Source organism: Gopherus evgoodei, chromosome 11 (genome assembly GCF_007399415.2).
Source record: "Gopherus evgoodei ecotype Sinaloan lineage chromosome 11, rGopEvg1_v1.p, whole genome shotgun sequence".
In the NCBI taxonomy this organism is placed as follows: domain Eukaryota; kingdom Metazoa; phylum Chordata; order Testudines; family Testudinidae; genus Gopherus; species Gopherus evgoodei.
The window spans coordinates 24,755,401-24,827,489 of NC_044332.1; the positions used below are offsets into that span (position 1 = coordinate 24,755,401).

A 72,089-nucleotide genomic window follows, 5' to 3' on the forward strand; every position below is an offset into this window, starting at 1 on the left:
AAGTGACCAGAATTCACTAAATTGTTTCCATGTCTACTCTTCTACAGAGGATCAAAGCTGCAAAGGTACATTTATTGACAATGGCTTATGATGTGATAGAATGATATTTTAACAGGCATAAATCTTTGGGAAATATGCACTTCTCTTCCAATATTAAGATCATGATGATTGTTATTCTTAAATCCCCATAATCAATAAATTATTATAGATTATTGGCACTTGAAAAACTGGCTTCCAACATAATAAAAATAAATGGTCTGCTGCTAAAGAATTCAAGCACTTTTTATAATTTGTTATGCTAGTTCTAGCAAGAAATATTGTCCGTTATTTATTGGAGCCAATTCTATATTTCTGCCATGTCAGAAATAGGTAATAGCCCACTTTCTGTAATGATTTGATAAGAACATTGCTGTCTTTGTTATGTAACACCTTATATACAATAACTTTTATCATTTAGTGTTAAGATAATTTTCTTACTACCTTGAAATTATTTCTTTTGAAAGAATTCTTGCTATTACAGGGTCTAGGTATTAAAGGAAACCTGAAGAGAGCTAGTCTAAAGGATTAAAGAGAAGTCTGTGTGCCAATGGTGTTGAAATGGTGGGATACTGTCATTTTAAATTCAGTTTTCTGCTGTTGCTCTTGGATTTGTAGACTTATAGGACTGGAAGGGACCTTGAGCGGTCCTCTAGTCCAGTCCACTGTGCTCATGGCAGGACTCAGTATTATAGACCATCCCTGACAGGTGTTTGTTTAACCTGCTCTTAAAAATCTCCAATGATGGAGATTCCACAACCTCCCTAGGGTGGTTAAGCACTGGAATAAATTGCCTGACAGTTAAGAACTTTTTCCTAGTGTCCAACCGAAACCACCCTTGCTGCAATTTAAACCCATTGCTTCTTGTCCTATCCTCAGAGATTAAGAAGAACAATTTTCTCCCTCCTTCTTGTAACATACTTGAAAATTGTTATGTCCCCTCTCAGTCTTCTCTTCTTCAGACTAAAACAAACCCAATTTTCTCAACCTTCCCTCATAGGTCATGTTTTCTAGACATTTAATCATTTTTGTTGCTCTTCTCTGGGCTTTCTCCAATTTGTCCACATCTTTCCTGAGATGTGGCGCCCAGAACTGGACATGACACTCCAGTTGAGGCCTAAGCAGCACAGAGTAGAGCAGAAGAATTACTTCTCACATCTTGCTTACAACACTCCTGCTAATACATCCCCAAATGATTTTCGCTTTTTATTTTTTTTATTTATTTATTTTTTGCAACAGTGTTACACTGTTAACTCATATTTAGCTTGTGGTCCACTATGATCCCCAGATCCTTTTCCGCAGTACTCCTTCCTAGGCAGTTATCATTCAGACTTATCATGAAAGAGTTTGATCTAAATAAATGATAATTAACTTTCTATGTTGAAGAATTGATCCCTCTTCCCAATTTCTAGCCAAGATTGAGGCTCGGATAAAGTTCAGTCCAAGGTGATGCTGCCAGGTTGGGTACAACAGCTGGATGAAATACAAAGGTCATATCTGTCTGCTCATCTGAGGAATTTTGTGTACCTTTTGTTACTCTGGTTTACAGTGTGAGGGTCTTGTTGGATCTTCGGTTGTTTCAAGAATGCTTTTTACTATCTGTGTTTGGTGAGGATGTTGTGATATATCCGTTTGCACATGCATCTCACTGCAGTTATCAATAAACGTGTCATCTACAGAATAGATTACTGCAGTGTGCTCTACTTGCAGCCCCAGCAGACAATCACGTAGTGGCTGTTGTGTTGTCACGGACTCACAGGTCGTCCCCGCTCTTGGCCCCGTGCAGTCTGTGGGGGGTGCCCCTTTCAGCGCGACAGCCCTTCTCTGGAGTCCACTCTCTCTCGGAGTCAGGCCTCTCCACTTCCTAGAGCCGCACCTCTCTGAGCCTTAGCAGACCTGTTTCTCGCCGTGGGCCCTCTCAGTGAGTCCACTCGCTCTGGACCCCCCGGGCCTCCTCACCCCCTGAAGGGGTTGATGCAACCCTGTTCTCTAGACCGGAGCGACTCTCAGCCAGCGTAAAACAGGAGGGTTTATTGAGGGTTGAACACAGCACAGGAAACTCCCAGGGCCTCAGGCCTGGCCTCCCTCAGCAAAGCACATCCCAGTCTCCTCTGCATCCATGTGGGCTGTGCCTGCTCCCTCTCTCCAGCTGGGCCTCCAATATCCCTGGCCCCAAGCCCCACCTCTGTCATTTGTCTTCTCTCCAGGTAAACAGGGTAACAGGGTAGTAAACAGGTAGTCAACAGGATGGCCTGGGTCTCCTCTCCTCTCAGCCCTCCTCTGGCTGGAACCGGCTGGTCAGGTCACCGGGGTCTTCTCTCTGCAGCCTATTGTCCTCCCACTGGCCAGAACCAGCTGTGACTCCTGAGCTGGGTGTCTGGGTCACCAGGTCATGGGTCACTGGAGTATCCATCCTCCTAGGCCATTGGCTGGGGTTCCACATTCCCTCAAGTCCTCTGTAACAACAAACTCCCTCTCTCCTCACCTTGTTACCCGGGGACACTGAGTCCCACTCCCTCTGCATGCAACCCCTTGGAAAACATGGAAAAATCCAGAAACACCCCCCCCCCCACTTCGTCACAGGTGTCCTGGTGCAAAATGTAACTGCCCACTTAGAGTATTTCTCATGCTTTAACCTAGGATTTGAGAATAGCTGGGTGCTTCTGACACACCCTAGATGTGTTTGGGAGCTGGGTGCTCTCAGGAGAAGTCCCTTGACTAGAACTTATTCCCCCGTCTCTACCTTACAGAATCCAAAGGCCAGATTCAACCCCTGTGATAGGGGAGATGGCCACATTGTAGGGTGTCATCCCAGAGGAAGGCAACTTTAAACTCCAACTGGAGATACATTGAAGTAGCACATTTCAGCCAGTCAGGCCCTGGCCCTGCCCAGTATGTGTTGTGCTGGCAAGCCAGCTATGCTACCTTGCACCAAACAAAGCTGGGGAAGAAGTTAAAAGGAGACTAGAATGTCACATAAGGGTATAAGACTGGCTACAATTGAAAATATTATGATAGTGGGGACATTGTAAGAGACAAACAGATGATAAGGTCAGAAGGCCTAGAGGCCAACCATCGACTAGATGGCTGGACATCATACACAGGGGCCTGACCAGGCTGGGCTTAATGGAGGAACAGACATGGACACGAAGGAATGGTGAGACTGTACTGGTCCCTGGGATCTGTAAAGATGCTTTTGATAAGCAGAGTTTCTATTCAGGCAGTTAGGATAGTACCTGACAATTCAAGACCTCCACCCTAGATTTTATCATAGTATATTATTTTTTTAATGAACTAACCTGATGCATAGATAACAATAAGCATAGTTCATGATCCAGCATTATTGTAACCTTCATCCTCCCATTCCTCCTACCCCACCCTCTGTTTATATCTAATTAAAATTATAAAGTCCTTGGCGCAGAGTCCTGTCAATTATATTTTTCTCTAAAGTGCCATGCGTGCCTCCATGGCATGATATAAATATTAAATATTACAACAGTACTCCCATATCTCTTGGCTTTTTAAGTGTTTGTTTAGCACTGTTATTTACTTTTTTGGCACCACATTCTATAATAACCTACTGTCTCTTAATAACATCCATCTTTTAATTTTCATCTTGTGGACCATTTGGTGTGTTTGGAATGCTGTTTACTTTTCATACTGTGCAGAGAGCACTCCTAACCAAATGGATCTCTCCATGCCTTGCACATTTCTATTTTGTTTGTCAAAGCTACTTGAAATTATTTATAATGAACTAAGTGCATAGGATGGTGGTAATAGCTCTATGAGAAGAACCTAGTAAAGATTTAAGACTGTAATAGTGAAAAATTTCTATTACTTACAATTCTAAAATCTAGATGGATGGTCCTGAGTGAGTTATGATGTAAAATGTGACTCTGATTCTTAAAATGTACATTCAAGTGATATAATGCATTCTACATTTTTCAGAAATGGTTCCACCTTACCAAAATCATGCATTTTACTTCTGTTGCCTTATTTGTTAAGTTCTGATATAAATATCACCTCCACCAGATCATTTATCCCAGAGTAGATGGTTGTCATTTCATTCTATAGTGCCATGCTTTAATTAAAAAATAACATTAGCCAAATAAGGTTCCAATAATAGTCAGCTGCTGAAAATAAACTACAGCAAAAAAATGAAATAGTTCATTTATCACTGGAGTTAAAATTTCAGATTACATGAATGTTATTGCTCTTACACCAAAGATAGAACAAAAATAATTCTGCAAAATCTAGAGAACTGCTTAGATTGCCTCCTCACAAAGGGAACTCAACTTGGCAACCAATCAAATCAGTCACAGACATTTTAGAACTGTTAAAAGATTCAACTGGTTTCAAAAAGCCCTTAGAGCCACTGTATGTCCTCAGAAAAGCTCTTGGAAACCAAAATGAAGCTTTTATATCTTCAACTTTTATTTCAGTCTTCCCCAGCAATGAGCTATAAAGCTCTGAATAGTCACCACATAATTTTTTTTTAATTATTATTCATCTGGGTCTTTCCTATGTGGTTATCTCCTGATGTGACGATTACTAAATGCAAAGTAATAGCTCTCTCACTCTTCAAAATGTGCAGATCCAAGTGCTATTCCAATGAGGTCCTGCAGATTGTTCTGGGCTCACTCATACAAGCACTAGAATAAATTGTCAGAGACCACTGAGTAATTCTTGTGACTATGACTCTTCAGTGACATGGCTTCTTTAGCCTATAACACAGTGAGAGAACCATAATCTAATACAACTAGTGTTGACATGGTTAGGCCCTGTCCCCACCTGATAGTTATGGGTTGAATGTCTTGTCTGACAAGAAACTGCATTACAACTAGACAAGGAAGAGAATGTTGCAGGCATGTGTTTTCTGTGTTGTATACAATACAGTGACTCCTTGCTTAATGTTGTAGTTATGTTCCTGAAAAATGTGACTTTAAGCGAAACAACGTTAAGCAAATCCAATTTCCCCATAAGAATTAATGTAAATGTGGGGGGGTTAGGTTCCAGGGAAATTTTTTTCACTAGACAAAAAACTATATATTATCTAGATATACACACAGTATACATGAAACTTGGTTGAGGTGGTGAAGTTAAAGGGTGGAAGAGGGGGAGGGGATATTTCCCAGGGAATGCCTTGCTGCTAAATGATGAAACTAGCACTCGGCTGAGAGCCCTCAAGGGTTAACACATTGTTATTAATGTAGCAGCCTCTCACCCAGGCAGCACGAACACAAGGGAGGGGAGACAGCATAGCAGACAGAGACAGGCACACACTTTTGTGTGGGAGAGAGAGATGCATACTACCCCTTTAAGTAAGCTGACCCACTCTTAAGTGCATTGTCTTTTTAAGTGGATCAGGAAGTTGAGACAGCAGCTGCTGCCCCAAGCTCTCTTGTCTCTCTCTGTCCGTTTCCCCTCTCTGCTCGATAAGGAGAAGGGACAAGCGGGGTGCAGGAGCAGGGGGGCAGGGACACCCTGACATTAGCCCTCCCTCCCGCCCCTGCACAGCAAGCAAGAAGTCTCTGGCAGCAGCTCCAAAGCAGAGGGCAGGAGCAGCACATAGCAGTGGGAGAGGGACAGCTGAAATGGCTTGATAGCCTGCTGGGCGGCTGCAGCACAGGGAACTTAGCGGAGAGAGGAGCTGATAGGGGAGCTGATAGGGGGCTGCCGTTCCACCCTGGTTAACAAGCCCACCACCAGCTAGCTGCAATGGCTGCTCTTCCTGCAAGCAGTGGACAAAGCAGGCAGCTGCCAAATGATGTTAGAAGGGAGCATTGTACAACTTTAAATGAGCATGTTCCCTAATTGATCAGCACGTAACAACGAAACAACATTAACCAGGATGACTTTAAGTGAGGGAGTTACTGTATCCAAGAGATTAATGTGCATTTTTTGCAGCCTGCAGCTCCCATAATTGTGCTGTGAGTAGGGTGACCAGACAGCAAATGTGAAAAATCGAGACAAGGGTGGTGGGTAATAGGAACCTATATAAGAAAAAGACCCAAAAATCGAGACTGTCCCTATAAAATCAGGACATCTGGTCACCCTATGTGTAGGGGCTATTCTCTCTTGTCCACAGTTTCAGGAGGCAGTTCAAAGCTGTAGCACAGCAGTCTTAGCCATGCCCCATTCTCCAGCCTGCTGCAAATCTTTTACCTCGGGCATCGGTTAGTGGCACTTGTCTTTGCACCTGATCTTCCTCCACCTTTTTTCCCTTTTGAGGGACAGTAGGAGGCAGTCTTTTTTGTTTTCGCCTCTACTCCGTGACCAGGTATTTAGCAGCACATGGCTGAAGTCACCTAGAGTCCCTGCTGCAGCACTTCTCTGCCAAGCTCCTCTGGCCCCTTTCAGGGATGACAGGGCAGCTGTAATCCACACACCTTTTGGGTGTGGTGGTCTGTCCCATCTAGTGGCACAAGACCACTTAGAGAGCATTAATGAGTCTGCTCTACAGCCTTAGCTAACAGGTAGCTCATGAGGTAAAGGCTCACGTTCTAAGCTCCAGAGGTCCCTGGTTCAATTCTGCCCACCAACACAGGGGGTCTGTTGGTGTTACACAAGCATTGGGGCTAAACTTAAAATATGATTCATGTGGGGCAGCTTTAACAGCCTCTACAGAGGACAAATCATGCCTGCCTGTTTACAGCAGGCGACCCTAGTACTGCCAGGCATGGACCTGTGAGTCAGACCGGTATGTTGGTACTCTTATCCCTCCCAAGAAGCTGCACTCCACCACAGAAAAACCTGACCAGAATACACAGAGCTTCTCCCTGTTCTGCTCTAAGGATTCAGCCAGCCCTGGGAGTAGATCTTGAGGCAACTCAGGAGCAAGAATAAAATCCTAGTAGGGCTTCTGATACCACAAGCCCTGAAATGGGTCCTAAGTGCTCTGAAGAGAGAAGCAGGTCTCAAGTCAGTTCCCTTCCTCCCAGTTTGAGTCAGGAATTCTGACAGTCTTCATCCCCCAACCTGGGAGAGTGGGAGTGTACAGGGGAGAAATTTCTTGAGGTCTCTAGGCCACGTATGAAATAATAATCATTAATAAAAAAGCGTAAGAAAAAGTGTAAAAAAAGTAAAAGGTATTTGCCCTCTGACTAAGATACATCCTCCTCTGCCGAGGAAGGAGAGCTATCAGACTCTGATTCTGAGTAGGATACAGACAAAATACAAGAAGTTTCCCACCACCATCCTCTAGCAGTTTGAAACCATGGGAAAAAAGTTGTATCCCCAATCCAGTTCCAAGCCTCAGAGCAAATGCCTCCCTTCCAAACCTCTCCTGAGGCAGCAATTCCCCTGCACCCATCTTTGAGGAAATAATCAGGGAGAAGTGGGAATTTCCTAAAAAGGGTAAACATGTTAATAGACATGTTCTCAGATTCTACAAGCTGCAAAATCCAAAGTATGCTCTCAGAGATATGCCTAAGGTTGATGCAGCTGTGGCATTTCTAGCAAAGGATATGGTTATTCCTTCCAAAGGGGACATTTCCCCCATAATGGATAGGAAGGTTGAAGTAACCCTTACAAGGGACTTTGTGCTTCCTTAGCCACCCTCAGAGCATCTCTGGCAGCCAAGTGCTTTGTTCAAGCCTCAGGGGCAGAGACTAACCAGTTTTAAGCCTATACATAAGAAAACCTCTTATCGTCAGCATTTGTGGCTGATGCTTCAATGGATGCTATGAGTTTTTTTGCCAGGGCCATAGACTGTAGATCACTAGCCAGGAGACACACATGGCTTTGTCCATGGAACGTAGATACTCACTCCAAACAAGTCCTGTGCTCCTCTAAATTAACGAGATCTCTCCTCTTTGGAAAAAAATTGGACAAGATAGTGGCTGAAAACACTGCCCAAACATAAACAGTGTCTCCCTCTCCACTTAATGCTTTAAAAAGGGCTTACAAAGCCATTGTCAGAAAGACACACTCGCAGAGGCTCCAAAGGAAAGATGAAAAGATATGTCAAGAGAAAACTTTGGAATTGAGGAGTGAAAACCTAGAGATACTCCTGCATCATCCAAGGGCTCATTATGACAATGGGTGAATGTGACTCTGCCGAGACTGCCCAGACCTGAGCTTGGGAACCACAATTTCCCACTTTCCAGATGACTGGTTTGCTTCTACTACGACAGTGAGGGATAATGTATCAGGGCTACTCCCATGAGGTAAGGGCTCCACCCCATCCCTTCTTCATCCAGTCTCCCATCACCAGCAACCCTGCCATGTGCAAGCTTGTCCAGAACAAGTTCTCCATCTCCTGGACAGAGAAGTGATAGGCATTCCCCCAGCATAGTGTTTGTAGGGTTTTACTCCATCTTCGTAAGTGTGTAGAGGTGCACCAGAGCAGTCAGGGTCATCCTTGACCTCAAAAGACTCACTAAATGGATGAAGAAAACAAAGTTACAGCTGGAGAACCTAGCTTTGATAGTGATGTCCCTGTCTTAAGGGGACTTCCTAACCTCAGAGGATGTTGCAGATGTGTACCTCCACAATCCTGTGCACTCCTGCTACTGCAGGTTTCTGAGATTTGCTTACAACATAGATTACTACCGGCACTGAACACTGCCGTTCAGTCTTCGTTAGCCCACTGGGTATTTACAAACATACTGGTGTTGACCATAGCCAGACTCGGATCCCTTTCTGGGTGACTTCCTAATCAGAATCCTATGCCAGACAACAGCGCCCAGTGCCACGATCCAGACTCTGAATCTTCTACAAGTGCACCGATTCATGATAACACTAAGGAAAGTTCCTTGATTTCCTCAACAAGGATTATTCACCTGGATGTAGAGAGATAGACACATCAGTAGCACAGATCTACCCATCATTGACACATTCCAGAAGATTCGGGATCTGATATTCATGCTGGTTAAGTGCAGGAGCCCAACCATAGCTTAGTGCCTTCAACTACTGGGCCTTCTGGTCTTGTGCACAGAGGTCACCCCATGGATGAGATCACACCTCCACTGCCTCCAAGCTTTGCTTCTGAAAGTATAGGACCATTCCCTGGAGCACATTCAAGATCAGGTACTGATCCCGAACCAGGTCAGTGACTCCCTGAGACAGTGGACAGTCCTGGGCAGCATCCACAGGGATCTCTCCATAAACCTTCTAGACCTTCAGGTTCTCACCATCAATACCAGTCTTGAAGGATGGAGAGCACCTCTGGGACCCAGAAGGTGCAGGGTATCTGGACCCCTGGGGGAAAGGAACCACAAGTATTCAGAGCAGTCAAACTAGCTCTTCTGAGATTCTAGAGCCATGTGCAAGTGCCACATTGTGGTCCAGTCAGTCAATAAGGCAGCAGTTGCACATACAAACCTGAATACTGCCTGCAGTTGTGGTCTCCCCATCTCAAAAAAGATATTAGAATTGGAAAAGATACAATGAAGGACAACAAAAATAAGGGTATAAAATAGCTTCCATATGAGGAGAGGTTAAAAAGACTGGACTGTTTGTTTATTTTAGAAAAGAGATGACCATGGATATGATAAAGGTCTGTAAAATCACCCCTTCACATAACACAAGAACTAGGGGTTACCCAATGAAATTAATAGATGGCAGATTTAAAGCAAACATAAGGAAGTGCTTCTTCACACAACACACAGTCAACCTATGGAACTCACTGCTGGGGATGTTGTGAAGGCCAAAAGTATATCTGGGTTCAAAAAATTTTTTTTAGGGAGGATAAGTCCATCAATGGCTATTAGCCAAGATGGTCAGGAATGCAACCTCATGCTCTGAGTGTCCCTAAACTCCTGACTGCCAGATGCCTTGACTGGATGATATGGAATGGATCACACTATAATTGCCCTGTTATGTTCATTCCCTCTGAAGCACCTGGCACTGGCCACTGTTGGAAGACAGGGTACTGAGCTAGATGGACCATTGATCTAACTCAGTATGGCCAGTCTTATGTCCTTAACCAAGGAAGGACAAGGAAAGTATGTCTATGTGCAGAAGCAATGGAGAAAACTGAGTGGACAAAAATGACTCTTCCTTTCTTAAAGGTGATCCACTTCAAGGGGGAGCTGAACCCAAAGGCAGACTGGCTCAATCATTGCAATATCAAAACTCAGAATGGTGCCTAAACCACAGACACTGTCTTCCTTCAGTAGAGCTGTTTGCCAATTGCAAGAATGCAAAACAACCAAAATACTTCATCAGACCTTGCAGACCCCAAGTCTGTGGGCACAGATGCCCTGTCACACAGATAGCCTCAAAGCTTGCTATATTCCTTCCTGCACTTACCTGTCATAAAGAAAGTAATCAAAAAGTTAAAGTGAGAAGAAGCAAGGGGGATAGTGCTAACTCTGCACTGGCCAAGGAGACCCTGGTTCTCTGATATCATAGAACTCAAAGCTGAAACCACCCTTGCAGCTACTGTGAGGCCAGACATCCATTTGCCTATCTGGACCTGGACCGTTCATCTATCTGGACCCAGACCATTTTCATCTGGCAGCCTGACTGTTGGAAGGGAAGTGTTAGCTGTGCTTGGCCTATCTTCCAACATGGTAGGGATTCTGCTGTCTTCTAAGAGAGCTTCCATACTAAAAGCCTGTTATTTCATCTAGACCAAATTCAGTGCTTGATGTCAAGAGCACAGACTAAATCCAGTTACTCTAGACTTCCTTCAAGGAGGAGTAATTAAAAGACATCAGCCAAGCACCATAGCACACCAGGTGTCAGCCTTTAGTAGCATACTGTTTTGCAGGATCCTAGGACTCCCTGGTCAAGAACCCTGAACTGTCCAGGTTTCTCAGAGCAGACAGACTGGCCAGACCAGCAGTCAGACCAAGCTTCCATAAGTGGGACCTACCACTGGTGCTGAAAGCTCTACCACCCATCCCTTTGAACTTCTAACATCTGTATTACCTTTTAACCTCTCCATCAAAATCTGGTTTGGTCGTCATCACATCCACCAGACAAATTTCAGAACTAGATGCCTTATCTATGCAGGAACTTTACTGCACATTCCATGATGACAAGGTGTTGCTAAGATCTCCAGTAATGTTCTTGCCTAAAGTAAATTATCCCTTCTATGCCTCGCAGGAGATTTTCCTCTCTTCATTCTGTCCAAAGCCACAGCAACCAACTGAGAAGCTATGGCACACCTTGAATGTCAGATGAGCACTAAAGATTTATATCAAGCACACAGAATCCACAGGGAGTTTGTTTCCTTTCACTCAAGGTGTCAGGGCCTTAAAGTAACCCAAGTTAACCCTGGCCAGATGGACTGTGTCCTTGAGTTCCAGAAGGCATCCAGTGTGGCTGTTCCAGAAGGAATCAAGGCGCATTTCACAAAATCCCATGGCAACCTCAGGGGCCAAAAGAGAATAAGCTTCCACTGCAGAGCAGCAACCTGGACATCAATTAACACCTTAATCAGATGCTATTAAGTGGATTTTCTGTCTTCCTGAGGCCTGCTTTGGCAGGAGGGTACTGTAGGTGGTGGTCCAGTAATAACCTTGCCATCTGAGCAGTCCTGAAGGATTTATTTTCTTTGTTTGTTCTCTTATCCCTCCTCATTACTGTCCACTGCTTGTTACTTCCCACATGTAGCAGAACTGTGGAAGGTGTTAGGTTGCAGAATGGAAAATTTCTTACCCAATAATTTCCTTTCTGCTATCAGCATCTTCCACAGTTCTACCCACCCTGGAGAGCTCTCCAACTATTTGGATAGTTACCATATAAACAAGGACTTGCTGTATGTAGTTATTGGTTAGCATTGGAATTATTGTTACTAATTATTTTCTATCAATTTTTACACAGCTTTGGAATTCATCATCTGGCAGCAGGCTGGAGAAGGGGGTGTGGCTAGCACAGACTGTGATACAGCTTTGAATTGCCTCTGAAATCTGAAACAGGAGGGGAATAGTCCATATGCTGCAGAATTCTGGGAGACACTGCTTGCAGAAAGGAAATGATCAGGTAAGAAAATTTCCAGTCCACAATACTGAATGATTTTGCCTAGACTTGACCTTCCATAATTCAAATAATATGACCTCCAACTGGTGTGCTATGCACTTTTGGCATCCTCTAGTGGTTTTCACCTAATATTTCCTCCATAACATTGTCATATTTTATTCTTTCCAAGTTCTAGGACTCCAAAGCTACCATTTGTGTACATATTGTTAAACCTAATTCAATGTTAAGATTAAAAATTATTAACTCACAAGGGAATATATGATACATATGTATGAAGTAAATATCAATCATCAATTTCACGCTTTATCCTCTTACAGGCTTCATCAATCTTCTCTTGTCCAGTAAGAAAGAATAGAATATCTTCCTCTTCTTCACACATGTGAATCTGTATTACTGTTCGAATAGCCGCCTCAGGGTAATCCCTCTGTATGGGAAGAGTACTTTAGTAGATCTAGTACAGGGGTTGTAACCTTTCAGAAGTGGTGTGTTGAGTCTTCATTTATTCACTCTAATTTAAGGTTTTTAACATTTTTAGAAGGTTTCTTTCTATAAGTACATAATATATACTAAACTATTGTTGTATGTAAAGTAAATAAGTTTTTTTAAATGTTTAAGAAGCTTCATTTAAAATTAAATTAAAATGCAGATCTTTTCAGTTTAGTGTGATCCTTGCCCTTGCTTTTCCTTGCTGAGTTTTCCAATGTCTGGCACATATTTGGATACTTTAAGCTGCACACAGGCTTCTGAGTGATCAGTTGTTAACTGGCTCTGAGAGGGACAGAGGACAGATTTTATGTGTGAAAAAAAACTGTTCACACAGGTATGTGGATCCAAATGTTGAAAGCACTGCAAAAACAATTTTCTTCAAACAGTTAAATTTCACTGGCAGGGACATCCAGCAGGTCAGAATAGAGGCCCCATGATCTCTCTTGGCAGCTTCAAGTGCACTCCACAGATCTCCAAACTTTGATGCCCACATTTCTGAGCTTTTTAACTGAATGAGCTGCATTTCAAAATCTTCAACACCCAGCCACTGAAATACAGACAAATCCAAGTCACTTTCATTGAACTTTTCAGGTTTAATTAGAAAAGAAAGCATAGGGCCAAATCGCTGGAAATCTTGAAATCTGTCAGAATATTCTTATTCCAGTTCTTGCATGTACATTCTAATCTCAACGTCAAACACAGTGCACTGTTCCACGTGGTGTGATAGTGATGTAAGCAGCAAATCAGGACTTAAAAATATCCCAGCACAGTGGCACTGGAACAATTATTGAGGTGGGGGTGCTGAGCTGTGCCCCCTCTTGCCACTGTCTGCACCCCTCACTGCCCTAGGCTGGGGCCAGTGGGTCACAGCTGGGAGCGGCTGCAGAGCCCCAAGTTGGCGGCCGGGACCCCAGGCCAGTAGCAGAGTCCCCCAGACTGGTGGCCCGGACCCGGGGCCAGCAACTGGCAGAATGGGGCTGGCGGCCGGAACCCCAGTTGGCAGGAAGCCAGTGGCTAGTACCCTAAGCTGGAAGCATTATCCCCGGGACCGGTGGCTGGGACCCAGGGCTGGCAGCCGGCTGAGCGGGGCCAGCAGCCGGAACCCAAGCTGGCAGGGGGCTGGCGGCCGGAACCCCAGGCCAGCAGAGGAGCCCCCAGGACCGATGACCAGGACCTGGGCAGTGTGAGTGACACTGAAAATCAGCTCGCATGCCACCTTTGGCACGCATGCCACAGGTTGCCTACCCCAATCTAGTACTATACACGTAGCAAGTATGGTGGGGAGGAGTTACTAGTTCTTCTGCCTTATCTCCAGAAGCTTTGGGAATGTGGCCCTCAGCTATTGCATTTGCACACGTGTAACCAATAAAAAAGGTAAATAAGTAAAAGGAAAGAATGTATAGCAGTCACTGTCTTCAACTTCCCTCCACGAGAGTAGGGAAATAAAGTAGTGGATAAAGTTTTAAAAGACTTTGCACCCAATCAACAGGCACTAAGTCAACGAAGCTACAGCAATATACAGTAATTCGGGGTACTGCCCTTCAGTCTTAAATTCCTTAAAAAACAATTCCAGTTTTTAAAGTGGCTCATTTCTTCTCTGAGGGTGTAAATGGAGAGGCTCATGATGTAGTGTTATCTTTCTTGGGATAGTCTCCCCAGCCAGCAAACTGCAAGTTAATAAAGCTACATTTGCAGCTAGTTTTTTATTGATTTTTCTATTTCGCTGACTAGTTAGTGAGTGGGTTTGATATTTCCCTGAAGGTGTAGGGCCAATGTCAGAGATGACATGACATGACAATGTAAATCTCAGTGAGTTGGTATGAGGCATGTGGGAGCTATCTGTGGTGGGGGCAAAACTGGAGTGGGGACACAGAAATGTGGTGAATGAAGGGTGGAAGAAAGAGGATCCACCAGGAAGATTTAAGATCGGGCAAGTCCCCTCCCTCCACAAAGCTGCTGGTGGTTTTTCCAGTCCTAGCCCCGCCTTTCCTCCCACTCAGCCCTAGTTACACCATGGCCCTAGTTACACCATGGTGTGTCCTAGCAAAGACTGTTGTGACACCGCTGGCAGCATCACCTCTGGCTCTGGCCCTGGCCCCGGCCCCTAGTGAGCAGCGGGTCAGCTTGCCTGGGCCCAGTAACTCCCAGCCAGGGGGGGCAGAGCTGATTCGAAACTGTTGCATTGCCGGTGCTGCAATGGCCCTTTGGCCTAGTGTGCTCCGACCTCTCTCCCGTGCCTCCATTTCCCCATCCCTCCCTCGCCCCTAGGGCTTCCCGTCGAGTGCCTACGAAAGTGAGGGGCTGCCGGTGCCCTTCCCCATGCGAGGGAGTTCTGCCAATCAGTGAGGGAAGGCCCGCCCACAGCCGGCGCGGATTGGCTCTATGCTAGGTCGGAGGGCGGGGCTGTGGGGCCGGCGCCGTTGCAGCCGCAGCTGCCGAATTGCGCTTTTCAAACGCCAACTGTGGGGGTTGCGGTGGAAGCGCCGGGCAGAGCTGAGCGCGAGGGCGGCGCCGTCCGCTTGTGGGGACGAGTGAGGCGCGGGAGCTTCGCAGTAAGTACCGGGAGACCTTGGCCACTGCGAGGGTGGGACGCGCCTCCGTGCTGCCCCGGCCGGGGTATCTCCCCGAGAGCCACCGGCGAAGGTGGCACCCTTCCTCCTGCGGCTGGGGGAGCCCCCGCGGCGTAGGGAACAGCCCCGCCCTGTCACCGTGCCGGGGGGTGGCACCCGCCCCAGCAACCGGCGGCACAACGCTCTCCGCGCTGGGGGCTGGGAGTCTCGCCGCAGGCTCCGTGACCGGCAGGGGGGCTCCCTAGCCGAAGGCAGCCGGGCCGGCCGTTCTCCTGCGCGCGCTGCCCCCTCAGTGCTCACCTGCGTTGCGACGTGCCCCGGGCCCGCAGCGGGCTCGGAGAGGCGGCCCGAAGGAAGAATCTCCCTGGGCCGAGCGCCGGGCTTGGTGTCTCTCCTGCTAGGCCGTTGTCCAAGCTGGGGAGTGCTGAGCCGCTGGCGGCTTAAGACCTAGGTACGAAGAGGGGCGGTCGGGTTAAGCACTCTGAATGTTCAGTGCTTGAGAGAGGTTGCCCAGAGTAACTTCCTGTCGTGTGTTCTATTCTGTGCATCCCAAGAAGTGGTCTGTAGCCCACGAACGCTCATGCTGAATAAATTTGTTAGTCTCTAAGGTGCCACAAGTACTCCTGTTCTTTTTGTGAAAATTGGAGGAGTTCTTGTATCCTTAGTTCCGTCCCTTTCCAGCCAGGAATACTCCTGTGTGTTTAACTTCGTTACTGGCACGTGAAGTGGGCAGCACAGACAGACCTAAAATAAAGGGTAAAACAAAACTTCGCAGAGGATGGAGCTTGGTGTGAGCAGGGTTAATGGCTTTACCATCTGTGAAGCTTTCTGTAACCGAAATTCCCTAGTCCTCCACCGCAGCAAGAGAAGCCCTTGCCTGTGTGAGTTCTGGACATCATTTTAAGGCTATGGGACGTTGTGGGTCAGACTTCTTACTCCCTTGAGAATGCACTCCGACACTCTCTTCTAATTCTAGACGTACCATTTCATATGCTGTCCTGAAGTAGTTCACAATGCCTGGGTTCTCTCTGCTGAAACTGCAGTTTCTTAGCTCCGGATATAGCTTTTTCTTTTTTTTGCCTTTTTTTTTTAAACTCCTTTCATTAGTTTTAGTTGGATAAATGACACTTTATTGTTTTTTTCTCAGTTTTTTTACCTATGCCCACAACTCATGCTTGAAATATGTCTAATACTGTAGCAAAAAAATGAAATGCTTGAACCTTTGTTTTCTAATGTTTTGTTACTCAGTTTTTCTTTTGAAGACATTAAATATATATGAATCAGAAATTTTCTTTATTTAACTGCCTTTGTTTCATTGGAATTAAAAACTAGGGAACCTGGTGCCTGTGAACACATTGCATATTTATCCTGCCTTGAGTGCAGGGAACTGGACAAGATGACCTATTGAGGTCCTACGCTTCTAGACATTTGTGATTGCACAGACCTACACATGCAGATTTGGGCCATCGTGTGGCATCTGTTTTCTTGTACCAATATCATGTGATGATATTTGGCATTATTCTGTGGCTTCCTTTTAAATTTAGTTTGTGTTGCCCAATGGCTCTTCAGGAGCAGAGCACAATATGTTTTTAGTCTTACATAAACAATGGTGTGCTTTTTTTCCCCTTCATATTCTCAAGTAACTGCTATTTTTGTAAAAGCTGCACTTATCTGGCCATAACAGTGTAAAAGGAATGCCAAAGGTTGGCACAATTTAACTTTTTAAAAGTATTTAATCCTAAATATATTCACAAAACTATAGATATGTGTCTACAGTTTATAAAATTCTAGTGAAAAAACTCACACTGTAAGTTTGAAACCAAACCAATGTAGTACTAAGAACCTAAAAGTGAAACTACTGTTTGCTCCATTTAGTCTATTAAAGTTAAACCAGTATAAGTTAGTGACAAATTGGATTCTCAATATTATTTCTTTTTCATAATCTAAGTTGCTATTACTAAATGGGTAAATAAAGACTTGTTTATAACAACACTTTTGAAGTTGTCTTTATATGTTGTGTTTGGCCTAAATTGTGTTCCCTTTATATTTTAATTAAAAAATGTATCATAACTTTTAAACCATGACACAGACTTCTTTGAAGAATCCACAAGTTAGATTTAATTAGTGTTATTTCTTATAGCCAATAAATATGAATCAAAGTACACCTTACCTCGATATAACGCTGTGCTCGGGAGCCAAAAAAAACTTACCGTGTTATAGGTGAAACTGCATTATATCGAACTTGTTTTGATCCACTGGAGTGGCGCAGTCCCAGAGCACTGCTCTACCATGTTATATCCGAATTCATGTTATATCATAGTCGTGTTATATCGGGCTAGAGGTGTAGTTCCATTATGAATGTATAATTTCAGAGAACTGGTGATTTCACACTATTGGTGTGAATGTGTTAGATATGAAAGATAACTAGTTTGAAGGAGATGAAGATACGATATTTCTTTTGTTTTTTCCCTTCTCCATCCCCAAATTGGAAGATAAACTGCTGACACTGAAGTTGTTTAATCATCTATTCATAGAAATGTAAGGCTGGAAGGGACCTAAAGAGGTTATCTAGTCCAGCCCTCCTCACTGAAGCAGAACAAATGTGCTGAGATCATCTCTGATAGGGTTTTGTCTAATATGTTCTTAAAAACTCTCAGTGATGGGGATTCCACAACCTCATTTAGTAACCTATTCCAGTACCAAGCTATCCTGATAGTTAGTTAAAAAAAGTTTCTCATATGTAACCTAAATCTTCCTTGCTGTAGATGAAGCCCATTGCTTTTTGTATTACCTTTAGTGGACACTGAGAACAGCTGACTGTCCTTTTTATAACAGCCCTTAACACACTTTAAGACTGGCAGGCTACCCGCTCAGTCTTTTATCAAGACTAAACATTCCCAATTTTTAACCTTTCCTCATAGGTCAGGTTTTCTAAAGTTTTTATCTCTTTGTTGCTCTCCTCTGGACTCTCTCCAGTCTGTTCACATCTTTCTTAAAGTGTGGTGCCCATAACAAGACACAGTATTCAAGCTTAGGCCTCTACAGTACTGAACAGAGCAGGACAATTACCTTCTGTGCTTTACACATGACACTTCAATTAATACACCCCAGGATGTTAGGTGGTTTTTTCTTTTTTTTTGCAGCTGCATCATTATTGGCTCACATTCAGTTTGTGAGCCATTATTACCCTAATTGTTTTTAGCAATACTACCACCTAGCCAGTTACTCTCCATTTTGTAGCGATGCATTTGATTTTTTTTCCTTTCTAAGTGTAGCACTTTGCACATACCTGCATTGAATTTCATCATGTAGATGCAGAATAATTCTCCAGTTTGTCAAGGTCATTTTGATTTCTAATCCTTTTTATCAAAGTGCTTGCAAACTCTTCCCAGACACACTTTTTTTTTTAAAGCATGTTCTCCACCCCATTATCTGAGTCCTAATGAAAATATCAAATGGTACTGGACTCAAGGCAGACCCCTTCAAGACTCCACTGGATACTATTGAACTTTAAAAAATAGTTCTATAAATTTCTATTGATTTACATTTTAACTGTTCAAAATCATGTTTTAACTATACTGTTTTTTTGTTTGTTTTTGCTGTTGTCCTTAAGTAACTCTGTTCTGTTCAGATCTTTGGCTACGTCCAGACTACCCGCCTTATTGGCTGGTTAAAATCGATTGCTCGGGGATTGATATATCGTGTCTAATCTAGACGCGATATATCGATCCCCGAGCGCGCTTATATCGATTCTGGAACTCCATCAACCCCAACGGAGTTCCGGAATCAACAGGGAGACCGCGAACATCGATCCCGCGCGGTGTGGACGGGTGAGTAATCCGATCTTAGATATTCGACTTCAGCTACGTTATTCACGTAGCTGAAGTTGCGTATCTAAGATCGATTTCTCCCCCGTAGTGTGGACCAGCCCTTTCATACAGTATGGTAAGCGTGATGCAAGATCACTACTTGCTGTTCTGTGCCTTTGGCATAACTGTGTATCCTTCAACAAGGAGTGAGTAATTGAGAGACTTATTCTTTTAGTGCAGCCTGAATATCTCAGATGCCCTCATTTCAATAACCTTGATGTCTATATAAAAGACTTCTAAATTCAAAGTAAGGCCTGACTACTGCAATTGGATCCATGTGGCTGACCCCTTTTCCCTTCCTTGGTATTCCCCTCAGGTGCAAGGGTCAGCCTGTGCAGACTTGACTGCAGTACCAGGATTTACATGTTCAACTTAAATTTTTGTTTCAGCTGTTAAAAACCAAACTTTAAGATATTCAGAGTAACATAGAAACTTGTTTGCAATAACTCCTCAAATTATGTCAAAGATTTTTTATTGCATGCATTACACTGCTTTGCATGGTTTAGAACATATTTTCCCCTGAAATAGGCTGGATGTTTCAGTCGTTAAAATTTAGGAAGGGCAGTTTGAAAGGATGGGCTACACAAAAGGGAATGGGGTTGAGCGCTGGCTTCCTCAGTCTCTTCCAACTGCAGTAGCAAAGAGGCCAGAAACCGTACCAGGTTCATGGACTCATGTTTGTCAGAATGGAGTGTTCCCAGTGATATGTCTGTCTTAGTTTAGCTAGGTTTTACTTAGCTAGCTCTCTGTATTCTTGTTGTTTTTTTGTTTTTTGTCTAAAGCTATTAGTGCCCTGGCATGAGTGCTTGTTTCTTATACATTGGGACTGGAGACAAAGAAACCAGAGTTTGAGATGTGCCTCTTGCCTTGCTGTTTCTTTCGGCTTTGGATGCGCACATGCATCATCTGGCCTGCTTGTATAGGTGTGGAGGAAGGTCGTCTAGTTTCTTGTTGTTTCATATGGAACACCTTTGACTCTGAGACCAGAAAGGAGCGTTAGAATCTCTTCCAACCTATGCTGTTGTAGGAACCATCAGTGGTTAAACTTTCCAGGTCTGAAATACAGGTCTATGTAAGTGCTGGAAGACCAGCCTCAGCTCTGACCCCCAGGTTAAAAAGTCTGGCAAGGTTCCAGAACCGTTAGATTTGCCCCAAGCCAAGGAGTCTAAGGTGGTGGTCTCTGTGAATTGGCGGAGATCGGCTGTGGCAGAGCATAAAAGCTTGGCCTCACGTGTCAGATGAAAGAGCCAGTCCTTGAGAGCATATCCTTAATGTTCTGGCACTCCTAGATTTTCATATTGAACTGCAAAAGCAATCCTATGTAGAAATCAGAGCTACAGCAAAGGGTGACATTAAGGTCCAGGGCCATATTATGGAACCATACCCTGCCCCAGATTCAAGGCCATCAGTTCAATGCCTGAAACCTCATTTTAAATTGCTTGCTGCTGCTTTAGAGCCATTGATTCTTACTGGAACCATAGTTACTGTGATGGCTCAGGTTCATTGCATCAAGCCACTGGAACAGCCTCATCTGAATCTGCCCCTTGTGCAGCACTGGATATGTAGTACGTTTTTTTTTTTTGTTTTGTTTTTTTTTTTAAAGGAAAGAACAAATAGTGTGGGTGGCAGTTGGTTTTTTTCTTTTCCTTTTCCAGGAAAGAAAATGGAAATAAGTTATGTGGATAAACCCGTTGTCCTAGTAACATAAATCTCACCAGAGAAGTTTGAACTTCCTCCTGAACACCTACTGGTTTTCCAGGAAATCTCTTATCCTTTGAGCTATTTGCTTAATCAAGCCATTGCTCTCACCACTGGAAGCCCTCTCAGTCTATGCTTTGACCTAGAATTGAGCCACAGTCAGCCTGATACCTTTCCTTACCTTTCCCCCTCCCAGGGAATGGATCAGAGATCCTCCAGAGTAGCATGAAGACTCTTGGTTCCAGCCTTCCAAACCATGGTATCACTCTTCTTAATCTGAGGGATTTTAATAAGAATTCCCCACTGAGTGTTAACATGACTGAGAGGTACCACCATGGTGAGGTTTCTAAGGCACATAGTATGGAAGTGCAGGACAAGGCCCAAAGAGATGACTTTGAATATTGCTATGGCCTACACAAACACAGGCTATGAAAAGTGCAGCACTGGGTTATAATCTGCTGTTTATAGGCAGCTAATGGAGATAATGTTGCAGGGTGTATCTTACTAAACTTGTGTAGCAGCATATTACCCAGGTAACAGAGCTGAGATAATACATGCACATCAGTACGTTCTAAATGGCCTCACCTAATTATAAGAACATAGCTAGTAACTCATAAGTTTGGAGAAGGTGTGCTGATTTATTCACTGATTTAATGTTGTATATTAAAGGATTACCGCAACTCTTAACAATAACTTATTTTTATGAAATTCTTATGCAAAATATTCCTCTGCTCTCCTATGTTCTTTGCAATTTTGATAGACGTGGTAAAAACAGGGAAGCCCTTTTAGATGTTATATTAAGAAATGTCATGTGGTTTTTATATGGCCATAGCTCAGCCTGTTATCCATTGACTTCCATTCATAAGCAATCCTTATTCTTATTGCTATCCCTATTCATTCTTTTTAAGAGAGATGAAAAACCAAAGGTGTTAAAATAGCTGTTTTTTGATTACATAGCTTTATTAGATGACTCTTCCTGCTGTGTAGCAGTGGGATTTTTGTAGTATTGGTCATGTTTAATACATATTGTTTTGACAGGTGAAAATAGGTAACCAGCAGAGGAGAGAAGACCTTGTGTTAATTATGTCCAGGAGAAAGTCAGAGAGCAAAAGCCTTTTAGGCTTGTTGTCCACATCTCTTCAGACACAAATCAAGATGGATAATTTTTACAATTTTTACATGCTTGAACCTAAAGAACTAGGAAGGTAAGAACATCCTATTTATGTGATGGTTTGGGGGTTGGGGGGTAAGAGGTGTAAATTCACATGGAAAAGAAATCCCAGCTGCGGAGGGGTATTTGTGGAAAGAGTAATATAACCCCAGCCTGTGTTTATCTTTTCTAGTAGACTCCAGAAGGTGGAGCATGCGGGGGAAATGAAAAGCATTTCTTCCTCTGTTAATATTTCCAGACAAATGGAAAGGTCTATGTGGTATCTAGGGGAAGATGCCATGTAGATGGCTTGCCAGTCCTTTCCACACGCATGTGTGTAGATTTGTGTACACAGGATCTCCTACATGTGTATCGGGGTCATGATTTTTTTCTTACATACACATGCTTCAGAAATATGCTGAAGAGGTTATAATCTAAATAAGACATGGAAAAATTTCAAAAGATGGATAGTGTGAGGAGTAATTATAAGAAAAGGTGAAAGACATCATTTCCTAAACATTTGAAAGCTAAGTCCCACCTTCAGCCCTACCATTTTGTGGTGTTAAAGGGCTACCCAAATGGACAGTAACTGAAGTAGACTGTCTAGCTCTTCACTGTACGATACTACTTTTCCTTTTATACATTCTGTGTATTAGCAAAATACTGGAATCTCAGACAAACATAGCTCACCGGTTAGTGTGATCATATTTTCAAAGGTTTTTTTTGTAATCCCATTATCTAGAGATTTACTCTTTTAAATGCAAGCTGAAAATCTGGAGAACAAAGCAAGAGGCCTGTTTGCCCTCTTTCTCCATTCTCCCCCTGCTAGTCTTGGCTCACATTTGGGGGAAGCACTGGTGTATAGATTGCTTGAAGAAAGACAGCTTGATCTGCTCTAGGGTTTGGGAGCAGCATGGTAGGAGGCACAAAGCCAAGTGGAGGAAGGAGATGAAAGGAGGAGTTAAGAATGGAGATGTAGAATGTGTGGTTTTGTAGGTGAGGAAGTGCTTGAATTTATGATAAGGGCCACATAGCCAATGAAGGTATTCTAAGGATGGGGTGATATGCTTGGAGCAGAGGAAGAGTGTGATCCCAGTAGTCATGTTTTAGACAGCTTGGAGTGGGGAGATGAGAGATGGAAAAGGCTGCACTATTCATTGCACGTGACGAAGGTGTTAACAGAAGGACAATGAAGAAATGGCATATTCAGCAGGAAGTCTTTAGAAAATGTTCCTACCTCACATGTCAAATGTGACAGTACATTCATGTAGATCAGGGGTCTCGAACTCAGAAATCACCATGAGGACCACATGAGGACTAATATATTAGCCTGAGGGCCGCATCACTGAAACCTTTTCATCCAACAATACAAAAGCATAGTCAAAAAATTAAGAGTAATATAGGATGCTATTAAAAGTCAATGTATTAACTTTTTTTAAAATGTAATGCGAAGAGGGGTTTTAATAAAATATAAACACCTGTAACTATTCCTTATGTGGTAACACCGATGATGATCTACTACACTAACAGTCTATCAACATAATGGCAAGAACTTTTAAAAGTAACTATTCATACAAACTACGTTGACACTCTTAACAAACTACTCACAGCATGCCTTGCTCCATCTCTAAGGCAGCATCTCAGTGCAAGGTGGAGTAGAGAGCATGCTGGGAATTGTAGGCCTCTATTGAGCGAATTTATTCAGCAGTCAGCACCTATGTTGAAGCATCTGCATGCCCTTGGAGGACTGGGGATTTCTTTCCCACCCAGGCATTGTTGAGAGTGGGAGGCGTGAGGAACAGGCTTGGCTTTTGTAAACTGGAAGATCCAAGATCCTTGTTCTTTCCCCTCACCCCGATATTTCTCTCTGATTTGCCTTCCCCTTCCCTCCCTCCCAGTGTTAAAGGACAAGGACCTTTTCCAGTGACTGGCTGCTGTTTTCCCGGTTTCTCTTCTCCCCCAGTGTTTCACACTGCACATGAGATCAATGGAGAGGATTTCAATGGTGGGTGTGTTTGGCCCTCCCATGAGGGAGGGGAGATTTGAAGAGTGGCGAAGGGGCTGGCTAAGGGTGGTGTGAGTTGCGGTATAGCTGGAGGGAAGGATTGGGGATGCAGGAAGAGCAGGCTCAAAGGCTTAGTCTGGTGCGAGGAGCAGCAAGGCTGTTTGTCAAGCTTGGGCAGTTTGACTTGGTTAAACTTCAGAGAACTGTGGAAATGGCTCATTGAAATTCACGCAGCAGACATCCCCACCCCCAGAGCGAGAGTGACTGTAAACAGTGCCTTAAATAGCAGCTCCGAGAGCCTGCCTGCCTGCCCTCCTCCCCAGAGCATGTGTAGGGGAGCTTGCAGCAGCAGGGCCAGAGATGGGTTATGTTTTGCTGATCCAGCTAACAACATCTTCCCTTCCAACCCTTTCCCCAAAGTCTCCGCCCCTCCCTGCCCCTATTTCACCTCCTTCCCCAAATCCCTGCCCCAGCCCTGCCTCTTCTCCACGTCCTCCCCTGAGTGTGCTGTGTCCCTGCTCCTCCCCCCTCCCTCCTGGAAAGTCCTAAGTGCTGCCAAACAGCTGTTTGGTGGGGGAAGTGCTGGGAAGTAGGCAGAGGAGCAGGATGTGGTGTGCTGTTGGGAGGGGTAGGGGAGCTTGGCTGCCAGTGGAGTCAGCATCTATGGCAGGCTGCAGGAAATAACTCTGTGAGCTGCGTGTTTGAGACCCTGATGTAAATATTATGAAACTGCATTAAATGTATTTCTGCATGCCCTGTGTGCATAGTGGTGGTTTACCAGGGATTATCTTAACTATTCAGTTTTGTATTTCATTGTTAAAATATAATGAATTTCCTGCCTTTCTACAGATCTTTTTTAATCAAAAAGTAACTTTCCTTGAACCTACTGATATATTTATTTATTCAAGATAGTTAAGACCAAAGCAGACTGTGAAGAACTTCAAAAACATCTCAGAAAACTAAGTGATTGGGCAACAAAATGGCAAATGAAATTTCATGTGGATAAATGTAAAGTAATGCATATTGGAAGAAATAGCCCCAACTATACATACAATATGATGGGGCTAATTTAGGTACAACGAATCAGGAAAAAGATCTTGGAGTCTTTGTGGGTAGTTCTCTGAAGACGTCCATGCAGTGTGCAGCGGCAGACAAAAAGCAAACAGGATGTTAGAAATCTTTAAAGAGGGGACAGAAAATAAGACAGAGAATATATTATTGCCCTTGTATAAATCCGTGGTACGCTCACATCTTGAATACTGCATACAGATGTGGTCTCCTCATCTCAAAAAAGATATACTGGCATTAGAAAAGATTCAGAGAAGGGCAACTAAAATGATTAGGGGTTTGGAACGGGGTCCTGTATGCGGAGAGATTAAAGACTTTTCAGCTTGGAAAAGAGGAGACTAGGGGGGATATGATATAGGTATATAAAATCATGAGTGATGTAGAGAAAGTAAATAAGGAAAAGTTATTTACTTGTCCCCAAAAGACAAGAACTGGGGGCCACCAAATGAAATTAATGAGCAGAAGGTTTAAAACAAATCAAAGGAAGTTCTTCATACAGCGCACAGACAACTTGTGGAACTCGTTGCCTGAGGAGGTTGCGAGGGCTCAGACTATAACAGTGTTTGTAAGAGAACTGCATACATTCATAGAGGTGAAGTCCACTAATGGCTATTAGCCAGGATGGGTAAGGAAGGGTGTCCCTAGCCTCTGTTTGTCAGAGGGTGGAGATGGATGGCAGGAGAGAGATCACTTGATCATTGCATGTTGGGTTCACTCCCTCTGGGGTAACTGGCATTGGCCACTGTCGGTAGACAGGATACTGGGCTATATGGACCTTTGGTCTGACCCAGTACGGCCATTCTTATGTTCTTATTGTTTCAGTCTTAGCTCATCTTACAGGTTTTTTTTCTTAATTAGCACAAGTTTAAATTTGTAGTGCATTGCAATAAAAAGCAATAACCTTTATTAGTAATAATTCATATATCCTGTCTTCATAAGATACTATCACTGACATTTCAAAACTAGTGTTCACTCTAAGTGGAAGGAAGATGTTCAGGAAATTAGCAGGAAAGCTCTGACTGTTTACATGAAACTTAAATTATTCCTCTTCTTTAAAAATTTAAGTTGTGGTTGGTAGGGCAAGACAAATACCCACCAAAATATATATTATCTTCAAATTTTATTATTTGTTATAGAATTCATCTGATTCATGTTAAACAGATTACTGCAAAGCATTTTCAGAGCTGGGAAAGCAGTTAGCCATTTGAAATTATCTGGCATAAGAGGGTGTGCATCTCAGGCTAATAACATTCTTCTACCTCTTTCTTTTAACTAATTCATGTGTTGACTTTTACATAATATGCTCCCCATCTGTTTCTGCACTTTGTATGTGGTTTTGGTTTTCTTTTAAAGCAACATTTTGTTCTTAGTTATTTCACTATCTGGTCTGTTGCAAAATAGTGGGGAAGTATTTAGTCAATATTTTTAACAATAAATACTAGAAACTTGTGGAATTTTACTCCATTTCATAATTCATCAGCTTTTATGCTAATTGGAAAGTGTATTTAATATTACCTGCAAATGGAAACTGTTTTGATAAGCAGATGGGTATATTTTTGTGTACAGAGGTTGATTCAGACATCAATAGGGGCCTCAACTCAGAATCCAGAGTTGCACATGACCTTTTCTAGCATGTGTGAATAGGTGATAGAATTTGCATGTGACAAGGCATCATCTGCACATTCACTGATGTATATGAACTCTGGAAATATACAGTATGCTGATCTTAGTATGTAAAACTCTAGAAAAGTTCTTCATATTTACACCATTTGAAATTTTTAATTTTATTTCATTGTCTCAGTTCTTAAGTCCATTCTATTTTTGTCTGATTATGAAAATACTTCATAATTATGAAACTAGGCTCTGTTGAAATGTCCTCATGATCGTAAACCTTGCTTTTTCAGGAGTTTATAACTTGGCTTAGGGAGTACATTTTTTTTCTAGTTTTCTAAAAGGTCAGCTTGGTTTTTAGAAACAGTATGTGGCTTTCTCCTAAAAACTTGTCTTTACCAAAACATATTTTTGCTTCTATACTTAACAGTTGTCAAGGAAATGAAACAGAACGCTTTGTCTTTGTAGTATATTCAAGAAGAGGAATGATGTCTAGCAACTAAAAAATAGGACTGAGTGACAAGATTACTGGACTGTATTTCTGGTTTTATCATTGACTTGCTGCACAAACCTGGGCAAGTCTCTTGCTTTTCCTTGCCTGAGTTTAGCCATCTAAAAGTTTATATTGTAACTCAGCTTTCTAGTTTGTTTTTAAAATAAACAAAACATGTAAGAATTGATTTTTATAAAAATGCACAAAAGCTGAAGTTTTTGTTTGCAATCTTGAGAATTGTTTATGGAGGGAATTTATGGGCTTTGAAAATCTCTTACACTTAATGGGAGTTTCTTCCCAATAAGGCACACTTTTAGTGAAACCTAATATAATTGAATGGAGGCTATCTGTAATTCCCACAAATCACTTAATCCTAAATTAGAAATAAATTTGTCTAAAATAAACATGACAAATAGAGAAACTTTTTTATAACTATTAAGTCGTGTCACAGGAGTGGGAGTGAATCTTAATTGTGTGCAGCACTTTGAGATCTTGGCATCAGATGCCCTACATATGCAAAATGTGTTTCTGTGCACATGTAATTTTTTTTAGCTAACTTGAACTAGACATTGTAATCCCCTTAATAGATGGAAGTGATTCTAATCTTACTATAAGATTAGTACATCCAATGTTTGCTGAAATGATGGTGTTGATTTATTGAAAGAAACAGTACACTAGCCAGGGTTCTCAAACTATTGAGATGTGGTCCAACCTGTGGAAGGGATTCTTTTGTAGACTTACCTCTCTGTAATAACAGTCGCTTATGTGGAAAAATAACTAATTTTAATTCATTACTGCAACCTGATTGCATATGAACCTTCATTTTTGGTTAAATATGGTATTACCATAGGTTTATGTCTGAGAATGTTTTAATACATAAACATTGAAGAAATGCAGTTATAGTTTCCAAGATGCCTGAAAGAACCTGCCATTTGATTTTGTAGCTCACAGTGAAACCATGCTATATAGGTGCTGCCTAACTACTTTTTTTGAACACGTAATTCTCTTTGGGAATTAATGTAGTAGAAAAATATTAGCTTATTTATCTTCAGGACCCAAAAAAGTGGTCTTTGGAGCTTGATAGCTTGTCTCTTTCACCAGCAGAAATGGGTCAATAATACATTCGCTCACCTACGTTGTTGCTCTTGTGTCCTGGGAGCAACACAGCTACAGCAACACTTCAAACAACTATTTATCTTAAGTATTTGTGAAGTGCCCATATCTAAGCTTCTGTGTAATTGTCATAATTTTCACTAAAGAAATCTTAAATCTTTTCATTCTCTTTGCAGAGGAAGATGTGCTGTGGTTAGAAAATGTATAGCTAAATCCACAGGCCAAGAATATGCAGCTAAATTCCTAAAGAAGAGGAGAAGAGGACAGGACTGCAAAGCAGAAATTTTACATGAAATTGCTGTGCTTGAATTAACAAAGTCTAGTCCTCGTGTCGTTAATCTCCATGAAGTCTATGAAATGACAAATGAAATCATCTTAGTGTTGGAATAGTAAGTATGCATTACGTCAACTTCACTATTGTATAATAGATTTGTTAACATTCATTGTTTGTATCAGTTGACTGAAAGTAATCAGGAGAACAACATATGAGCATATATACAGTGTACCGTACATACTCATACATAAGCTGAATATTTTTGGTAAAAAAGTGATGCATCAAAGAGCAGGGGTTGGCTTATAAATGGGTCTACACCAAAATTTGATGATTTTAAACTCAATGGAATCATTGAATTGAATATCTAATACACTGTTGTTTTGCTTACCTGGAGTATCTGCAGGCATGGAGCCCTCTGCTCCCTGTGGCCACGGTTCGCAGTTCCCAACCAATGAGAGCTGCAGGAAGTGGTTCACCACATCCTGCCTGCAGATGCTCCAAGTAAACAAAACATCCCAACCTGCCATCGGCTTACCCTGATGGGCAGGGAGCCAAAGTTTTCCAACCCCTGAAATATAGGGTCAGTTTATGAAAGGGTTATACATTTTTTGCTATTTTTACTACATATTCGAGGGTCGGCTTATAAATGAATGGGCTAATGAACGAGTATATACGGGTAGTTAATATTGCCTTTTTATGCTCCCTTGTGTCCTAGAATTTTCCATGTATGATTTAGTTTCAATACATCTTTTGACATGAATAATATCAGTTAATTTACATGCTTTTGTTTTGTAAATAGCAATTTCTCATAATCAATTATGAATAATTAATATGAGATAAATATTGCAGAAACAATTAAATTAATGCTATGGTGGCATAAATCAAGAAAATTGAACTATATGTACTAGTGCTGTACTTAAAGTTCAAAAATAAATGAATATAATTAATGAACGTGCACACTTAAAACTGCGTTCAGAAATGCAAAAATTAAGACTTGAGTGACAGAATTAATGGTTGCATTATGTAACTTCTGTATTTTATGGTATACATGTTGGGACACAAACAGCACTAGTTACATATTTCACTAAGAAAAACAAGAGTAGAAAATGATTGTGATAACACTGGCGTTGGGACCTTCACTTTTTTGCATCTTCTATTCTGGCTTTTTTTTTTAAATTTCTAAAGGGAAAAAAAATCACTGGTTCTTAATATATAATGTTTAAATTTAACCTAAATAGGTTTTGAAGATAAATCCCTTTCAGGGGATCAGTTTGGAGAAGGAATGAGTCGTGTGTGTATGTCATCCCCCCCGGCTTTTTTTTTTTTTTTGTGCATAGATACATTTTTCTTCATAATCAAGTTAATGGGAAACGTATGTTTATATTGTGACAGACATCTTTAAGACAAAATTGTGGAGAGACCCTAATGTTGAAACTTTTTATGACTGTTCACTTATTGCTGAATATAGATATTCAGATTAAATGTCCTGTATTTGGGGGGACGACAAAATTCCTTACCTATATTAAAAAGAACAGACCTCTGAAACCAAAAGTTTTAAATGTGACTCATCCTCCCCCCCACCCATCCTCCTATGCTGCTTGCTTTTATTAGATTTTGCTGTGTTTTGGCCACATCCTATCTAGCTAAGAGAAGTAGATCCTTTTTGTGCCAGTTCCTGGCTGAAAATTAGTCATTTCCGCTTTTGTCTCAGATTCTGATCAATATTATTTTCAGGTTTTCATGCACTCATAATGTTGCAAACACTGTAGTGGCAATGTTTTTTTGTTTAAAATACCCCAGTCAATTTAAAATACACAAAAGAGGTATTTCTGTTGGAATCAGGTTTTGTAAAATCTTCTGTATAATCATATTAGATCAAATTCAACTGGTATTTGTGCAAGTAGATTTTTTTTTATATATATAATCATTTTCTTAGAACAGTCTTTCTAATGTCGGGCGACCGAGAGAAAATGTACACTGATCCTGTGTAAGAGGTCTGGTTTCACTAGCATACTCAATGCATGCTTTTTTGCTAGTAACCCTCTTTACACCTTGTTCCTGACTTTGAGAAGTGTTGGGCACTTGCAGTGCCTATTGACTGCAATTGTTGTTTAGTGGGTTTGCTCTCAGAGCTGCTGAACATTCCCTCCCATTACCAACACTCCGGTTGCTCAGGACCTCTGAAAATCAGGCCATTTATTGTAGGTACCCATGTCTGAAAATGGTGGCTGATGTCGATGACAAATTTCAGATATCAAAATTATCATTTCTTGCTAGTGTATGAAAACACACTTTTTTGTAGAAACAGTAGTGTCCAGGGTGTGAAATAAATGCTACCAACTAGACTAAGTTTCTCTGAGCAAATCAAGTTTTTTATTTTTGGTAGCTTCAGTGATTCTTAATGTTTTTCCAAGGTGCAGTGTGTCAAGACCGCCAGACTCATTTAATGTAGGTTCTAAAATTTGTATGAAACTGTGCTGCTGGATGTCAAAGGCAAGTGCCTTTCTATCAGACTGTTTCCCAATACATCTTGATTGGTCAAGTAGCTTAAATCAGTCAAAATGGAAGTAGGGACAAAGTCCTGGTAAATTTTGGACTTTCTGCTTTCCCTAGCTTTTTATCTTTATGCTTATATTTCAGCTCAACAACTGTTTGTTTGTTTTTACATGTATCACTAATGAGCTGCAACAAGGTACTCCTGGTAAGAAGAGTTAATCTTAACTGGCTGTTTTATAGAAGTGTTCAGCAGCCTTTAGTTCTTTTTTTTTTAAATAATTTCCGGATCTTACCTGATTATTTCTTTAATTTTTTGAGATGACGAGCTGCTTACACTTTTTAATTATGAAGTCTTTAGTGTAGAACTAAATGGTATCTTGTTAAGTACATGTCCATTCATTCATTTAACTCTGACAGTTCTTTCACAGACAAACTGCAAAGCAAAAAAGTCATACTGTTTTTTATAGCAGACTGTTCTTAAGTTTTCTAGTTTCTGTTTGGTGAGATTAGACATAGGGTAAGCCCAGGGCTCAGACTCAGATTTGAACCTTCTGTCTGCACACATTGTGCTAACTCAGTGCTTGGACCTAGAGTCCCAGGATCCCATGAGAATGGAGGGTCCGAGCCTGAGTCAAGCAGGACCCATGATCAAGCACCATTGGTTTGCACTGTCAACGTAGTGCCACTGGACATGTACTCTCGGATTCTGCCAAACGTATTCCACAATCCCATGGGACAACTGTCTTTGTCCTCTGGACAATCAAGTTTTCCCACACTGTGCCACAAACAGAGCTAGAGTGGACACATTTTTGGGGGCGGGGAAGCTAGATAGTCTGAGATATGTACTCCTGAGGGAATTCTGTGCCAAAAAATTGAAAATATTTGCACAATATTGTAAAATCCTGCGAATTTTATTGATCAATAAATTAATGTGGCTCTAGGATGGCAGTGAGGGGCACAGGCCACTGGCTGCATTGAAATGGGAGATAATCCTAATGCTCCCACCTCCCCGCTACAGGGAATCGGTAGAGGGCTGCACCTGACCCTGACACAATGTAAGGGCTGGGTCTGCCCCTCTGCACCAGGCACACCAGGTATGTGATGGGATCGAGGTGTGGGTGACAGGTTTCTCTGTAGGGCAGTCTGAGTGCAGGTGGCTCAGTGGGAGATCTGGATGCTCAGGGCTCATTGGGGGGGATTCTGCAGGGGATCCTGGTGAAAGTGGTTGGACTCAGCGGGGGTGAGGGTCTGGATGTGGGGGGATGAGGCTTGGCGGGGGATGTTCGGGTGTGGAGCAGCTCAGAGGGAGGGTCCGGTCCTGGGGGAGTGAGGCTTGATGGGGTGGGTGTCCATGTGCAGCTGGTTGGAGCTCAGTGGGGTGGGGTTCTGGGTGTCAGGGGCTTATCTGAGGGGTCCAGGTGTAGGGGTAAGGCTTGTAAGGGTGAGGATTTGATGGGCCTGCTTAACAGGGGACTCCCATCTGCTGCTAAGTAGGCACTGCATGCCAGGCTCCCGCTTTCCCCCTATAATTCCACTATCCCCTTTTCTTTTCTATCCCCCTCCCCTCACTCTCACATTCCTCTGCTTCTGCCCTATTCCACCTGTCTTCCTTCCCCACTGCCCCTTCTCCTCACCTTGCTTCCTTCATTTTCCCCCACCCTTACCCAGCTGCACCACAGGCACTCACTGTTGCACAGAAACAGGAAAGCTTCCAGCACACAGAAGGGGAGCACAACTGGCATTAGGATCCAGGAGGTGGCATTCAGTTGCAGTCAGCGGAGACACAACCTGCTTCAGCTGGGCAACTCAGTCCTTGCAGAAATGCGGGGAGGGCAGTGGCATGTAACCCTGTGTGCCCACCATGCCTCACCTCTGTTTAGGGGAGCAGTCCTCCCAAAAACTGTGCCGCACGGTCATGTTCCCCCTTACCACCACCACCTCCCCTCCCCGCACGGCTTTCCTTTGCTTCCCTGCTGTTTTCTGCAGGGAAGCACAGGAATTCTGCAGGGCGAGATGGGGCATTTTCTTCATGCATGTAATCCTGCAGCATCTCCCCAGGAGTAGGTGTGGGTGGTTGGACTTTGGCCTGCATAATGCTGTGTAGAAAGTAGTCCCAGGTTGGGACCCAGATTTCAACAATTCCTAATCTGGGATTACAATTGAGTATAGACACTTGAACCCTAGGTTCTACTTACTTGAATTCCTCTACCCCTGGGCTTACATTAATTGCAGTATAAACATAGTCTGAGTGTGCCTATACCCTGTTTACACTGTAAACACCCATAGCTGGCCGGTGTCATCCGAGCTCGGCTGAGAGACTATAAAACTGCAATGTGTGGGCTCAGACTGGAGCCCAGGTTCTGGGACCTGTCTTCCTCATAGGGTCCTAGTGCCCAGACTCCAGTGCAAGTCTGGATGTCTACACTGCAGTTTTATAGCCCTGCAGTCTGAGCCCTGCGAGCCCAAGTCAGCTGACGCAGATGTTTAATTGCAGTGTAGACATACCCTGAGGGTCCTAGGTTTTATTTTGGAGGATCTTGGAAAAGTCTTCAGAAGACCTGAATATTGAGGTTGCAAGGGACTATACACTGAGCTGTAGTGTTTACCTTCTCCCCTCTCCACTCCAAATAGAGAAAGAAGGGGATGTTGGTTCTTAGGCAACCTTTACAGAGTGCTGTAACGGGGATTTGAACGTTTCCTCATCAACCCTGCAGCAGGGTCATTAGTCTTGTCATCTATGTTGGAAATCTGTTGGCAGGTTCTTCCACTTTGCATCCAGAGAGAAGGCATCTTCTGCAAATGGTGCACAAGTGGAGGAGTAACTTCATTCATGAACATCATACTGAGAAAATGAGACATCCAGAGTGGATCTTTTATCCTTCAGGGACAACACCACATCTCTTCTCTGCTGCTCAAGTGTTAACAGGGTCCAGTCGTTTTGACAGAAGCATTCATATTAGACTGAAGTTGTGTTGATGTGCCTTCCCTTATATTTTTGAATCAACAGAAAGGTGAAGCTCATCTTGTCTCCAGACCCTGGCTTGGAATCATCAATTTTTGTGTTTAATACACTATCCTTCTTTCCAGGGTGCCTGGACCTTTCTTTTTGGAAGTGGAGCCAAATTCTTCACCTAGCAGCGTAGTTTTTGGCAGCCAATGATATGCCAGTCTTCAGGTTTTTGCTCTAGGTGCTCTAAGATCTTCTGAATCTAGGAAGGAGGCTATATTATCTAAAATATTACAATGTGTACCGTTCATATACATCTGTTAATATTATATTTAATAATAAAAGCAAACAGCAGATAAAAAGTGCCTGTATCTTCCTCAATTTTCTCTTTTGAGCTACTTAATTTTACTTAGAGTGCACCTGGCAGCTATAGAGGCTTATCCTCAAATCCATCTTTTTTTTTTTTTTTAATATTAATCATCTGAAGTTAGAGAGGGTAGAACAGAGGGGACGGAGGAGAGATTCAGGGCTAATTTCAAGCTGTACATGCATGAAGAAGGAAACAATGACACAGATACAAAGTGTATGCTGTAACTAAGAAACTACATGCATCACATTTATTGAACTTTTATTTTCATTTTGTTTCCTTTATGCTATCCCAGTGTTTGGTTTTATTTTCATAGAACATAGTGGTATAGTTGCTTCAGGGAAAGCATGGATCTAGTTTGCCAGAACCTAAATAAACGTTATATCTGACAAAATCTCAGGTTTTTAAATAGTGTGCAATCCAGAAAAATATATGGAGTATACCTAAGCATTTTGACATGGTGGTGGTAGCACACTGGCATTGTACAGTTGCAGGTTTTAGATGTCTGAATAGGATCTTCTAAAGTGATCCATAGTGAGAATATTTGAGCACCACATGGCATAAGGGCTCTTGCTAGAAGTCATTGGCTTTAGACGAATGGTTTAAGGCATGGCAAGGATTATGAATCTTCCTTTTAGATAAGCTTTCTTAGAATGTTGCTTGCTGATATCCTCACTATAGCTTTGGAAAATCACTTGATCTTCTTTTTTATTTTAAAAAATCCTCTGCTTTGGAGGTGACTTATGCTGTCAGTTTTCAGTCATTTTTTCATTGACTCCCTCTTTTCTAGGCCTTTATTTGCTGGGTTTCTCAGCAAGGGTGCTAGTTCATTGACCTTGAGCAACCTTGACCAAGGAATAAGATTTCACACCAGTACCACAGCATTATTAGACCTCTTTCCTAGTGACTCTTCCTTTTTTTTCTTTTTTCTCCCTTTTCCTGCTGATAGAATTTTATCTCAAGTTCTTTCTCGTGGAACCAGCAGCCCAACATGGGTGGTCGTTTTTTCACTTACTTCTACCACCAAGATTTCCTTCTGTTTCATTAGAGGCTCTTCTTGAATGTATTTTGAATGATTAACAGCAATGTTTTTGCCCCTGAAGGAGTTCAACCAGCAATATTATTGTTAATTTCCAGCTAGGATTAGCATTAGTAACTGGTTTAATTGATGCTTTTGCCTTGTTCAGGAGACTCTTGGTTTTGACTTTCAGTGAAGTAAATCCTTTGTGGAGGGCTGGAAGAGAACTGAAGATGATCATCCTGCAACTTGGTGTGAAGGTTTTAGAAACCTGGGTTAAAATTTTCATATTGGTGCAAGGAATTTAGCCGCACCTTCCACTTGGAAATCTCAACACACATTTCCTACTATGAAATTCCTTTTTGTCATTGCCTGTTTGCATTTTATAACATTCTTTTTGTAGATCAATAGGCTGATGAATACATTAAAAAATACCATAAAGTTTTAGGATTTTTAACTTTCTCAACAGCCTCTCTTTAAATGTGCAATAATTTGAATTGTAAAGACATTTGGGCAGTTTTACTACTCTAATACTCTTCTTAAATTTGACATTTTATGTCAAAAAGATTAAGCTTAGTACATCTAATGTGGCTTATGTATATTTATCTTCTTGTTTCAGTGCTGCTGGAGGTGAATCTTTAATTTGTGTGTCCCTGATTTAGATGAGAGAATTGAAGAAAATGATATTATCAGACTTATTCGACAAATACTTGAAGGACTCTGCTGTCTGCATGAAAACAATATTGTGCATCTTGATTTAAAGGTAAAATTACACATGGTATTCCAGTAACTTACCTTTTTTGTTCTGCTGGTTGGTTCAATATGTCAGCACTAAAATCAAGTCTGTACAGAAAGGAGGTGTGGAATATGGCTACATCAAAACAGTTTGGAAGATGTGATGGAAGTACATTGGCATAACTGTTGCAGTTTTAAGATGTGTATTAGGGTGTGATTAATTACTTGCATCTTAGCGCATGTACAATAGATATAGGCACCTTAGACATGCACATAATGATAGTATCCTATGCAGAGTCAAGGTTCTTATGTTCAGTATAGCCCGGTTAATTTTACTGTATGTAATATTTTCTTGTTAAATGTTCCAGTTAATACATTGTGATTAAAAAACAAAAACAGGCTGTATGATGATGGGTAATCACTTGTTACTGAGTATGATCATCTTCCATGGGAGTTATGGGTCCTCAGGTGGCTTATAAGGCCAATCCTTGAACCACAAGTTCTGTTACAATGAGGGCAGATGTTTTCAGGCTCAGCAGGAAGCTGTTGACCATGACTGGAGACCAGTCTCTCCTTCCTCCTGCAACCTCTTGTCCTCTTTGGTTTGTCGGCGAGCAAGGACTTCATGTAGGACTAAACTCCATTTTAAGCAGTTCTGGGCAAGTGTCTCCCAGATATAAATGTCTCGGTGACCTCTGGTTTTTACAGGCGGTGTATCTTGATCAAGTCAACACTGATGTAGGAACTAGCGCTTGTACACCTCTACCCTGATATAACATGAATTCAGATATAACGTGGTAAAGCAGTGCTCTGTGGGGGCAGGGCGGTGCATTCTGGTGGATCAAAGCAAGTTCGATATAACCCAGTTTCACCTATAATGTGGTAAGATTTTTTTGGCTCCCGAGGGCAGCGTTATATCGAGGTAGAGGTGTATTTCCAGACTGTCTGTTTTATCAATGTGAAAACTGAACTCTTCAGTAATGTAGTGTCTTTTTCATTATATATATATCCCTTTTTATATTAAATTAATTGTACTTAACCTTAGTATTTAAATGGACCCAGTCAGGCCTCTGAAGTTCATGTGCCACTGAGGTGAACGGAATCTGCAAGGGGAGAATTAATACCTTTTGCTACTATTTGAGACAGTCTTTTGCAAGGCTGGGTTAACAGGGCAACAGCATGTGTTCACGCTCTAATGGCTTTATCTTGGCAACTGAAAGAAACTTTTACAATACATATTATCTGACAGAACATGGAAAAATGCAGCTATAATTGCAGAGGGATTCTGAGCATGCCACATTTGTGTTCTCTTGAAAATGTTTATTCTCCTGTTCCTGATCAGACAGTGTGACTTTTTGGAGTGGATTGTACTATCTGTGTAAAATATTAGTCTTTCACATTTGTGTTTTTTAGCAACAGCATAAGAGCTGCAGATGGTCCAGAGTCTGGCTTTGGTCAGAGGATGTTACAGATGGGCATCACAAATGCTTTTTGTGGATTCTGTTTTAAAAGGCAATATTAGCGACAAACACAGAATGCTTAAATATAACCTACATGTCACTCTGGTATACACTGTTTACCATTTAAATCATACTTGCGTATTTATGCCTTAAAGACTAAATATCATCTTTCTCCGTTTAGCCCCAGAACATCTTGCTGAGCAGTTTCAATCCTCTTGGTGATGTAAAATTGTAGATTTTGGTATGTCTCGGAAGATCGAGAACACTAGTGAACTGCGGCAAATCATAGGGACTACAGAATATCTAGGTATGAAGGGGCCATTTCCTTTTTAAATTCCTGTATGCAAATGAAAACAGTTCACTGAATTTGAAAGCTAGACACATACAGTGCTATATAAGCTCAATGTCCTGAGTCTTTTTACCTAGTGTCTTGTGTCTGCTAATGGTAACCGCATGTTGTTGTATTTTGAGGCTTTTTGGTTTTTTTTAAAGTAATGTGTAGACCAGGTGAGACTTAATCATTTCTTTTATAAGTTAAAAATATTTGAGCCCAGAAAACATAAAGTCATACTGTTTGCTTATTAAAATGTGTTTAATTTTGAGAAATTACATAGTTAGAACCTTGCTAATTCTCTCTAATGACTAGGTGGCCCAATGCAAATATATGCTAATGTACAAAATTTTCATTAAACTGAGCAAACAATAAAACAAGATTAATGTAATTTATAGATACAGTCAATTGAGGTTTAGCTCTAATTTGATTCTACAGTGCACTACTAGTTTACTATATCTTTTAAAAATCTTAATATGAGATGGATGGAAGCATCTGCTATTAAATTCTTGTTGGAGAAAGATGAACAACTTTTTTATGTTAGGTGTACATTCTAAGCTGATAAGTAAGATTAAACTATCCTCTGGAGAGGAAGTGGAGGGGAAATGACCAGATTTTTTTAGAGCTACTTCTCTGAGGAAACTTCCTTCAAGTTCTGTCTTTAAAATTGGTTCAGTGAAGCTGTAGTGAACAGTTTAAGGCTGCTTGGATCCCATTCTATGCTGTGGCGTCACTAACTTTTTAAAAATCACTTTAGCTATACCAGTTTTAAAACTGGTTAGAATATCTGAAACTCTCTTGTATAGGCCAGTCCTTTTATATTCAGCCTAAAATCTTACTTTTGTAAAGAAAAAAATTATCACTTAGAGAATCAGTTTAACTCTTTGGAATACTTGGTGTCAACAAAAATGTTTCAACCAATTTACAAGTGTTCTAAGAATTGGCTGAAGTAGATTAGATTTTCAGCAGTTCTAGAAACCAATTCAATGCTATTGTGGCTTTGGACAAGCTGATATGTGTCAATCAGGTCTCCTTACTGTTGTCCCACACTATGTTGTTGTGACCTTTTTGGTATCAATAGAGTACTTGGCTCTGGGAGCTGTACCAATGACTTTAGTATAGGCACCTAGAAGGCATTGCAGCTGAATTGCTATTGCCCTAGCATAGAAGTCTTTCCTCACACCAAGAAACCTCACCTGTTTTAATTTTCTTATAAACTACATAGCACTAATGTGGATACAGGACAGGTCACAAACTGATTTAGCAAGTAGCATCATAGTGGGAGTGCACTGACATGTTTGTGTTTAAAATTGCTCCATCTCTCTGGTTCAGCAAAGAATTGAACTGTCTAAATAAGTCAGGTGGCTGTAAAAGAAGCTTCCTGTCTAGTCTTACAACTCCAAACCTGCTGTGTGTAAGCAACTGCCAATCCATAAGCGATTTTAGTGCCCTTCAGAGACGTGCCATTTATTTCCTTCATCTTCAGTCTTGTAGTTAAATATAGTAATAGAAACTTCACTATACAAACACATGTTTAGTCCTACAGTCTTGTAGTTTAGTATAAAATTGTCAAAAATCCAGACTATGACACCTGTTGTTTGGATAGGACATAGCATATTATGTATTTTTAATCGTTTATTCAAGATTATCACTTTTTTTCCCCCAGCTCCAGAAATCTTAAACTATGATCCTATTACCACGGCTACAGATATGTGGTAAGTTTCTCTTCTAAAGATAATAGTAACTAAGCTTAAAGAAATTGGACACTAATTCAGGTATCAACTACTCTTGCACGCTTTTTTCCTAACAGATCCTTTAGTTTTCCATCATTATCTGCTGTGGAAGGAACACTTTAACTAAATGTTAATTTTCCCCACTCTTTACATTTAAAGCACTGTATATTTGTTGCATTTAAAAGTTACTCTGCAGAAACATATAAACCTTGTAGCACTGTGTGGAAGAGTGCACGTCTTGTGGCTGGGTGTGGGGGCGTTAGCAGCTCAGTCTTGCCTGGTACCCCCTCTCAATGATCGTTCTGGTCTTCTGTTGTCTGTCTCATGAATCAACTCTCTCGTCACGTCATGATTTAACTCCGCTCTTTCTGGGATACGCAGAGTCCAACAAATAAATATCTAACGTTGTCACAAAAGGTTTTCAGCCCCAACATTACACCTCATGGTCATCACACCCTTCTGGTTGTCCTTATCTCCTTTTCAGAGTCTTTACACCACTTTCTCTGGTGTTTGATAGTGGAACCTGGGCCTTCCCTCTCCTCTGAGTTTCAGCACAGGGACCCTACAGTTATAAGTATAGCTGTGTCTATATTCAAACTCAACCCCTGCTACCTACCTGAGCCTGTCAAGAGGTCTCTCCACAGCCTCTTTAATCTCACCCTTTTTGCAAGGCTCTTCCCCAATAAATCCCAGTTTAAAACTATAAACTCAAACCTATTCCTGCCCTCAGGTTTGATCTTTCCTCTCTCTCTTCTGCTCTTTCCCTTGCTTTGTTCAACAGCTGAACATCTCCAAGGGTGCTCTCCATGGAAGCCCAGATACTGTCTTTGTCAAGGCTTTCCACTCCAGAACCTACTCCACTCAGGTGGTTGGTGGATCTTTACCCAGGCATCTTCCTAGACTTCTCTACTTGGGAGAGGATCCTAGGGCTAGCCATCTCCTGAACTTTCTCATCACAACCTCTCTTGTCCTAGAGCATGACTGCAGAGTTCCTCACTTTCTAGCTACAGCTCCTTTCTGCTACAAACATTTTTGATTATAGTCCTCTCTTAGCATTTCTCGAGGTGGGCTTCATCATCAGTTAAGACTGACCCACTTGGCAGGTGCAGCCCACTTGTAATTGGCCTCTCAGGCCTACATTAATCTTTTCATTGCCCATCAAACACTGAAACTAGTGAACAATCTAGTATCTTATAAAACATGCTGTAACTACTAAAAATGTGGATTAATGGTGGCGTGAACACAGTGAACCAAGTAGACAGTCATATCTCAAATCAGACTTATTCCTATATATGTGAAATGTTTTCCAAAAGAAAGAACGTTGCCCATGAATGTGTACCAAAAATCTCACGTTTGTGAATTTTACTTCCACCCACTTCCCCTTCTTTCTCTTCAAAGTTCTTAATCTAGAAAGCTAACTGAAGCTGCACATCTTCATGAATATTAAGAAGTTCTTATTATTTTGATCTTCTTTCACATAACTCCAGAAGAATAACAGATAGCAAAGCTATTTTTACCTATAATTTGCTCCTGAGCCTGGAGCACATTAAAGGCAGCAATAACAACCTCTTTTCCTCACAATTTTTCATTGTGAGGTTCGTTCTTTCTTTTTTTTAGGGCAACTCCAAATATGCCCTAGCATAGAAGTCTTTCTCACACCAAGAAACCTCACCTGTTTTAATTTTCTTATAAACTACATAGTGTGGAGTTCAACTTTACTTTCTCATGCCCAAATTGTATCTCAACAATAGGATACTGTAGCATATGTCTCTGTGAGTAAGTATCCATCTTCCAGATTCTCCATAGCTCTCCATGAAACTGGAAAAACAAGTTTATTTTTCTATTGTATGAGTAACAACGTGGAATCTTAGTGCATCTTTGTTGCAGTATGGGTTTCCACTGTTACCACAACTTAAAAAATGTTATGCTCCTGGCAGTCTGGATTCTTAAATTGTTGTACCTGCCCTTCTTCAAGAGCTGGCCTCTGTGGGTGCGCACTGCTCCAGCACTTTGGACTGACAGTTCTTCAATGGCAGTGTCTGTTTCTGCACCTGAACCTTACACCTTTTGCTGTGGAACCGAGGACATCATTGGCAGCAGACAGACCAACTGCCTCTGCAGTTCTTTTCTAACCTTTGGTGATCTGGGATGGAACCTCCTGTAGTTTTGCTGGTTCAACTTTCTTGTAAAAAAATATTGTGTATATTAAGTTTTGTTAGTTAAGTTTCATATTTAGCATATAGTCATCATTTAATCATGGAGATCAGAGGTTCTTCCTCCCACCTTCACTAATCCCCCAGATTTTGAGGCACTTATGCCCAAGGTCCAGGCTTCAAGACTTACCTTTCCTGCCCTGCAGGACGTCCCAGTAAGTGACCCACATGAGAGCTGCCTTTGATGCTTGGGGAGTCATACATCTCATTAAGGTGTGATATCTGCCACGTCCTCCTGTCCCTGCAACAAGCAGTCCTAGGATTCAGATTTCGCAAGCACCTGATGGAGCTCATCATGAATCTTTGGGATCTTACTGCACCCTGTCTCATCGACTGGAGCTGCTGAGCAGTGCCCCGGACGGAACACGACCAGCAGACACAGGGACTCCTCTGAAAAGATGAGGATAAGGAGAAGACCCCCAGACAGGAAGGAGGGAAAACATTCTATAAGTCTGTTTAGAAGAGGGCAGCTTCCCTCTGTGCCTTGGAACCAAGTGAGACCCTCTGCCTTGGAGCTGGAGTTCATGGGGATCCCGGGACAGCAACAACACTATCAGGAGCTTCTAGTGCTTCAAAACGGCCTGAAAGGTGTGCTAGAACAGTAGGAACAGATTGCCTTTAACAGCATACTATGCCAGAATAGAAGCTGGCTATTGGTTAAATGAATTATACTGTAGCCTGCAAAACTTTGTAAAATGTGAACTGCAGGGGGATGCAATTGCCTGTAAAAAGTGGTTTTAGAATGGGGAGGTTAAAAAAAAGAGGAAATTGTTTTTATCTCAGAAGAATAAAGAGCAAAAGAGTTTCTCTCTTTCCTGCAAGGTATTTTTAAAATAGGTGGCATCTTTTAAACATGGTAGCTCTGTAGCTATATTCTTAATGCAGCTACACACAGTCCCTTTTGAATCAGGGAAATGAATAGTCCAGTTTTCTGGCAAGGCAATATCATAACTACTGAGGAATTGCTCAATACCTGGGGTAGAAAGTAGTGGTAGTATTACCCAGTCAAGAAGAGCTTCCTTTAGGCATTCTTTTTCCACACATGAAGACTCAGCTTTGTGGTAGGGACAATCTTAACCTTCAGACCTTGTTATAGTGGCAATTCATAGTCACTGTGCATGAGCAAGTTTGAGAGTGACTCTTGTAGGCTAGTGGTTTGGGCTGACTTTGTGAGTCTTCCCTTCCTTTTTGTTAAAATACCCAAATTCAAAAGGAGAAACTGAGCCAGATCAAACCAAACAGTTTGAGTTTTTTGATTTGCTGAATTATTTTTATTGACCTGACCTAAACTTTTTTTTTAATAGGGGTTGCTAGTGAACTGAAAGACATTATTAGCCAGCTGTAGTATAGTTCTATGCTAAATAACTTTTGTATTGAGGAGACTGAATACTCCTGATTCCGTTTAGTGCTTTCTTGTACTATTGGGATAAAGGTGGCATAACTGTGGAATGATCTGTCTGGACATCAGGTGGGTTGCTAACCACGTTCTTTGAGTGTATCTGTATTGAGGAATTCAAAACAAGCATTAATGTTGGTTTTGGAAAACACCATTCTAGCCTACCCTCCAAAGTAGAGGTAATTGAGTGATGAAAGAAAGAAATGGCTGAAGCAGATTTCAGTAGCTGAGCAACTTTCACTCTTGACTGCTAGGAAGAGCAAGTCACATACCAGCAAAATCACTTAATGCTCTGAATGATTCATTAAGAAACACACATCAGGTATTGTATGTATATGTAATCAAATTGCTTAGAACTGTGGCATACTTTTTGGTTCTTTTGCTGCTCGTGGAATGTGAAATAACAAAGAATATTGACCATAAGCACCAGTAATTATCTTTCATCCTAAATTATATCTCGTTTCATTTCAGGATATTGGGGTAATCTCATATATGCTGCTAATTCAAGAATCTCCATTTGTGGGGGCAGATAATCAAGAAACTTTCCTCAATATCTCTCAAATCAATGTGGATTATTCAGAGGAAACTTTGCATCAGTTTCATACTTGGGCCAGAGACTTCATTCAAAAACTTCTTGTAAAAAACCCAGAGTAGGTACCAGATTCTTCGGTGCATCTTTCTGTTTGTTTATAGCATCTGGCAAAGCAGGGCCTTGATCCTGATTGAGGATTTTGGGGTGCTACTGTAATATAAATGTGATAGAGACCAGTTATGAAAACCAACATTTTTATGTTAAATGATATGGATAAATTCTATGTAGTGTAAATATTTAGAATGGGCTGGATTCAGATAGAAAATCTGTCCTTGCCTAGTTGAGATCCCAATAATGGAAATTCTGTTTAAATGTTGAATTGTAAATTATCAGATAGTCTGACTTTATATCAGATTAACTGGTAGTAATGTCCATTTGTAACTGATTTTTCCGCTTAGTAAGATGCAATTTGCTTAAAAGCAGTTTTTATGTAAAAAAAAAAAAAATAATAAAAAAAAAAAATGCCATCATGGCTTCCAAATTAAATTTGCTCTGTTTGCAAATAAACTAACTGCCAGATTGCATACTCAGTGTTAAATATAGTTTTGCTTGTGCATCGTAAATATAGTCTGCTGGCCATATTTCACCTATAAGTAAATGATCTTAAGATGCAGAGGGCAAAGTTTGACATTGCATTTGCATTTTGGTTACAACTCTGAAGCCTGAGCCAGACATGATCCAAGCAGGTCCTTTATACAGTAACTCCTCACTGAACGTCGTCCTGCTTAACGTTGTTTCGAAGTTACATCCCTGCTCCATTAGGGAACATACACGTTTAAAGTTGTACAATGCTCAGTTATAAACGTCATTTGGCTGACTTTACAAGAGATCATTGCACAATTTTCTCTTCTTGGCTTCCTCTCCTTCCCTTCTTCCCTCCCTCCCAGTGCTTCCCCTCCACCAAACAGCCGTTTGGTAGCACTTAGGACTTTCTGGGAGGGAGGGAGAGAGCTACGGAAGCTGCCTCCCCACTCCACCCCCAGCAGGGAGGGCCACCTGGAACGTTGGGGCTTCAGGGCCCTGGCCTGCAGCTCTAAAGCCCCTTTCAGAATGCGCCCTGTGAAGCATGGGCCAGAGGACTCAGCAGGAGCAGGGACAGCTGCGCAGCCAGTGGCCGGAGAGAAGCGGCGCTTTCACCTTCAAAGCCAGCCGGAGAGAAGTGGCGCTTTGAAGGGGAAAGCGCCGCTTCTCTCCGGCAGCTGACTGCGTGGCTGCCCCTGCTCCTCCTGAGTCCTCTGGCCCGTGTTCGCAGGGCCGCATTCTGAAAGGAGCTTTAGAGCTGCAGGCCAGGGCTCCAGGACCCTGCAGCTCCTAAAGCCCCTGCATTCCATTTGCCCTGCCTGCAGGGTGGGGGGGGTCCATCTCCAAGAATTGCAGCTCCCAGAATCATGGCCATGGGGGCGGTGCCGGGCTGCATAGAGCTACCTGCACACCCCCTGCCCCAAACAGGAGCTCCCTCTGCACCTCCTGCCTGCCCAGCCCTGAGCGCCCTCCTGTACCCTAACTCCCTCTCAGACTCCACATCCCCACCCTGAGCGCCCTCCCAGATGCTGAACCCCCAGTCCTGAGCTGCAGAGGTAAGCCAGGGGCACCTCCCCACCGCAGTACAGTATAGTAATGTACAGTATATAATGCCTTTGTCTGCCCCCCGAAAATTTCCTTGGAACCTAATCCCCTCATTTACGTTAAATCTTATGGGAAAATTGGATTAGTTTAACATTGTTCACTTAAAGTTGCATTTTTCAGGAACATAATTACAATGTGAAGTGAGGAATTACTGTAGTTTGTGTTAGTAGTAAGAATGCAATGATCTGAGGACGCTGTAAAATTGTTGCCCTTATTAATATCTGTTGTGGGGCTGACTTGACTCTCAAAGGCTGTCCATCTTTCACATGTCCAAACTCGTGATTTTTTGTTAATCTTTGTGAAATAAGCTGTGCATTCCATATAAGAGGTTAATGCTTTCACTTATTTAAGTAAAACAGGCTTTTTTTTTTGTTTAGTTTTTTTAATAAGGGAAAGACCGACAGCAGAAGCTGTCTCTCTCATTCTTGGCTGAAACAGGGAGAATTCATACTATTTGCGTAGTCCTGAAGAATCTTCCTGCATTGGAGAAGGACAGGACACACAACAAAGTGTTTCAGAGGAAAGGAATATTAAATCAATTTGTAATGGTACCTGTGGTGACAAAGCAGATAAAGAGAACATTCCAGAAGACAGCAGTACGGTCTCTAAACGTTTTCGGTTTGATGATTCATTGCAAGACTTCATGACAGACTTAGTATGTTAACACATGGCTGCCTGTGCAGGTCCTCTGAACTGAATTTAGGATTATTATCTATTCCAGTGGTGAATATTGTGAGATAATGGCTTGTCCATTCGTGCACCATGGTTATACTGAAATGCACTTTCGAGTGATCCTCTTATGTGACTTCCTTTCGTGTCCATTGCTGGCAATGGCTTTTACTCCTGAGTAACTGGAGTTCTGGCATCAGGGGAGAGCCTTATGTTTTGAAGGCGATTTAGTTGAATATATTTGCACTCTTCAAGTTTAGTCCAAAAAACGTTAATATAATAGAGACTAAAAATATAAAAACTTTTGAATTTTAATAAACAGACTCTAGTTAAACAGCTTATGAAAGTGCTCAAGACAGTGATCTAATAACATAGCACATTTTGTGACTAAGACTTGATAATGGATTGAAGCAGAGAAATTGAAACTAATAATTTCTGACAGCCTTTCACTGCAGTGACAGTGCCATCTGTTAACTGAGAGTTTAAAATCAGCAGAATATTGGGATGTATTGAACGGGTTCAGCAAATACTGTTTACTTAGAATGTTTAGCTGTGGTTAAGGATAATCTTTCTGCCTTAGCTGACTGGTTACACCTGGATAGTGTACTGCATGTGGCATGTACTTTTAGTATGCTCGCATGAATATTTCTGGAATACTAGAATAGAATAAGGGTAGATTGTCAGTCTTATTGCTGAAGATCCTTGTTTCATAAACAAATCTAATTGTAAGTGTGTGAAAATTTTGCACCAAAGTGCATATTGAAACAAATGTACGTGCTCCAAAGAAGCTGTTTAGTCTCCATATATATCTGGATTGTATTGAAATACAGATTGCACAGTATAAATAGTCCAATTCCCATAATAATTTAGTGTACATACCTCTTAAAAACATCAGAGATGATGAGACTAATTACAGCATTTATTGCCCATGCAGCTACCATGCGTCTGCATGAAGGATGTGTTAAAAAGTTGATAGGTGTGGGATGGAGAGTATGTTAATTAGCTTGCATAGTAATTTTTCCAACCAAACTATTTTCCTTGAAGTACTTACTTATGCTGATGTTGAGAAATTGGTTGCAAAATTTCAGAATTTAAAATTCAGAGCTCTTTTGGTAATCTAAATCTATCAGTTTTTGAAAACTTTCACATCTATCTTCTTTTTGGACTCTCCATCCTCTTCTCCGCCCCCCCCCCTCCCCCCCCAAAGGCAGGGTTTTTTAGATTTTTTTGTTTTGTTTTGTATTCCTCTTTTTCCCACACTCTGAAAAAAACACTTCATTATGCCAAGTTTCAGCTTGGAGCAAATGTTGATCAGGTCCTAAACCGAGTTTATTCTGGAAATACTGACAAGCTATCATATCCACAGTAGCACTAATATAGTGTGAAAATCAGAGCCTTTTTAATGGAAGTAATTAAAGCTCTTTGAATATTATGAAAGTAAATGGCACTTTAAACTATTCCCTGGATCTTCGAGTCTGCATAGCTTAGATTGAATCCTCCTCAGTGTGGATGTCTCATTTGTCTTGCATAATGAGAATAGTGATATTTAGTTAACTGCAAGATGCTTCCTCAAATGTGCATTTGGACCCTGTCATACTTAAACAATTTCTAGTTAATATTCAAGAGAAGATACCAAACATGAAATAATGTAAATGCTCATTTTATTAATATGTAGTAAAATGTTGTTGTATTTTAAATACCTTTATAACAAAAGGATGGAATAAAAAAATATTTTAAGCAATTTGTATAGTAAATCCAACTTAACAGACAAATGAGTCCAATAATGCTCTCTTTACTTGGTTAATACTCCTGTTGATCTGAATGGAAGTGCCAACTGAGTAAAGTGTGCAGGATCAGGCCTTAACCTTTATGTGTTAAAATCCAGTCTTTTCTGTTCTCTTTATAAAGACTGATATCCATGTGATATTGTTTTTAATATTAGTATGTGTTCAAGCATGAACAAGCTGAGCTACCTAGTTATTAGGGGACTCCAGTATCTCATCTCTACATATTAATGTTATGTAATGTATACATTATTCTTTTCTATGAATTGATAACAAGAAGTAAGTAGACTTTGTGGAGGCAGTTAATAGACAAGTTAGGAGTTGTTTTTTTTAATTTTGGAAGTCCCTTTACCCAAGAGAAATATCTTTGTTTAAAATGATCATCTTTTCACAAGAACTTAATATAATTACAGCGTATCAAAATAAAGGTATTTTTATACATTCAGAAATGAAAGTTCACTTAAGATGAAGAGAGGAAATGTCAAAAGAGTACAACAGATTCAGTTATAAAAAGTTGTTTACAGAAATAATTGTAATATAATTTAAGATGTATAAATTACTGCTAAATTCTTAATTTTAAAACTGGAAGCTCTCTCACATTAATATTACTATTTCTTTTAACATATGATACAGGTTATGCAAAATATGAAGTCATAACCATATATACCAGCACTTTAACTAAACAAAATACAGGAAATATTCCATAAAGAAACTTTCCACCATGGTATTTGATGAATGTTTACATTTCTTACTGCTTTTTTCTGGTCTTAAGTTACCTTTTAAGTTTGAATAAGTGAATTTTGGTGTTAACCAATGGAGCTTTTTCAAATTTTGTAGACATCTATATTTTTGTATGTAAATTAAAATATAACTGGTGCCAGAATTTTAAATTGTTTGGATTAATATAAATGTTTAATTTTATACAAATTTTGTATTGTGCATGCCATCATTTTCTTTAACATACATAATTTCATTTAAGGTACAATTGTTCTTTGGTAGCCCATTGTGCTTAGTGTCATGTTATTGGGGATTAGCAAAAACAGGTGTAAATGGTCATAGTAATATTTTATTAAGATAAGTGATGTAATTTCTATGCAATTCCTGAATTATTTTGTATAAACAGATGTTTTGTATTGAAATGTGACTTTATTCAACAATTTGTACACTTAGTATTTTCTAGTCAGAAAAAGAGGCTTTCCAGCTAATGTCCTATGCTCTTTGTAAAGTTCATCTGATAAGTTAGTGAATGTAGCTTTTGAAATGCCACCACATCCTTACGCTTATTGATTTCATATCTGGAATGCTGCTTACAATTGAATCTAGATTAAATCTATGAGGAAAAAGATGTTTCTGCTTTATGTACGTTGAGGGCCAGAACTCTTGTCCTTTTATAGTTTAATGTTAGTCATAAAATGTTTTGAGGAAAGGAGAGGCATTTTAAAGTATTATATAAGAAAGAAATGCTGGTGTTCCGGTTTCATTAGTCTCTCTGTAGAGGCTGTAGAACCAGCACTATGCCAACCAGCTAAAGAGAGAAGATAAGAAGCAAAATGAGTCAAAAATATGAAATGGGCCAGTACAAATATTAAGTGTCTTGATTTAAAACACTAACCCAGTGGTGATCTGCATACCTCAACAGCATAAGATAAACAGGTATGTAATATCCATGTTGTTTATTTAGCAGATGGTTGTCCTTTCTAAAGGCAGTTAACTCCGTAAAGTTAAGTTGAATGTTAATAGGCAGATGGCCTAAAAATAAATGTATACTCTTCTAGAGAACTTCATATATTATGTGTGTAATAAATAGGTAGTAATTCACTAATACAGGCTGAATACTGCAGTTGCTACATAAAGATTCCATTGACAAAAGGGTCATTCTGTTTGTGGTTAGAACTTCATGACTGAGCCGTGTGTTCCGTGAAAGGAACAGTATCCCCATGTATTTGTTTTGGCATTACTGCAGTATTCACTTCAGAAGGGCTTTAAATCTCTTAAATTTTCTGCCCATAAACTTTTATCCAGTGTGCTACATATACTAAAAATATTCTATTTATTAAATACTCATTTCCCCCATTAGCAACATTGTAGAGCTCATTTCCAAATAAAATAAGAATGATGAGTCTCTGCTCTGATTTTGGTCTCCCTGAGAAATGTGATGTTAGCAGAAAAATCTCTGTTCTAGGTATCAATTGATAACTCCATAAATTCAACCACAAATGTTTTCCTAACTAGAAATTAGTTGTATAATTTTTTCAGAAACTCTCAGCAGAGAAAACTGGACAAGTTTGTTGGCCTCTGTGCTGGAAGAAGGGGGGGGGGGGGGGAAATTGTGCCTTGATTTCTGCCAGCAGTCAGGCTTGGAAGTGCTTCTTTGCCAGCTCTGTATATTAGACAAATAGGCTGCTGTACTGATAAGCCAGTATATAGAAACATTCCCATATTAATTTCAATATGGAAAAATCCATAAATGTAGTTTTGAGTTGACAATGACAAACTGGAAATGTGTAAGATATAGCTTAGAAAACTTTGGTTCAGAAAACTAACGTAACTTAGCTCTAGTAAGTCAATAGAACTCCTCCCAAATAAGGTTTCCAGGATCAGGCCTTTGCTGTGACAACATTTCAAATTGTTGTTGCTTTTAGAGAAGAAGGAAAAACATAGTGAATTCCTGACCCCCCCAGTGAAGACCAGCAAAACTCCTATTGACCTCAGAGGTTAAAGATTTTTACCCTTGAAATCTTGGGGAAGAGGATAAAGCACAAAACTTCTCTGGCCATGAGTACATTATCACAAGGCAGAATTCAGCCACAATGATCAAGCTAAAATTCCTGTTGAGATGGTTACCATCAAGTGTGCATCCTAGTCTGTTTGATATTTATATTTTATCTAATCACAATCCAAATAGCCATGGGTATTTTTAAGAGACGTTGGCACTGACAGACTTTCTAGGTAGTTTTATGGTTAACATTATCATGTATCAGCATACCTGACAGAATTAGTAAGTAAGCTTCCATGTCTTCTCTTCCTATTCTCCTTTACTAGCATGGCGGGGGTGCATGGGAGGAGTATACTGTGGAAATGCTGTTGCAAAGAGATTTGCATTGTGCTGAAGGCAGTGACATGTAGTTGTTCTCCGTACCTTCTGAGAGAATTTTATGTCTGAGGAAATGTCTGAGAAAGTTGGCCTGGATTTGAGCTGACAATTTAGAGATGGAAAGTTCTATATCCCATAACTAGCCTCTTGAGCTTTCCAGTTCCTTCTTGTGGAGCACTCCTCCCCCTTCCTAATCTCCATAGATTTAACCTACAGCACCTAGTAGGGAAAACTACTAACAGACATGAAAATCTTGAGCACCATACTAATGACACCTTAAAATCCAGTACCATGCTCCTACATTTTGCAAGTGCACATTTCATATGTGCCCATATGCACTCAATTTCCATACTAAAGCCCAGTCCCTAGCTCATGAATGATTATCTGACCAATTCTCTAGTCATGTTCACTAGCCTGTGAGCCACTTATGTAATATAACTATTCCAAATGTATATTGTTAAAATCTTTTTCACATTATATTCTCTTCTGTGTGAACATAATGTATGTAATTTTAGAGATTTACTGGGTAATTACAACCTCTAGTAGGGCTCATCTCATCTCATCTTTGCCATTTGGACTATTTCTAATTCTCTTTCTCCTCTATTGCTGCGAGCAGCTGTCATTAAAATAGAGGAAAGGGTAGCAACTGCCCTACCTGTAATGGGTTAAGCAGTTCAAATAACCCAGTTGGCACCTGACCAGAAGGACCAATGAGGAAAGAAGATGCTTTCAAATCTGGGGTGGCAAGGGAGGAGAAGGATTTGTTTGTTTGTTCTCTTTTGTTGTTCCCTCTCTGGACAGAAGGAGAAGCCAAGCAGGTACAATATCTCCTGAAACTATACCTGGAATAATCCATCTAAAACCACAGAAATTATAAGTAGGGCAAGGAAATGTTAGGTTCTCTTTTGTTTTGGGCTTGTGAATTTCCCTATGCTACAAAAGTAGTTTTTATTCCTGTTTTTGTAACTGTGAAATTGAGCCCAGAGGGGAATCTTCTGTGTTTTTAAATCTTTTTATTACCTGTAAAGTTACCTTCCATCCTGATTTTGCAGGTGTGATTTTACTTTTTTCTTATTTTAAGAATCTGATCGATTTCAGTTTTCTGAAGACAAAGGGTCTGGGCTGTGCTCACATTGCTAAGGCAATTGTTTGGTATATTATTCTCAAGCCTCCCCAGGAAAGGGGGTGAAGGGACTTGGGGGGATATTTTGGGGGTGTAAGGAGGCGCCCTGGCTCCCCACTGCGCCTGAGGGGGATGAGCCAGAGCAGGTGCCTCAGTGGGCAGAGTCAGTATGGCCTGTCCCTGCCCCCCGGAAGTCAAGGGGCAGGACAGGAAGTATAAAAGCCTGGCCCCAGCGCTTAGTTGGAGGCAGGCTGCTGGAGAGGACAGATGCTGAAGTCCGGGCTCCCGCCAGGCCGGACCTGCCCCGCGCCCACTACCCAGAGGAGCGCTGGCTGGACTTGCCTCAGACCAGGTACCCGGAGGAACGTCGGCCTGACCTGCCGTGTGCCCGATACCCCGAGGAGTGGCCTGAGCTTCTCCACGACCGGTACCTAGAGGAACCTATGGTCTGGGACCCACCAGACGACGCTGGCAAGAACCAGGTACCCAGAGAGGGGGAGGTTGGAAGTAGCCGGGGATAGCCGACCCTGGTTTGGCTCCGGAAGAGCCCGAACCCATGTCAGTGGGTTGCGGCCAGGATCCCCACTGACCGCAGCGGGTCTTGACCGCTGCTAGGGCCCTGGGCTGGAACGCAGTGGAGTGGGAGGGCCTGCGTTCCCCCTGCCACCCGTAACAGGGTGGCAGACTCCCCCTCTTCCCGCCTATTGCCACTGCTCTGCCCTGACCCAAAGGGCCAGAGCGAATTAGACTTGCGTTTGGTGCCCCGCCCGGACCAAGGGCTGGGCCCTGTTGACTTTGTCACTGCTCTGCCCTGACCCAAAGGGCCAGAGCGAATTAAACTTGTGTTTGGTGTCCCGCCCGGACCAAGGGCTGGGCCCTGTTGACTTTTGTCACTGCTCTGCTCTGACCCAAAGGGCCAGGGCTAATTAGACTTGTGTTTGGTGCCCCGCCCGAGCCAAGGGCCCGGGCTGATACTGTGTTTGCTCAGCCCCTGCTAGGGGCCTGAGCCTGAACTATTGCTGCCCGGCCTGTTCAAGGGCCTGGGCTGATACTGTGTTTGCCCAGCCCCTGCTAAAGGCCTGAGCCTGAACTATTACTGCCCGCCCTGTCCAAGGGCTGGGGCTTATTTACTTTGAGAGCCCCGACCCCGGCTAGAGGGCCGGGGCTCTACCTTGTTTACAGACCTTATACCCCGCTCAACACCTGCCGAGGGGCTAAGCTGACCCGGACTACAGTGCTTAAGGAGGCGCCCTGGCTCCCCGCCGCGCCTGAGGGGGACGAGCCCCGACACGACCGGCTTACAGGGGGGTATAGGGATTCCAAGTGATCCTTCCTTGAATTTTTGTGTAAATCGCTTGGTGGTGTCAGCAATACTGTCCAAGGACAAGGAAAAAAATTTGTGCCTTGGAAGTTTTAACCTAAACTGATAGAATATAAGATTGGGGGGGGGGGGTCTTTCATGTGGGTCCCCACATCTGTACCCCAGAGTTCAGATGGGGGTGGAGGGAGAAGCCTGACAGCAGCTAATGGCCTGTATGGATGCAAGGATATGAGGGAATTAAGTCAAAGATGCTTTTACAAAGCTGCTTTTAAAAAAAAAAAATCTGGCATGAAGACAAATATATACTGAGCAATTAATTGCTGGTGTAATTCTACTGAAGCTGATAAAGTAACAGCAGTGACTATTTTGCCCTTTATTTTTGAGACCCAGCAGAACCAGTGTGGTAACACAGGTCAAAGAATAAAACCCTGTAAAATCTAATGGCATACTTGACTAAATCACTAGCATTAAAATGCTGGCTGGGTTATTGCCCTATATTGCTGCTGATTTAGATAAGCAGACCTATTTTGTCCCTTTATAAACTCCCTTGCTGTATTATGTTGCATCTGTGATGTTCACTTGCAGATAAAGGGCCTGATTTCAAAGTGCTGAACCTGCAGAATTTCTATAGATTTCAGTCAGAAATGCAGGTGTTCAGCATCTCTCACAACCAGGCACCAAGTCATTTGACAGTTTACTCAGGGCAGCAGATCAGGACCTGGAGGACAGATAGGTCGGGTACACCTAGTTTGTAAATGCCACCTGGACTTAGGTAGGAGCTAGGTACCAAGCAGCTTAGACAGTTTTGTGCATGCACTTTGACAGAAATTTAGGAACCAGGGACTTTATTAGCAGAAACTTAGGTGTCTAGGAAAGTACCTAAACCTTTGTGGATCTAGCTCTGAGCCTTTCTCGAATTTGTGGTTCCACACCCTCCTCTTTATGTTGAGCCATCCACCTGATAAATTGTACTTGCAACTGAGACTTCCTCTCATGACCACAAATACTTTATCGTTGAAAGCGCAGAAAATGTCACTTGTTACTTACAAGGTTACTGTAATTATTAAGGTAAAATCTTCTACTAATTGAAATGTTCAGATTACATGATCTGTTTCACACTTGTAACCTTTTGTCAAATTGGAACTGGGTGCTGATATAGTGACAACACACTTTTTTTCTAAAGAGGTGGCAGGTCAAATAAGGAAAGTTTTCTGTAGCCCCAAGCAATAATGTAAATACAGTTAGGTAACCAGGAGGCCACTGACTAATGATACATGATAAGCTGTTTTACTGGGCAAATAAAAGGATGAAGTATGACTTTAGATAGTCATAGCTATCACTTAGATGGTGATAACTTTTTGCTTACCTGATAAAAAACTGAAATATGGTCAAATGAATACATATACTTCAGATGCCTGACATGCAAAGCTGAAAGTCAAGTACATACGAACAGCCATACTGCGTCAGACCAAAGGTCGATCCAGCACAGTATCCTGTCTACCAACATGGCCAATGCCAGGTGCTCCAGAGGAATGAACCTAACAAGTAATGATCAAGTGATCTCTCTCTTGCCATCCATCTCCACCCTCTGAAAAACAGAGGCTAGGGACACCCTTCCTTACTCATCCTGGCTAATAGCCATTAATGGACTTAATCTCCATGCATTTATCTAGTTCTCTTTTAAACCCTGTTACAGTCCTAGCCTTCACAACCTCTCCAGGCAAGGAGTTCTACAGATAGATTGATTGACTGTGTGCTGTGTGAAGAACTTTCTTTTATTTGTTTTAAACCCACCCATCAATTTCAGGTGGTGGCCCCTAGTTCTTATATTATGGGAACAAGTAAATAACTTTTCCTTATTCACTTTCTTCACCCCACTCATGATTTTATGTACATCTATCATATCCCCCCTTAGTCTCCTCTTTTCCAAGTTTGAAAGGTCCTAGCCCCTTTACCCTCTCCTCGTATGGGACCTGTTTCCACCGAGAAGTACTCTCAGCCCTATCCTCTTGTGAATTGATTTGATAAGCAGCTGCCTAATTTGGTGACTCGTATTGCAAGTTACAACACCCATTGACTTCACTGAGTCTTGGGGACTGTCATCAACTCACAGGATTAGATCCTTCCTTGCTGTTTAAGAAAGGAAGAGCCAGATCTTCAGCTGATATAAATCAGCATAGCTCCATTAAAATCCATTTCATCCTATTTCTAAGGATGAGACTTTCACTTAATATCACTATAAGCAAGAACACACAATGTTCAAAAGAATGATTTTATAGAAACTATAGTATAAGAAAAATGATATAAAGCAAGTATATGTGAAATTCGTTTTCTTTTAATGTGTGGTTATGTTTAATATAAAACTATTTTTTCATCTTATTTAAAACAAAACATGGTCTCAGCTTACATACAGAAATTGCACCAATTGAACTACATGTGGATTCTAAATTGATTTAGTTTAATGGGTGCAATTCTTGTGTAGATATAAACTGATTTAAGAATGTCCACACAGAAGACTTGAATTGTTAGCCATATTGATTTAGTACCAGATTTGAATAAATTGGTGCAATTTGTGTGTATAGACCAGTGTGACTGTCACTTTTGTCCTCAATCTCACTGAAGACAATGGCAACATTCCATTGACTTCAGAGGAAGCAAGACCAGACCCCAAGCTTACCAAGCAGAGATTACTTCTTCACATGTTAATACTTGAATTGTGGTGGTGTGGGACAATGAAAATTGTAACTATAAATCATTAGCAAAGGAGTACATTGTCATGTTTCTGGTGTATATTCCTGAATATCCTGTTTTTCCTTTGGCATAGCATTTCAGTTTTAATGTTGAATGTACACCCCTCCGTGGCCAAAAGAAGCTATTGCAATTATCAAGGAAATTATGTGTAGTTAAGAACTTACACAATACTATGTTTAAATAAGAAAATCTTTATTCCTCTCAGTGTTCCCTGCAATTAACAGGCCAATGTGTTAAGTTTGCTCTATTTGACTTTCTAGAAACCATTTCAGTATCAGTACAAAAATTATTTTGAATGTTGCAGAACAGCAGAAAGTTGTTTTGTTTTTGTGGTGACTGTTTACTGGGTGCTGTTATGGAGGTGGATATTTTATCAGGCACAATACTCGTTGACCTGAAGCAATGTCTTTTACTGGACTAGCTTCCGGCAAGCTTTCACAGAACTCTTCAATGTCTGTTTAAACTCCTAAGTTAGTCTCCGTCACCATCACAACAAGCGCTCTATGCTTGTCACAGACATCGCAGGTTCCATGATTTTCTACAACCTCTGTGACTCCTGCAAGGGCCAGTGTAGTTGACCCCAGCGCCGCCCAAGCACATGCTTCCAGGGCCAGCCACGCCAGCCTCTGCTCGAGCGGCCCCAGCAGTGTTCCTGTGGCCGCCAGCAGGGGCAGGCGTGTTCTGCTGGCCCCTAAAGCCGGGGCCTCTGGAGCCGGGCGGCTCCCATCCCCGCAGTGCTCCCAAGCAGTAGCCCCCTTAGACGTCCCGCTCAGGGACTATCACGGCGACAGCAACCTCGCGGTGGCACGGCCAGTAGTGCGCAGTTAGCGGCTATCGCTGCTTCAGAAGAAAACAAACCCTCCGCCACCCCCAGCTCCGTAGCGCCGGGCTCTGCAGGCGTTCGGGGAGCTATAAGAGCGTCTCGCTCAATCTGTTTAACCGCCCCCGCCCCCGCGAGGCTGCTCTCGCCTCACCCGCAATACCCAACCCAGAGCCGCTGTCACAGCGCTTTAGGGCCACCCCAAGCTCCGGGCCAATCAGGCGCGCGCACTGCCGGCGGGGACCGTTGGGATTCGCTCTGCGTCTCGCTACGGAGGCGGAGCTTGGGCCCGAACCGCTGCTAAGCAACGGGGCTTCCCTCTACACAACAGCCCCTCCCCTTCCCGTCGGCGACTGGGCCCCGGGGGAGCTGGCAGGAGCTTGCGTGGGAGCGGAGCCCCCGAGCCGGGAGGAACCGCAGATATGGGCAGCGAGCAGGTGAGGGGGACGGGCCTTGGGAGCGACCTCCCCACGCCTACTCAGCGGCTTCCATCGCCGCCCTGCCTCATGCCTCATACAGCGACCCCCCAGCCCTGTCCCCGACTGACCTCCCCTGCCCCCCGCAGCAACTCCCGGCCCCACACTGACCGCCCAGCCTCCCCCCCCCAGCAACCCCTCCCCCACACTGACCGCCCAGCCTCCCCCCCCAGCAACCCCTCCCCGACACTGCCTCCCTGCTCCGCTACAGCCACGGACCTCACAGTCACCTGACTTCTCCTCTGCCCCCAGAGCGACCCCCAGCCTGCACTGACCGACTGCCCCCCCCTCCACAGCAACCCCTCCCCCACACTGACCGCCCAGCCTCCCCCCCCACAGCAACCCCTCCCCGACACTGCCCCCCTGCTCCGCTACAGCCACGGACCTCACAGTCACCTGACTTCTCCTCTGCCCCCAGAGCGACCCCCAGCCCGCACTGACCGACTGCTCCCCCCTCCACAGCAACCCCTCCCCCACACTGACCGCCCAGCCTCCCCCCGCAGCAACCCCTCCCCGACACTGCCCCCCTGCTCCGCTACAGCCACTGACCTCACAGTCACCTGACTGCTCCTCCGCCCCCAGAGCGACCCCCAGCCCGCACTGACCGACTGCCCCCCCCTCCACAGCAACCCCTCCCCCACACTGACCGCCCAGCCTCTCCCCCCCCAGCAACCCCTCCCCGACACTGCCCCCCTGCTCCGCTACAGCCACGGACTTCACAGTCACCTGACTTCTCCTCTGCCCCCAGAGCGACCCCCAGCCCGCACTGACCGACTGCCCCCCCTCCACAGCAACCCCTCCCCCACACTGACCAACTGCCCCCCCTCCAGCAACCCCTCCCCCACACTGCTCCCCTGCTCCGCTACAGCCACGGACCTCACAGTCACCTGACTTCTCCTCTGCCCCTAGAGCGACCCCCAGCCCGCACTGACCGCTCAACCTGTACTGCTCTCCCCGACCACCAACGTAACACCCGGCCCCGCACTGGCCTCCTGCTTTACTGACCGCTGCCCTCCCCAGCCCCCCAGCTGCCCGCCTCCTGCGCCACACTGAGCTCCCTCACTGCCACTATGTTGCACTCCCCCAGCGTCCCTAGAGACAGCCCCGCACTGACCTGCCCCATCCTGCACTGACCTTCCTGTGCCAGCTACAGCTCTTTCCCTGCTTCATAATGACATCCCCCTACCTTCTCCCTACCCCCTGCTTCTGCACTGATTTCCCCCTCCACTCCACAATGATTTATGTCCCTGCTGTTGCAATAACCTACTTCAGTGATCCCTTTGCTACCGTAATGACCTTGTTATTGCTGCTGCAGCCTCGAGGAACATATGTGCACACCACCACTATTGTGGTGACCTCTTGTGCCCACTGCCAGCACCACTTGGCATTACTTTTACCTACTGCTACCTTGTTCCCTTCATGCTCCTGTGTACGTACTGGTCACTGCCTCTATCTTTAAATCACTTCAGCCAGGTTTATATCACTCTCACTATCTCATTTATATCACAATACCCAAATGTGAGGAGATTTCAGTGTGTAATCAAATGTTGCCATGCTTCATCAGATTTTTTTTAAAACAGAGTAAATGTGCCTGATATTTTACAAATAGAATAAGACATGTGCCCTATACCTAAAAGTTTAGAATAGGGAAGACAATGGGCACCAGTAGGAAAGAGTGAAGGGAGTTATAGCTATGGAGAACAAGGTGTTAAGGATTTAAGGAAGAGCGAAGAGGTGCTTGGTTTAGGGTTGTACACATAGCCCCACATCCTGCAGAGATTTATGCATGGGCTTAACTTTACCAGTGTAAATAGTCCTAAAATCTATAGTACTGCTACTCACTGTGCAAAAGTTAAGTACATGCATAAGTCTTTGCAAGATCAGGACCACAAGGAGTATTGTAACCTCTTCCCCTCCACATAAAACCTAGAGTGTTTGTTTTTCAAATAGCCTGATGATAGAATCATAGCAACATATGCAGAATTTGTGCATACTTTTGAACAGAGGAGGGCTTTCTTTTACTTCAGTATTTTGCTTATGTATGGTTTCAGGCTAGTTGTTACTTATATTTATGCTAATCTCACATACATAGGGGGTTTTCTTTTGAACTGGATGGAAATTTTTTATATTTTGTCTTAAGTAAACAGACTGGATTAAATTTTTTGAAATGACTTGTTTTTCCTCTCTGACATTTACTTAAACACGCATACTGTTTGAGTAACAGATCAGGTGGTATAACCATATTTGTTGAAGGAGACTTTCACATATTAATCTCATTAGTGGAAAGTTGATTGCAGGATGATATCCTCTTCTAGGAAAACAGAAGTGCAGTGTCTGCGCTCTGAATTCTTTAAAATGAGATATTCAAAAGTGATATAATCCTCCTTGAAGCTGTTCATATAATTTTAAAATTAGTTTTGAAATGTAAACATAAACTGACATTTTGTTTCTGTGTTGCTGTTCTTACAGGATTTTTAAGGGGCAGAGCTTTCTCTAAAGTCATTATAAAATGTGTTATAAACTGCAGAAGCAAGTTCATCGGTAGCTTGGTACAGTTTGCTGCATATAGGGAATTCTTATATGAGGGAGGGAGCATGAACAGTTTAAGATTAAATTTATTTTCAGAATTATGCAGAGTATAAACACTGCATATGTAATGGAGTGCTGATTTGCAACTTCAGCTATGAATGTTAGCAGGTGGCTCCATAGTGAAATTATATACCTAAATAGCTGTTAAAGATCATCATACACAATCAAGATTAAATAGAAAGATAACCCACATATTTAGGGACTTCTGGATAAGGAATAGTGAGGCATACATTTTTTTTTTTACTATAACTGCACATTGGATTTAGCCCATGCATGGCACTGTCAGCACTTCTCTGGTGGCATTATCAGTTTAACTTTTTACATAAAAAAAATATTCTGTACTACCTTGCTCTTTGTGTAATTACTTACACTGGTGGCAAGGTCCTGGAAAAGATGAAGATAGGCAGGACCTGGGTCTTCCTGATTGCCCCGGCATGGTCCAGGCAGCATTGGTACGGGACTCTCACGAGCCTGGTGGTCATCCCGCCTTGGCCGTTACCGTCCTGCCTGGACCTGCTCTCTCAGGACCAGGGCCACCTCCTCCAACCCAACCTAGCGGCACTCCACCTCATGGTGTGGCTGCTCAATCGTTAGGCCAGGAGGAAAGGATGTGCTTGGAAAGGGTTCAGTGTGTCCTCTTGGAAAGCGGTTGGCCCTCCATGCACTGAGCCTACTTAGCAAAGTGGTCTCAGTTTTCCTGATGAGTGGTTGAATGGAGTGTCTCCCCTGTGGCTGCCGCAATCCAGCTCATTTTGGACTACCTCCCTCACCTGGCGCCCTCGCCATCAAGGTGCACTTGGTGGCCATATCGGCCTTCCATTCGCCTGTGCAGGGGCACACGGTATTCTCCCAGGCTATGACTGATTCCTCAAAGGATTGGATCATCTTTTCCCTTACGTTAGGCCCCCGGTCCCACAGTGGGACCTGAACTTGGTGCTGGCCCAGCTGATGGGTCCCCCGTTTGAGCCGCTAGCTATGTGCTCCTGGTCACACCTCTCATGGAATGTAGCCTTCCTGGTAGCGATCCGAGGCCCCATACACGGTGTTCCATAAGGATAAGGTCCAGCTCCGCCCACATCCTTCGTTCCTTCTGAAGGTGGTCTCAGCCTACCACATAGATCAGGACATTTTCCTGCCGGTCCTGTGTCCCAAGCCCCATGTATCCAGTGAGGAGCGCCGCCTCCACTCGCTGCATGTGAGATAGGCTCTGGCTTTTTACCTGGAGCGGACTAAGCCGTTCAGGAAGTCTTTGCAGCTGTTCATCACCTTGGCTGAACACGTGAGGGGTTGGCCGATCTCAACTCAGTGACTCTCCAACTGGATCACCTCGTCCATCCGTACCTGTTATGACCTGGTGGGAGTCCCTCCGCTGTCAGTTGTGAGGGCACACTTGACTAGGGTGTAAGCCTCGGCAGCTGCCTTTTTAGCCCATGTCCCCATTCAGGACATTTGCTGGGCTGCCACATGGTCTTCAGTTCACACATTCGCCTCGCATTATGCGATCGTCTCCCAGACCAGGGAAGATCCTGGGTTCAGCAGGGCTGTGGTCCGTCCCGAGAATTTGTGAACTCCTATCCACCTCCAACAGATATAGCCTGGATTCACCCATTGTGGAATACACATGAGCAATCACTTGAAGAAGATAAGACATTTACCTTTTCCATAATTGGTGTTCTTCAAGATGTGTTGCTCATGTCTATTCCACATCCCACCCTCTTTCCCCTGTCGGAGTTGTCTGGCAAGAAGGAACTGAGGGTGGGGGGAGCGTGCGGTGCCTCTTATACCGCAACATGGAGGTGCTTCTCCAGGAGTTGCTAGGGGTGCTCTGCTATGGATGCTGCTAGGGGAAAAACTTCAGACACAGGTGTACGGGATGAGCAAGCACACCATTGTGGAATAGACATGAGCAACACATCCTGAAGAACACCAGTTATGGAAAAGGTAACTGTCTTTCCCCACACAAAACTTATGGGAGAAGAATCTGCAGTAACTTGTGCTGATTTCATAATGCAGAGGGGTAACTTCCTTCATGGAAGTTCCTGAAGATGGAGGAGCTGGCTGACAACTGGCTTATGGAAACTTTGCTGCCCCAAGGCTGAACCAAAACTTGGGGGCTGTACAGCAGTGTTGAAGAGGTGCAGATGCAAGATCTGTGTGGATCTCAAGGGCTCATAAGTGAACCATCAGCTACTTGTATTGGTCTAGGGTGAAAAATCCAGTCCTGTGGTGGAAGAATTGTTTTTTTCATTCTGTAATTTTTCCTTTGCTATTCTGTCCTTTTAAAAGCTTCTCCAGGTTTGGAAAATGTAGAGTGAACAATTGAAGAACAACAACAACAACAACAAAATACAACTAGAAAAAGTGAGGGGAAAAAAGCCCATCATTAATTGGATAGCATTCAGTGGAAAAAGGGAAATAAAGGGGGTAACCAATGTGGAAAATCATTTTATGTTCTGATGTAAAATCAGAACATTTGGGAAAAACTGAAAGTACTCTGCAAGAGTTTTGGTTTAGAAAAAAGACCATTTTCCATCAAAAAAGATTTGAATGAAATATTTTGACCACAAGTTTATGATGATAATTGGATTAAGTGGTGTCAAATGGGGGAGGTAACAAAAGCCCACAGGCAAATATAAAAAAGGTGATCTTAATAGAGGTTTAGATGTTGTGGGAAGACATGAAAAACAGTAGGGTCATAGGAGCAACAAGAGGGAAATCAGTGAGGGAATCTGCTCAAAATCTTATATGTCTGTACAGACTGGTGATCTGCTAGGTCACTCCAATCCTTGACTCTGGGAGCCAGCCTTACCCTGGTCTGCTGTAAGAACCCCCACTCCTGAGCAGTTCATGCACAGCCTCTAGCATGTAAGCTGCTCCATGTAAGTGAGTGAGCACTTTTGGCCAGCCGCTGGTTGGATTTTGCAACTGAATTACACTAACCAATTTCTCCGGTCCCAGACACAACACTAGGAACCTCTGTCTTGCAGATTCCAGTTATTTCTGCTGGATGCTGCAAGCTTATATGAGTTTTCAATTGATATGTACCAGGCTTGTTATCCAAGGGGAGTCTCTGACATGCTTCAAACCAAACGCACTGCTTCAGGTAGACTAAACAAATTTATTACATACAGAAGATAGATTTCAAGTGATTATAAGTCAACGCACATGCCAGATTTGGTCAAATGAAACAAAAGTAAAATGCATTCTAAGCTGATCTTAACACCTTCAGTGCCCTTACAAACTTAGATGCTTCTCACCACAGCTGGCTGGTTGCCCTTCAGCAAGGCTCCCCCTTTGATCAGCTCTTCAGTCGCTTGGTGATGGTGTCTGTAGATGGAGGTGGAAGAGAGAGAGCGCATGGCAAGTGTCTCTCCCTTTTATCATGTTCTTTCTTCCCTCTTGGCTTTGCCCCCCCTTCAGAGTCAGGTGAGCATTACCTCATCATAGTCCCAAACTATCCAAGGGAAGTGGGGTGACTCACTTAAGAGTCCAGCAGATCCTTTGTTGCTGCCTAGGCCAGTGTCCTTTCTTCCTGTGAGACTGGGCTGGGTTTGTCCCATATGTGCCCTGATGAGGTGTGAACTGCCCCTCTGCTCCAGAGGGTTTTGCCTGAGCTTGTTTTAAGCCATGAGGACACATTGTCAGCTTCATAACTGTATACATGAAATTACAACCTATAACATTACTATAATAACAATGCTCAGTGCATCATGAGCCTTCCGAAGATACCCAACATGACAAACTTTGCATTGGATACCACACAATCATATTATAAGGATGAACATGGGGGTGCAGGGTGTTCCCCTGAGGTACAGAGCATCACAGAAGGAAGAATAGGAAGAGACCAGTATGGCTCCATCAGAAGCTGTTTAATAACTGGAAAGGAATCCTACAGGATGTGGAGCTATGGACAAATTGCTAAGGAGGAGTACAAAAGAATAGCACAAACATGTAAGAACAAATCAGAAAGGGTAAAGCATAAAATTAGTTACACCTAGTAAGGGCATCAAAGACAATAAGAGGTTTTTTAAATACATTAGGAGAAAGAGAATGATGAAGGAAAATGTAGATACTTTTTGAGGAAGGAGAGCTGGTAACTGATGACATTAAGAAAACTGAGGTGCTTAATGCCTATTTTGTTTCAGTCTTCACTAAAAAAGTTAATGGTGACTAGATACTCAACACAATATTAACAACAAAGGGGAAACAATGCAAGCCAAAATAAGGAAAGAACATGTTAAAGGATATTTAGATATGCTAGAGGTATTCAAGTTAGCAAGGCCTGATGAAATTCATCCTACTGTACTTAAGGAACTAAACTAGCTGAAGCAATCTTGGAACTGGTTGCACTTATCTTTGAGAACTCCTGGAAAAAGGGTGAGGTCCCAGAAGACTGGAGAAGAGCAAACTCAGTACATATCTTTAACAAAGGGAACAAAGAGGACCTGGGGAATTATAGACCAGTCAGCCTGACTTTGATACTATGACATTCCCCAGGGTGAAACCTGAACTGCTGTGTCCCCTTACCTCTCCAGCCTGAGATGCCTTTTACACTGCATTGCTAGTGAATAGCAAACCTATCCAGACTTTGATCACTCACAGCCACTCGCATGCAAAGTCAGTCCCAGCTGAGGGGATGAATTCTATGCCCAGCCACCCATGAATAGATACAAAGCAACACCCACATATCCCTCAGTCCCAGGCTTGCCCCCCCCGCTCCCGAAATGTGCATCTTGTACTGTTCAGCAGCCCACTGGACCGCAGAAGCTCATAAATTAGTCCATCATTCCAATAAAGTGTAATAAATGTGTACCAGCCTTGTTGTCTCAAGTGGAGGCTTCCCAAACACTTGAATCCAAATACATTTGTTTAGATAAAACAATAAATTTATTAACTAGAGAAAGATAGATGTTAAGTGATTTACAAGAGATAAGGCATAAAAATCATAGTTGGTTACAAAAGAAATAAAAAGATAAACATGCAAGCAATTTCCTAAACTTTACCAAGGCTAATATGTTTAAAAGTAAAAAGGTTTGCTCTCACCCGAAAGCTTCCAACAGTCTGTACTGGATGGAAAAGACCTCCAGGCCAGGACCACTCTCCCCCAGTTCAGTGATGCACCTTTGTCTTTCAAGAAATCTTGCTGCCATGAGTAGAGAGGGGGGAGGAGAGGGGTCTAAAGGCATTTTCTCCCCTTCTTATATTCTAACCCTTTGTCCTGGAAAAGTCTTTGCTGGGTCATGGGGTCAGGCAGTTCCATGGAATATGTGAGCTGCCAACTGTCCTTCAGATGAATTGTAAATATCTTGTTTACAATTCCCCTCTTAGTGAATATCCAATTAAGCAGATAATGGTCTTTTAGCACCTAGCTGGCATGCCAGTGTGCCTTTGTCTTTGAGAAAATGGTCTGATAATGTTACCTAGAACTACAACATATTTCGCTAACAATCTTGGCAACTCCTACAATTTTATATGCAGTGATGTTACACACATTTCAGCAGGATAATAATATTCAGCAGATGTGTTTTTTCAAATGATACCTCACAAGGCATACTTTGTACACAATATATCATAATCATATAATGGGCTGAACATGGGGCACAGTGTGTCACACATACATGGAAAGATACTGGAACAAATTATGAAACAATCAATTGGTAAATCTCTGAAGGAATATATGATTGTAAGGAATAGCCAGCATGGATTTGTCAAGAACAAATCATGCAAACCAACCTAATTTCCTTCTTTGACAGGATTACTGGCCTAGTGGGTAGGGGGGAATCAGCAGATGTGATATATATCTAGATTGTAGTAAGACTTTTGACACAGTCCTGCATGGCAATTTCATAAGCACACTAGGGAAATGTGGTCTAAATGAAATAACTGTAAGGTGGGTGCATGACTGGTTGAATGACCATACTCGGAAAGCAGTTATCAACGGCTCATTGTCAAACTGAAAGGGAATATGTAGTGGGGTCCTGTTTGCTCAGTCCTTGGTCTAGTGCTATTCAATATTTTCATTAATGATTTGGATAATAGAGTGGGGAGTATGCTTATAAGATTTGTAGATAACACCAAGTTGGGAGGGGTTGCCAAGTTATAGGAGGACAGGATTAGAGTTCAAAATGATCTTGACAAATTGGAGAATTGATCTGCATTCAACAAGATGAAATTCAGTAAAGACAAAGATGGTACTTTCTACTTAGAAAGGAAAAATCAGTTCAGTGGTGTGGGGGAGGAGGGAGGCAGGAAGAGGCAGAGGGAAGGGGCAGGGGCTTGGGGGAAGGGATGGAGTAGGGGTGAGGCCTGGGATGGAGTGGGAGTTGAGCACCCCCTGGGAACTGTGAAAGTCAGCACCTCTGTTTTGAGGCCCCTTGCAGCTCCACATTTCTGAGAGTCTGTGGTAAACATAAAAGACAGCATAGGGTTGTTTCTGTTATCTTGTGTGCAGAAAGGTATGTTGTGTATATGTTGACAAAATATTATTATGAATGCTTGCTGGTACAAAGTGACTCTTTAAGAGTATGTTTACAGTACAGCTGGCAGTGTACCGCCCAGCTCTAGGTAGACAGACTTGTACTAGTTCTGCTTGAGCTAGCATGCTAAAAATATATAATGTGGATGTTATGCCATGGGTGACAATTTGGCTAGAGACCTGAGCTCAGATCCAGGTGGGCTTTGACTCATGTGGCTTACCCGAGCCTCTGCCTATGTTGCAGCTAGGATTGCCACTTTTCAGGTACAACCCCCCCCAGGATATATGGGATGATCCTGAGTCCATAACACTGCACAGCTGGCATGATGTACTGAGCACCCTTACCTATTTCATGGGATAGCCAGTAGTGTGTACTGAACATCCTGAAGGATTTCCTGGGATAGCTACCTCAAAAAAGGGACAATCCTGGGAAAACCCAGACAGGCAATAACCCTAGCCGTTGCAGCCACACTGCTGTTTTTAGAAGAGTTAGCACAAGTCTGTCTACCCAGGCTCCAAGCTGTATGTATGCTCCCAGACACAGTGTAGTCATATCTTTTGAAACCATCATCTACAGAGAATAGGGGAAATGAAGTGATTATATTTGTGAAAATTATTGGACAGAAAACAAAAACAAAATTATAGTATAAAGCATAAGTTTTAGCATGCTTAGAAGTTTAGTAGTATTAGTTTAAATATTTATACAATTTATTTTCTTTTTGTTCTTTTTTGTAGCCCAGACCAACTGGGAAAGGAAAATTATTGAAGACGACTGTAAAATTTTTGCCACAGTTGGCTCAGGTAATATTTTTGTAATTTTTTGTTTTGACAACTTTTATTTTCAAATGTGCAGCAAAGCATGGGGGATCCCACAGAGAAAACTGGACTTCATTGCAATGTATACATTGGAATCAAAAAGGCTTTACATATATGAACAAGAAATATTAGGAAAACAGACTAGTTAACTTAGATGAGCAGAAAATATTGAAAAGAATAAAAGCTACAGACGAAAGCTATAAAATAAATGTTATAGAAAAATTGGAATATAATTCATTCTGTATCTTCTACTTGAAGCATCCTTCAATCCTCAGCCCTTTCTCCAGGGAAAAGAAAGGGACTCTGGCTAGGAAGATTTTTTTCTCCCTTTTCACTTCCTTCTTGTGCTTTTTAACTACCTTCTCAGCTGATGGGATAATTAACCCCTTAGTTCATCAGCTGACAGCCTGATTAGGTAATTCGTCTTCTACCTTTCCATCAGAGCTTGTGGGGAATTAGCTATTGGCTATCAGTACTCTGTCACAGTATGTTTACACTGTCTAGGAGATGTGATTTCCAGCATAGGTAGAGTGATTTGTGCTAGCTCGCTCAAGCCAGCATGCTAAAAATAGCAGTGTGACCTCTGCAGCACAGGCAGTGGCTTGGGCTACCCACCTACCTCCAAGCCCGCCTCACTCCCTGGGTCCAAGCTTGAGTGACTAGCCTGAATCACTGCCAATGCTGCAGTGTCCACAATGCTGTTTTTATTGTGCTAACTCAAGGTGAGCTAGCATATCTGTCTATCTGCACTGGAAATCAAACCTCCCAGTTGCAGTGTAAACAGTCACTAATAAGGTTTCTTGATTCTTGAATATTGCTGCCCCTTGAAAAGATAAGGGCAATGCTTTTGAGTAATTGTGGGGTCAGTGTAGTTAAGTCTGAGAAGCCATTTCCTTTACAAACATATTTCCAGGGACATTGGCCTCGGAATAATAAAAAAAGATTCTAGGCTGAAGGAGCTGTTTAAATAAGTTATACTTAAGAAAGGTAGTACTGGATTCTTGTAAGCAGGGTGAGATTTGCTAAGCTACTGATGGCTGAATATTGTACATTATGTTATCTTGCCATGGAGCTAGGGCCCTCAAAAAGGGAAGCCTTTTGTTTGTGTTAAAAAAGCAACAAAACAAAAACATTGAACGGGATAGGTACTCTGGATCCCAAATCATATTTTTTGGGGAGCAGCAGTTACATAAATTGGTTGTAGATTTCACTGGGAGAAACTGTTGATATCTACCATACTAAACCAGAAAAAGATTCTATTAAACCTCTTTTTTCCCTTGTTTTCTTAGCTTTTGCTTTTTTTTTTTCCATATCAATCTCATCTTCATAAATGTCTGGCGTCTGTCTTAGTAGTGGGTATATACTGTACTGTTAACTTAGAATAAAATATTATGTTTATGCCTATTATAAATTATTACTAATTTTTGGAATGAGTTTCTGAATGATTACCTCCTGTTTTTAGAGAAAAATAGGGAATTCTGTTTATTTTTGTGTTGCTTTGTTACCATTATTATATGTTATGGGTCTGCTGTTTTCTTTTGTAATTTATTGTGTTTTTAAGTGTGTCAAAGACATGTAGCTATCTCTTGTTATTGTTATTTTATAAAGCTAAAGAATGAAATATTTATTTCAGGTAAGCTCTAAGCCACAGTGGCAGCAAGCTTCTCCTTCATTTCATCTGAGAAAAGAGCAGAAAGATGATGAGCCAGATCAGTTTATTGTCAAAAATGAGCTTTCACCTGGTAAGATTACCACTCAGTATTTAATGAAAAAAATAGTTTAAAGTTGAGTTAATACAAGATTATAGAGTTAGGAGAATAGAATTTTATTCCCAAATTGCTGCAGTCTTCCTATATGATCTCGAGCAAGTCATAATCTTTATGTGCCTCATTTTTTTCCTTTGTGAAATGGGTGCAATGATACTTACCTATCTTACAAACATGGTGCAGGTAAATTCATTAATGTTTGTAAAGTGCCATAATCGCCTTGGATAAAGAATGCTGTAGAAGTGCAAAATATTGTTTATTATTTTATTAGTATTTTAGGTCTGGAAAAGTGATTTGCTTGTTTAGTACAACATTGTTCATTTAACATTTTCTTTATCAGTTCTAGCTGCTAGCGTATGATTGTAGATTACCGAAAAGCCATTAGTTTAGGAAATGGAATGTTTGCCATAAAACTAGTCAAACAGTGAAGAGAATCCTTACAATATTTGCATATTTTAATATATTTCACTTAAAAGATTGTGTTGCGATCTAGCATAAAAAGAGTTTATACAATAATGTAAGTTTCCAAAAAGTCAGATTCATTTTTAGTACTGTATATCTGAATATTAGAAATCCTTAATCGTAATCAGTATAGTAGTCAGTGAAATGTTGCATACAGTCAATGGATAGAATTTGGGCCCCAATGAGATCAGTGACAAAACTTCAATTGACATCAGTGGAGCCAGAATTTCACCCCAAAACTACAAAAGAAATATAGTTAGAATATAGATTTACTTTAGCAGTTAACAGAAATGGGATTCTGTATCTATGATAGAAAAAAAAAGACACAGGTCAAAAATACGTGGACCCATTCACAGGAAATAAAATTAAGAAATATTTTAAAATAGTAACTTTACAGATCTTTAAATAGATTTTATGTAAATATTCTTTAACAGTTTATACAGTACAAGGAAGTATTAGTTTTGTTTCATTTATTTTGCTGCAAATGATGTAGGGCGTGATCCTGAAAGATGCTGAGAAATCTGAACTTTCATTGAAATAAATGTGAGTTGAGAACTCAGAATCTTTAGAGGGTACTCAGCACATTCCATGTTTGGGCTCATAGTATGCAACTTGCATATATCTATTTCATGCAAGGACAATATTTGGAGGAGAGGAATAAGAGACGCAGGATACAGGACTCTATGGTTAATGAACCAGTTGCTGGAACATCAACTTCTAAAGCATGGAGCAGCTATCATCCAAAAAAAGATCGTGAAAATTTCAGAAGTACTCTTGTTAACATCATCATGTGAGTTTTCTTGTGTTTGTATAAATGCATTTTTCCCTTTCAAAGTTGAAATGAAATTTAAAAAAATGTTAATATAACAAAAAGTTCAAGATTGCAAGACAGTAACAGATTATGTATATGAATGCAAAAAATGACCCCAGTTTAAGAAATAAAAACTACCAGGTAAGATGCTCTTCTGTACACTTCTCTTGATTTCTCTAAAATTGGGAGGCTATATGAGTAATTTATGAACTGTGCAAACTGGGACTTAGCCATATTATTCTTTTGGGGAACGAAAGGGCAGGTGGTATAATTTAGATGAAGAGTAGATTTGGCAGCTGGAGTTTATCAGGTGATCAAAATCTTTAAGATTTGGGTTTGATTCAGCAGGGAATGTGTGATGGATTCGGGCTGCTTATTAGTTTTTCAGAAAGTGCTTGTTCACTCCTATTTGAAATGTTATTTGAAGTGTGATAAAATTACCCAGAAATGCACATACTGACATTTTTTATTGCTCATGTGACACTTTTTACGCATAATTAGCTGAGCTCCACCTTAGTTTCATAACTTGGACAGAAAGCTGTGATTGTGGACACTGGTATTATTAAAACAATGAGGAGTCCAGTGGCACCACTCCATGCATCTGAAGAAGTGGGTTTTTTACCCACGAAAGCTTATGCCCAAATAAATCTGTTCGTCTTTAAGGTGCCATCAGACACCTCATTGTTTTTCTGGATACAGACTAACACGGCTACCCCCTGATACTGATTAGTAAACTGCATTTAGAATATTCCCAGTTGATTAACTGAAGACACACTTGGTATTTTATAATACAGCAAGGAGTGATATCCAGGAGTGTCTGGAAAATGTCTGTATATCAGCCGTTCGTGAATCTGGAAGATTTTTAAATTTGTTTTGTCATTTTTATTTTCTAATGAGAAATGATTTTCCAAAAAAAGATAATTACTAAGTTATTTTAGTGTGAGGATGTGTCACTATAATTAAAATGGATCTTTAAAATATTTTAAAGTTATTTAAAAATCTTAGTAAGATACCCTGAAGCTTGTGCTACTCCAGAATCTTTTCTTTCTTAGGGAACTACCTCAACCTTTACAATGCCCTGAAGATGTTTATAAAAAACCTGTTTTGTGTTTTGTTTCTTAAATATTTAGCAGTGTGGAGAGAATTTCCTGGGTCATTGACCATTTTTTATCTGGCTGCACAGATGCAGAAATGCCTACAGCATGACTGACAATATTTTATTGCCATAAATGAACCATTATTATATAATAAACTGTGGAATAAAACTATCGTTCTGATAAACCAGTCCACCAAATGAAAAGAACTGGTTTGATAAATCCTGTTTCTTAACATAATCTGGAAATTTTGTAAACTAAATATATTATAAATATTAGTTTTTCTTACTGAATATATTCTTCATTATGTGTTTCTGCTGCTAAGGTGAGTATGAGATGGACTATTTCACAGCTGAATACTGGTACGAAAATATTGACAAATTCATTAAAACAGAAAGACAGAATCTAATCCTGTAGTTTAGCATAAAGCAAATAAACAAACAAAAATGTATGGGTTAGAATTTACTAACTGTAAATATAAAAAAATTTGACTAGCATAGTGCAATTATAATAACAAAGTTGTGGCAATGTTGGATAATTAGAGACATATCTCCTCTTGAAGAGCTTTCTTGTTTTCTTTAATATTGTCAACTAATTGTAATGGACTAATTTAAATGGCTTGTTAGAATATATTTAACATTCTCATAAGTGTAAGACCATTTTTTCACAAACCATGGGTTTGAGTCTGCCAACTTTACCTACATGAATAGTCCTTGCTAATATGACTAGTCCCTTGATTTGAAAGAAATTACTAAATAAAGATACCTTAACTGATATTCTCAAAGTATTTCCTACTTAAATCTTAAAATTAGATTTGTTT

The 72,089-nt window shown here is 41.9% G+C and overlaps 2 protein-coding genes across 3 annotated transcripts in view; both read left to right on the plus strand.

Annotated features, from left to right (window-relative positions):
- The first annotated feature begins 14,874 nt into the window (after positions 1-14,874).
- STK17B (serine/threonine kinase 17b) lies at positions 14,875-49,755 on the plus strand. The gene is given in 12 exon segments (XM_030580188.1): positions 14,875-15,005; positions 21,629-21,795; positions 28,207-28,419; positions 32,099-32,110; positions 35,763-35,895; positions 37,509-37,548; positions 37,551-37,634; positions 39,325-39,377; positions 43,472-43,650; positions 45,609-45,625; positions 45,628-45,677; positions 45,679-49,755. Coding segments are annotated over 11 exon segments (1,140 nt in total). The 5' UTR covers positions 14,875-15,005; positions 21,629-21,673; the 3' UTR covers positions 45,916-49,755.
- A 7,368-nt stretch (positions 49,756-57,123) lies between these two features.
- LOC115659332 (dynein heavy chain 7, axonemal-like) overlaps positions 57,124-72,089 on the plus strand; it is an 18,772-nt gene continuing 3,806 nt past the window's right edge. For both annotated transcript variants that reach the window (XM_030579249.1, XM_030579250.1), the window contains exons 1-4: positions 57,124-57,217; positions 67,056-67,121; positions 68,770-68,878; positions 70,001-70,154. In XM_030579249.1, the coding sequence (XP_030435109.1) occupies positions 57,203-57,217; positions 67,056-67,121; positions 68,770-68,878; positions 70,001-70,154 (344 nt within the window). In that variant the 5' untranslated portion in view covers positions 57,124-57,202. The remainder of the gene's footprint in view (positions 57,218-67,055; positions 67,122-68,769; positions 68,879-70,000; positions 70,155-72,089) is intronic.